Source organism: Schistocerca piceifrons, chromosome X (assembly GCF_021461385.2).
Source record: "Schistocerca piceifrons isolate TAMUIC-IGC-003096 chromosome X, iqSchPice1.1, whole genome shotgun sequence".
Classification (NCBI taxonomy): Eukaryota; Metazoa; Arthropoda; class Insecta; order Orthoptera; family Acrididae; genus Schistocerca; species Schistocerca piceifrons.
The window spans coordinates 223,853,299-223,925,387 of record NC_060149.1 but is presented as its reverse complement, the minus strand read 5'-3'; the positions used below and the strand labels follow the sequence as shown (position 1 = coordinate 223,925,387).

The window sequence follows — 72,089 nt, the reverse complement described above, 5'->3', positions numbered from 1 at the left end:
GCTTACAGAAAAGATGGTATAATTGCAGAACTACTAAAAATAAGCTGGCCCTAACACTATAAAATAGATCACTCAACTAATAGGACATATCTGGCAATCTGAGGAAATACCTGAGGACTGGAAAATTGCCCTGATTCATCAATTGCATAAAAAAGGGGATAGAGCCAATGTTAATAATTACTGAGGAATCTCTCCGCTTCTGGTCACATACAAAATTCTCTCGCAATGTTTACTTGATTGAGCCCAAGGATAGTTAGAACCTAAAACTGGTGAATACCAAGAGACTATAGACCAAACAGATCCTGTCCAGAACAAATTCCTAATTTAAAACTAATCCTTAGGCACCAAAGAATTTCTGGTAACAATATTGTAAGTACATTTGTGGATTTTAAAAAGACCTACAACTCAGTTGATCGTGAATCTCTTTTTCCACATTTTGTAGGAAGAAGGGCTAGATAATAAAACTCTCACACTTAATGAGGAAACATTAACTGACACTAGCTCTAAAGTTAAATTCATGTGAGAAATTTCTGAAACATTTGATATAACAACTGGTGTTAGACAGGGAGCTGGACTCTCCCAATTACTGTTTAACTGGTAATTACAGAATGGCGATAGCAAACATCAAGTCAAAATATAGATCAATCAATCAAGTTAGGTAGAAGTAATATTAGAGTAGATTTCCTCGCTTTTGCAGATGATCTGGCAATTTTAACTAGTGATATTACCACAGGTCAAAAACAAATTTAAATTCTTAACGAAGTTGTAGAAAAAAGTAAGACTACAAAAATCATTTGAAGAAACAGAATATATGACATGCAAGAAACTAGCACCAAAATTTGTGACCACAAAAGATGGAAAATTAAAAAGGATTTCTCAGTTCAAATACTTGGGGGGAAACCATAGAAGAAATCAATCTGAAAAAAGCGGCAAATGAAAATCGCTGTCAAAAAATGGCAACTGCATTCAGATTAACAAAAAATATTTATAACAAAAAAATCACTTTCTAAACTCAGTAAACTTAGGCATTACAGCACTGTGTCAAACCTGAATGTTTTTATGGGGCAGAAATGTTAATTTTAAATAGAAAGAGGGACATTGAAGAAATTCAAAAGAAAGAAAGATTATTAAAAAAATATTAGGGCCCAAAATTACTGCTGGAGATATTTATAGGCTGAGAAGTAATAAGGCAATAGAAAAATACACAGACATACATGGTGACATGAGAAAACAAAGACTTAAATTTTATGGACACATTTAAAGAATGGCACCCACTAGGTTGACAAAACAAATAGTAGAACTCTACAAAAACAGAAATAAGGCCATAACTGACCAAATTAAATGGATTTCTGCAATGAAGGAGGATCTTAAAGTAGCTGGTATAACTCAGGCAGACATTACATGTAGAGAAACATTCAGGCATAAGATATTTGATTGGAAAGTTGGTCAGAGGGAAATTAGAAAATGGACTGCAACATCGTGATCTGCTGAAAGAAAGAGACGTCATTCTGAAAGGATGAAACAAATTTACACACAAAAGGGGAGGCCAACCATCAAAAGTGACATTGATGGATTGTACCTTGCGTAGTCCTATTGGGCCCATACATGAATAATAATAGTAATAATAATAATAATAATAATAATAAAACCCGTGGAGGCCCGGGGAAAGAATAGGCCTCTGGTATGTTCTGGCAGTCGTAAAAGGCGACAAAAAGAACAAACCACTAATCGGGCTAACCCCCCTTTTAGTGTGATTAGTTGGTTCAGGACAGAACTAATGAAGCCTCAAACAAGCGCTGTCATGGTCGGGGACGATGCTTGAACCCTATGCCCGTCCACAATGGTAACGACACTGCTAGCCACACGGAAAATGATTTAAATCCAAATAGAGGTGTTTTGCAGGATATGCTTCCTCCAACCAGTCTAGAAGGAAAACAAAGACAGAGGATGAGATGGTCAGTTAAAGTTAACCGACACCTCATGTTCTGTTATTACCAAGCAACAAACTTAGGAACCAACACAACTGGATACAGATCACAAGTATATGCAACATTTATTACCAGATACCCAGAATTAAAATTTTTAACAGAACAGTGACTAGCTGATCAGATTCATGTAATAATGAAAAATAACAGGATACCGCAGTCAGAATTAGAAAACATCAAACAACAAGTACAACAAATACTAGAACAAAATAATGTGGAATCAGAAGAAGAAGAAAATACAGTAATGGACTCAAACATCCCAGAGCAAATAAACAAAGAACAACATGCATCAATTAAACAATCAGAGGAAAACGAAATCTTAAGACAACCACCAGAACAAGCAAAAATAGAACACGAAGTGACACACATGTTACATATAGAAGAAAAATTTCAGCTTAATGAAATTTTGTCATATGATGACATGTTGGAGACCGTGGCTGTTGTTTGAAGACAAATGTTGATGGTGTTAGGACAGCAACCAGCCACAAATTTACTTTGAGTTCCTTTATTCAAAGGAAACCGTTACCGGTTTCGAATCGTTGTGACTCATCATCAGACGGTTTACACGATTTTATTTCTGACATTTGGTGTGTTTTTATAGATGAATTGTCCTAAAATATAAATAAAACGTAATTATAAACACGCCACACACAGATGGTTGCGTTACAGATTTTTCGTTGTATGTGACTTACGTGAAACGTCGGTTTCGAGTGTTTGTTTTCATAATGTTCGTCCAATCGATGTAAATGCATTCCCACTTATACAGCCTTTTTGTTCTTCATTTATAATTTTGTTCTGTGTTGTATGTGCTATTAATTTCTGTGTAATGACTGAAGTTAATTATAAATGAAGAACAAAAAGGCTGTTGCAAAGGAGCACGAGGATGTAAAGAGCAACTGATAATAGATGCAGAGGTGACATATCAAGCTAAAACTAAACAAAGGTCACTACACTATGCATACATTGATTACCAAAAGCTTTTGATAGTGTACCCCACTCATGGTTACTACAAATATTGGAAATATACAAAGTAGATCCTAAATTGATACAGTTCCTAAACATAGTAATGAAAAATTGGAAAACCACACTTAATATCCAAACAAATTCAAATAATATCACATCACAGCCAATACAGATTAAGCGTGGAATATACCAAGGAGACTCATTAAGTCCTTTCTGGTTCTGCCTTGCTCTGAACCCACTATCCAACATGCTAAATAATACAAATTATAGATACAATATTACTGGAACATACCAACACAAAATCACACATTTGCTATACATGGATGATCTAAACCTACTGGCAGCAACAAATCAACAACTCAACCAATTACTAAAGATAACAGAAGTATTCAGCAATGATATAAATATGGCTTTTGGAACAGACAAATGTAAGAAAAATAGCATAGTCAAGGGAAAACACGCTAAACAAGAAGATTACATATTGGATGACCATAGCGACTGTATAGAAGCGATGGATAAAACAGATGCCTATAAATATCTAGGAATAGATAATACAAATATTAAAGAAGAACTAAAAGAAAAATATAGACAAAGGCTAACAAAAACACTGAAAACAGAACTGACAGCAAGAAACAAGATAAAAGCTATAAATACGTATGCTATACCAATATTGACCTACTCATATGGAGTATTGAAATGGAGTAACACAGACATAGAAGCACTCAATACACTTACATGATCACAATGCCACAAATATAGAATACATCACATACATTCAACTACAGAAAGATTCACATTAAGCAGAAAGGAAGGAGGAAGGGGATTTATCGACATAAAAAACCTACATTATGGACAGGTAGACAATTTAAGAAAATACTTTCCAGAACGAGCTGAAACTAGCAAAATACACAAAGCAATCACTCATATAAATACATCGGCTACACCACTGCAATTTCATAACCACTTCTACAACCCTTTAGATCACATAACATCAACAGATATGAAGAAAGTAGATTGGAAAAAGAAAACACTACATGGCAAGCACCCGTATCATCTAACACAGCCACACATCGGTCAAGACGCATCCAACACATGGCTAAGAAAAGGCAATATATACAGTGAGATGGAAGGATTCATGATTGCAATTCAGGATCAAACAATAAACACCAGATATTACAACAAGCATATTATTAAAGATCCCAATACCACAACAGATAAATGCAGACTTTGCAAACAACAAATAGAAACAGTAGATCACATCACAAGTGGATGTACAATACTAGCAAATACAGAATACCCCAGAAGAAATGACAATGTAGCAAAAATAATACATCAACAACTTGCCATACAACATAAACTAATAAAACAACACGTTCCCACATAAAAGTATGCACCACAAAATGTACTGGAGAATGATGAATGCAAATTATACTGGAACAGGACCATTATAACAGATAAAACAACACCACATAACAAACCTGACATCATAATCACCAATAAAAAGAAGAAATTAACACAACTGATCGAAATATCCATACCCAATACAACAAATATACAGAAGAAAAAAAAGGAGAAAAAATTGAAAAATACATCCAACTGGCTGAGGAAGTCAAGGACATGTGGCATCAGGATAAAGTTGACATTATACCAATTATACTATCAACTACAGGAGTCATACCACACAATATCCACCAGTACATCGATGCAATACTGCTACATCCAAATGTATATATACAACTACAGAAATCTGTAATTATTGATACATGTTCAATTACCCAAAAGTTCCTAAATGCAATGTAACATATACCGTACAGTTAAAAGGAAGTCACACTTGATCAAGGTCCACGTCACTTTCCATTTTTAACCATACATAATGTCTGAGAAAGGAAAGAAATAATAATAATAATAATAATCTGATAGTTCAGTAATATTCACACCTGCCAGCACCTGCCTTTTTTGGAATTGGAATTATTACATTTTTCTTGAAATAAGTTTATATTTCTTACAAATCTTGCACTCAAGGTGGACTAGTTTTTTTCATATCTGGCTCTCCCAAGGCTCTTTGTAATTCTGAGGGATTGTCATCCACCCTACGTGCCTTGTTTTGTCTTAGCTCTTTCAGCTGTCTACCAAATTCTTATTGCAGAATCAAATGTGTTATCTCATATTCATCTACTTCCTGTTCCCTTTCTATAATATAGTCTTCAACTTTATTTCCCTTCCACATATTCCTTCCAACTTCCAGCCTTCCTTTCTTAACTTGGTAGTAGCTTGCCAACTGGGCTCTTGACATCCATACAGCTGCTTCTGTTTTCTGCAAAGGTCTCTATGATTTTTCTTTAGGCAGCATATGTCTTTCCTGTAGTCATGCATGCTTTTACAGCTTCATATTCCTCCCCTAGTCATTCCTGCTTTACCATGTTGCAATTCTGTCAGTCAGATGTTTTACACATCTGCATTCCCTTTTGACACCATCATTTACTGCATTTTTGTATTTTCTCTTTTCGGTCAGTTACATTCCATATCTCATGTGTTATCCAAGGATTTCTACTGGGCCTTTCTTCTTGCCTTTATAATTCTATGCTGCTTTCATTATGCTACCCTTTCATTTTTTACTGTATTCCTTCTGCCTGTTTCAGTTAATTCGTAATGCTCCAAGTGCAATTCTCAACCACCTCTGGTTCCTTTAACTTAGGCAGCCCCATCTCCTTAATTTCCTGCTTTTCTGCAATTTCTTTAGTTTTAATCTGCAGTCTGTAACCACTATAATATGGTCTGAGTCCACATCTGTCCCTTGAAATATTTTTCACTTTGAAACCGTCTTGTGTCTTAAGGTCTTTTCTTTGCATACAAATTTCTTTTCATGATTCTTAAATCAAGTGTGGAAATGATGAAACTATACTCTGTGCAAAATTCTGTCAGGCTGCTTCCCCTTCCATTCCTTTCCTCTAGTCCATATTTTCCCACTATTTTTCCCATTTCCCATTTATTGCTATCAAATTACTGGCCCTCTAAACAAGGGGATACCAGCACCGTTAAACCATGCAATAGAACTGTGTGTCCTCAGCAAATCTAATAGCTGTAGTTTCCTCTTGATTTCAGCCAGTGGAGTACCAACATAGAAAGGCCATATTGGTTAATATTACAATACCAGATCAATCAATCATCCCAACAACTACTGAACAACCTGCTATCTCTCTTCAGGAGGCCTATGTTAATCTGAGTCAGACACCCCTCACATGTGGTTACACCTATCGTGCAGGTAACTGTATCTTGGAGGCACACAAGCCATCCCACTGGACCAAGGTCCATGGTTGGCTTCATAACTTGTAGCACACCCTGATCCAGGTGAGAAAATCATAGCAAATTAATGGCAGAGGTTTCTGAATACTTAGTAGGGAATTGCATTGGACACTGACTTAACAGCATCCCTAATTATGGGGTCAAATGAAATGAAGTTTCCAAATGGAACATAGTTTTGTGTTTGCAATAATCATTAAAGCTGACTAAGTGACTGCGTTATGTCCACACTGGCTGAGATCACAAATAGCTGAGGATTTTTAAATTTATGTGGCCTACAGATGTCTTCAAGTTAGATTGTCACATCCTATGTACATAAGTGACAAACCAGTTTTGCTGTGTTGTCACTCTGTTGCTTTCTTTGGGAGTAGCCTCTTTTGCTATGAATGATCAACCCACATGGCTTGCCAATGGGGTGTGTACTGTTATAGGCTGTTGATGGTATTGAACGTGAGGGAAGTGATGCAGTTTGAGCTGTACGGCACTTCTACTTTCAAATCTCCTGGCATTGCAACTTCCAAATCTGTATGATAGTCTTCTACTGTGTGATCATCTAGTTTTAATTACTCACAACAGAGTTCCTAAAATGGACAGTACCACTGTGCATTAGGAAGTTTGTATACGACTGTTCAAATTCAGAATTTAAACATATAGAATCTGGTGTTTTTAGTCTTTTTGCTGCTTGAAATTATAGTAAAACATTTAGGTTTTAATGATTACATCCATCAGGTGGTTGCTGTTAGGTACTGTTGATTAAGTCGATTGATATAATCATCAAAATTTTTAGATTTTACTCTGATTTCACATGGCAAGAAAACTGAAAACATTTTATACAAAGATCTTCATTTGTTTCATGGAAATGGCATTTACAGGTCAAACCACAAATATAGTACCTCATAAAGTTGCCCCTGATGCTTCTGGCACTGATATACAACAAAGTGGCTTTCCTTGTTGACATATGACTGGAATGGGCCATAGGCAACGAGACTGGGTTCATTAATGGCGTATATTTTCTCAGTACCTTAAATATTTGTGTCTCTATCCATGACAAGAAATTGTAACGGTTCTGTTATATTTTGACCTAATTTTTGTCTCAAAAGTTATCAAATGTGGCAAAATATTGATGAAGAGTATGAAGATGGAAGGGTTTGTGTTATAACCTTTAATCACCAATAATTGCGTGGATATTCAAACACACTCACTTAGAAGCAATAGCTGGTTACATGATAACAACTCAGTATCTCTTATTCGACTGCCGTGCCGTGACATGCGGCTGGCGCCGTTCGTAGCTAGGTGGCGCTCCTGCGCTCAGCCGAGTTGCGGAGCGCCTCTATCGCTGTTTGCGCGTACTGTCGTGGCGGCACTGTTAAATGTCATGGCACTGTCACAACACTTTTCCCCTCTTGAAGAAAAAAAAAACACTCACTTCCTTGCAGACATGGACAGTACGGAGACATCCATGGCCTCTTGTGAGGCCCCGAGAAGATCCTGCGGAGAGACACGAGAGTATGGTCGAAAATGTCCAGGACAGAAGCTCGTGCGTGGAATGTGCCTCATGGATGAGATGGGTGAAAACTCCGGAGCAGAATCCATAGGTGTCGTGGACCTGGGGCTGTGCTCCAGCGAGATGGGTCCTGGAGAAGGCGGCGTCGCAACTGGGGCCGGTTCCGGTGTACTCGGCAATGGTAGCGACGGCGGCTCCATCAACACGTACGGTAGATCAGCAGCAGTGACAGGACTGGCTTCTCGGGCTGGTGGAGGAGAAGGAAGGGGTGGTGGCACCGGCGTGGCCACCACTTGTGGGCGCATCTAGTCGTAATCACGAACAACCATGCCGTCGTCCGTATGTATTTCACAAAGCCGGCGGCCGCGAAGAGCCTTGACCACCCCTGGAATCCATTTAGGGTGAGATCCATACTCTCATGCCCACATGTCGGCACCCACCAAGTATTTTCCCGCACTAGGGGACACAGCACAAGGCCTGACAGGGTGAAGCAAGTGCAGTAGAGTGCGCGGTTTGCGGCCATGCAAGAGTTCAGCAGGGCTGCGATCACCCAGAGGCGTGAAGCGATAAGAACTCAGAAATTGCAGCAGAGCGTCATCTGTGGATAAATCACTACGGAAGTTTTTCATCGGGCTTTTGAAACTGCAGACAAGGCACTCGACCTCCCCATTCGATTGCGGATGGAAGGGCAGTGCTGTAACATGATGAATCCCTTGTCCAGTACAAAAATCACAGAAGGACTGCGAAGAGAACTGAGGGCCATTGTCTGTGATGATCGTGGATGGAAGACCTTCTAGCACAAAGATTTTGGACAAAGCCAGCGTCGTCGCCGCAGTGGTGGCCGACGAACATCGAACAACAAACGGAAACTTCGAGAAGGCGTCAATCAACAGTAGCCAATAAATACCGAGGAAGGGGCCGAGAAAGTCAGCGTGCACCCGTTCCCATGGCTGCGCTGGATCAGGCCACGGAGAGGGCATTGTACGAGGTGCAGCCAGTTGTTGAGCACACTGACCACACGCAGCAACCATGTGGGCGATGTCCGAATCAATACCGGGCCAATAAATGTGCCTGCGGGCCAGGGACTTAGTCCAAGAAATACCCCAATGGCCTTCATGCAACAGTTTGAGAACACCTTTGAGAAGAGAAGCTGGCACCACGACCCATGGAGATGCACCATCCGTGGCCAGAAGAACAACACCATCACGAACAGACAGACGAAGGCGCAAGGCATGGTAGTTGCAAAGGGGATCCGATGCCCGGCCCTGGGTCCTGTCCGGCCAACCCCATTGAACAAAACCGATCACCTGACGCAGGACCATGTCCTGCGCAGTAGCTGACGCGACCTGCGAACCTGTGAGTGGAAAACCCTCGACTGCACGACGTTCTTCCTCATCAATGTGGAAACAGAGTAGTTCATCACGATCGAAAACTGGGTCGGGGCCCATCGGCAATCGCGACAATGCGTCAGCATTGGCGTGCTGGGCCGTGGGGCGATAGTGAATCTCATAGTGAAAACGAGACAAGTATAAGGCCCAACGTTGCAGGCGGTGAGCTACCTTATCCGGAAGCGACGCCGATGGGCTGAACAGAGAGACCAGCGGCTTGTGGTCAGTGATGAGGTGAAATTTAGAACCATACAAAAAAATGCTGAACTTTTTTAGAGCATAAATGATAGCGAGCACCTCCTTTTCGATTTGACAGTAATGCCGTTGCGCATCATTGAGGGTCTTGGAAGCATAGGCAATGGGTCGTTCCGACCCATCCTCATACCGATGGGCGAGAACAGCCCCTAGGCCATACTGTGACGCATCAGTCGCCAGAACCAAGTGCTGATCCGGACGGAATGTGGCAAGACAAGGCGCTGACTGCAAATGAGCCTTCAGGCGGACAAAAGCCTGCTCACACTCGTCGGACCAGCAGAAAGGGACGTTTTTTCATAACAACTGATGCAGAGGATGAGCGACTGCCGCCACGGATGGAATGAATTTGTGATAACAAGCAATCTTGCCTAGAAACGCCTGAAGTTCTTTGACCGTAGACGGCCGGGGTAGAGCGTTAATGGCCGCAACATGCTGACGTAGAGGACGTATACCCTCACGGGACAAGTGGAAACCAAGATACACAATGGAGGGTTGGAAGAACTGTGACTTGTCCAGATTGCACCTCCACCCAGCCGAATGCAAAACCCGAAACAGTGAACGCAAATTGCGAAGGTGCTCCTCAGTGGAGGCCCCCGTGACAAGAATGTCATCCAGATAGTTTATGCAGCCAGGAACGGAAGCCGTGAGCTGTTCCAAAAACCGCTGAAAAGTGGCCGGCGCGCGAACGACGCCAAATGGTACCCGCTGGTACTGATACAACCCACAAGGAGTGTTGATGACGAGAAATTCCTTAGAAGAAGCATCCAATGGCAACTGATGGTACGCCTCCGATAAGTCAAGTTTGGAAAAGAACTGGCCCCCAGTGAGCTTGGTAAATAACTCCTCATGACGGGGAAGGGGATAAGTGTCAATGAGGCTCTGAGCGTTGACAGTGGCTTTAAAATCACCACACAATCGCAGACTCCCGTTTGGTTTAGAAACCACCACGATTGGTGATGCCCATTCGCTGGAGGTAACAGGAAGGAGAATCTCCGAAGCTGTTAACCTGTCTATCTCAGCCTTGACAGGTGCACGCAACGCTAGCGGAATAGGGCGTGCCAGGAAAAACTTAGGGCAAGCTGTAGGTTTAAGAGTAATGTGGGCTTCAAAATCCTTGGCACGACCCAGGCCAGCAGAGAACACGAACAAAAATTCAGAACCCAATCCATCCAGCTGTTGATACGGAATATCCTCAGATATGAGGTGCACATCATCATCAACGGAGAACCCGAACAACTGGAAAGCATCATAACCGAACAGGTTTTCAGTGCCCTGTCACGAACCGGCTCTACTGTGCAGGAAAAGTTAACTCCATAAGGACACCGTTACGGTGTAGCTAATGGCTGTAAAGTAATTTAGTAGAGCTGGCCATGATGTCTCCTTTGTTGATGCTGCTGTGTCTGCGTTGTCCTTGTGGCTTCTTGTTGTCTAGGCGATGATTCCTTGGCTGCTTTGGGTCCAAGAAAAAGGTGCGGGTTTTTTAATTATTACTGGACTATCGAAAAACGACGCAGTATTCCACGGTTTCTTTGTATCAAACACATTTATTGCAAGAACTATATGCACAACTACACTCAACCGCGGCCAACACACAAGTGGCTGAAAGCCCGTAGTAGACCAAAGAACACGGTCATAAGCTACAAAGAACATACAATTCCAATATCGATTATTGATCGCAACACCTAAGTTAGTATTATCTTAAGCAAAAACTTTTATAACACGACTTTAGTGAATAATAAAATAAAGTGACGTCTAATAGTGTATCATAACATAAAATGACGTCTATTCGTCAGTTCCATTACAGCCCGCATGATCCACTACATAAAATGTGAGGGGCCGAACAACAGACTTGTAGGCAGTGGAAGCATCAAACTGGCCAATGATGGGAATTTTCTGTTTATTATAAGTTCTCAGATTTCGCGTAACTGGAGACAAGAGAGGGGAGCCCAACTCCAAATACGTGCGAGAATTAATGAGAGTTACTGCAGAGCCAGTGCCCACTTGCATGCGAATGTCTTTATCCAGAACACGAACAGTAACAAACAACTTATTTGTTTGAGAAAGCACACAGTTAACATCCATGTCCGATGCCTTGTCCTCGTTGACAGGAACTTTAAGGGACTGACACACAGAAGCAATGTGGCCTTTTTTCCTACATGAATTACACGTGGCCCAACATTTTGGACACACGGCCCTGTCATGCTGTACGAAACAATGTGGACAAGAAGGAAGTGCGCAACGAACCTGCTTCCGTGGTTGCTGTTGTCGCTGCGAGCGTTGCGGCCCAACGCGACGTTGCTTACGCGAGTGAACCGCCGCCACATCTTCGTTCTCCTGTGAAACAGGCAAATTGTCCGGGTCGAAAGTTGACTGTACAGCGCCTACATCACACCACACATCTATTTGCGCGCCAGCAGTGTGAGACACTTCAAAGGATTGAGCGATGCTTAGAACTTCCGACAACGACGGGTTTGGCAGTTGTAGGGCATGTTGCCGAACTTCTTTATCAGGAGCAAGCCGTAGAATAACATCCCTAACCATTGAATCAGCATAAGACTCATGATGAGTGTCCGTGACAAACTGACATTTCCTACTCAGACCGTGTACTTCCACCGCCCAAGCCCGGTATGATTGATGGGGCTGTTTACGACACTGGTAGAACGCCACACGGGTGGCAACGACGTGGGTGTTTTTTCGGTAATAGTTAGACAATAAGTCACACATTTCCTGGAAGGACAGAGAGGCAGGTTCCCGCAGAGGGGCTAACTGAGATAGCAGCTGATAGATCCGTGGGGAAATCCAAGATAGAAATAACGACTTACACATAGGAGCGTCGACAACGCCGAAAGCCAAGAAGTGTTGCCGCAAACGCTTCGCATAATCATCCCAGTCTTCAGCAGCCTCATCGTATGGAGAGAATGGAGGCGGAGAAGAGGAAGCCAGACGATGAGTAAGCGATGTCAACAATGCCTGAATAGCAGCCGTCAACTGTGTTTGTTGTTCAATGAGCGCTTGCATAAGCTGTTCCATGTCTGCCCCGTCACGAACACACAAATCCACAACGCAGTGAAAATATCCGACCTCGTTGCCAAAAAGTGTTATAACCTTTAATCCCCAATAATTGCGTGGATATTCAAACACACTCACTTAGAAGCAATAGCTGGTTACATGATAACAACTCAGTATCTCTTATTCGACTGCCGTGCCGTGACATGCGGCCGCCGCCATTCGTAGCTAGGTGGCACTCCCGCGCTCAGCCGAGTTGCGGAGTGCCTCTATCGCCATTTGCGCGTACTGTCGTGGCGGCACTGTTAAATGTCATGGCACTGTCACAACAGTTTGAGTCTTTTACACAGCAGACAAAGAGATAATTAAGATAACATTTACTACAAAATAAGATTGTATGTTTTATTTTAGACAGAAAATTAGTAGTTATTTTTTTATTATCCTGAGCTGTATGAGAAAAGTTATTAACAATAGAAATGCTAGTTCTACATAGATATGTGCTATACTGTGTTCCCACTACACTGGGTTCATAAATGCCCATACAAAAACCTCTCTGCCCCTGGCAACAGGCTGGCCTCAACCTCCATCACTTTCACTCTCTACAACCTCCCTTGCTCTTCTCACATTTGGTCATAGTAGTTATGAAATTGTTTTCCTGCAAAGGAAAACTTGATACATTCATATCTCTGCTCCACAGTAACCTGAGTTCTGTGGCCAACAGTGCTGACAGGTGACACTCAACTTCATGGAAAAAGTGAGTCCAAACATATACATGAATAAGATGAAAAATACAAGTTTCTTACCAGTTTTGCTTCTGAGATAGTATTGAGAAAAAATAAGAGTTCAGTATACAGTCCAGTAAAAAGTTAATAGTGACAGAGTTAATCAAGTGAAAGGTAAATGAAACAGTAAACTCTATTTTTTTAAATTATTGTGGTTACAGTTCTATGTAGTTGGAAAGTTCAGTTAGTTGTGATGTCTTCATAGCACTTTTGGCAAGATGATGCCACTAAACTCCATAGCTGCTGTGATATCTTTCCGTACTATATTTTTTAGAAGAAATTTTGCAAAAGGGGTTGAGTCACTAATTTACGGTGACTTGGGAGATGATAACTCACAGGTTCAAATATCTTGTGACTTACGTATTCTCAGCAAACATGGTAGCTTACATAAATGAATTTCTGAACCACTGCTACAGCATTAAGTTCAGTTAATAAAATGTCCTTACAGCAAGTCTCTGAAGCAACAGGGATCATTTTACAAAATGGTAGTTGATGCTTCCTTTGTGTAGCATAGCAAATGACAGCCATTTTGGCCTTTTGAGACTATTACCCCTGTAATCTTGGAGACTAGGACTTAACAATTGAATGAGCTCCTAATTCTGGATGGAGTGTCCATAATGGCAGTGGCTGCATCACCTACAATGGCAGCGTTATGTGGGATCAGGTGCCATGTCCTTCTTCACCAGTCCATGCTGAAGACCCCCTGCTGGCTGCTACTGCTGTCCTGTATCTTGACCATAAACAGTGGAAAGCTCCCACCTCTGACAGCCTTCTGTTTGTTTCTGTCACAGAGGACACACTCCCATGTCTTTTCTCCCTTTCTGTTGCCCCCAACATATTCTCATTGGTCCCCATTCTTGCTGCTTTGTTATGACAGTAATTTTATCATTGTGTGGTTCAGAATAGTACAAAAATTTAGTGGTTATTTTCGCTGTCTAAAATAAAATGTTAAAATATTATTTAGCAATTAACATAATAATATAAGAGTTTACCTGGTATAAGAAATGATAGCCTCTCAAGTTTTCTGCCAGTGACAGATGTGTGGCAGAACCATTACAAAAGTGAATTACATACATTCACACAATGCACCTGGAACACCTCAAAATGTTGCTTTTGGTATTGCCTGTAAGAGTCTCAAGCCCCTGTGTTTCTTGGAATGGCACAAATGACGCTGGACATGGTAGTAGGGACACTAAAGCGTGTATCTCCTAAGACTGTTGGTGACTGCATTATTCCAAACTTTTTTATTGGCTCTCCTGTTTGTTTAGTAGTTACTGAAGTAGTTGATGGTGTTGCTGAAGTTATTGCTGGTCTATTTCAGTTCTTATTGCTTGCTCTTCTCTGTGGAAGGGAATACATTGTACTTTATGAAAGAATTACGACTTATTAACAGGAACCATGGACCTTGCCGTTGGTGGGGAGGCTCGCGTGCCTCAGCGATACAGATGGTCGTACCATAGGTTCAACCACAACGGAGGGGTATCTGTTGAGAGGCCAGACAAATGTGTGGTTCCTGAAGAGGGGCAGCAGCCTTTTCAGTAGTTGCAGGGGCAACAGTCTGGATGATTGACTGATCTGGCCTTGCACCACTAACCAAAACGGCCTTGCTGTGCTGGTACTGCGAACGGCTGAAAGCAAGGGGAAACTACAGCCATAATTTTTCCCGAGGGCATGCAGCTTTACTGTATGGTTAAATGATGATGGCGTCCTCTTGTGTAACATATTCCGGAGGTAAAACAGTCCCCCATTCGGATCTCTGGGCGGGGACTACTCAAGAGGATGTCGTTATCAGGAGAAAGAAAACTGGCGTTCTACGGATCGGAGCATGGAATGTCAGATCCCTTAATCGGGCAGGTAGGTTAGAAAATTTAAAAAGGGAAATGGATAGGTTGAAGTTAGATATAGTGGGAATTAGTCAAGTTCGGTGGCAGGAGGAACAAGACTTTTGGTCAGGTGAATACAGGGTTATAAATACTAAATCAAATAGGGGTAATGCAGGAGTAGGTTTAATAATGAATAAAAAAATAGGAGTTCAGGTAAGCTACTACAAACAACATAGTGAACGCATTATTGTGGCCAAGATAGACACGAAGCCCACGCCTACAACAATTGTACAAGTTTATATGCCAACTAGCTCTGCAGATGATGAAGAAATTGATGAAACGTATGATGAGATAAAAGAAATTATTCAGGTAATGAAGCGAGACGAAAATTTAATACTCATGGGTGACTGGAATTCGAGAGTAGGAAAAGGGAGAGAAGGAAACATAGTGGGTGAATACGGATTGGGGGAGAGAAATGAAAGAGGAAGCCATCTGGTAGAATTTTGCACAGAGCATAACTTAATCATAGCTAACACTTGGTTCAAGAATCATAAAAGAAGGCTGTATACATGGAAGAATCCTGGAGATACTAGAAGGTATCAGATAGATTATATAATGGTAAGACAGAGATTTAGGAACCAGGTTTTAAATTGTAAGACATTTCCAGGGGCAGATGTCGACTGTGACCACAATCTACTGGTTATGAATTGTAGATTAAAACTGATGAAACTGCAAAAAGGTGGGAATTTAAGGAGATGGGACCTGGATAAACTGACTAAACGAGAGGTTGTACAGAGTTTCAGGGAGAGCATAATGGAACAATTGACAGGAATGGGGGAAAGAAATACAGTAGAAGAAGGAATGAAGTAGTGAAGGCAGCAGAGGATCAAGTAGGTAAAAAGACGAGTGCTAGTAGAAATCCTTAGGTAACAGAAGAAATATTGAATTTAATTGATGAAAGGAGAAAATATAAAAATGCAGTAAGTGAAACAGGCAAAAAGGAATACAAACGTCTCAAAAATGAGATCAACAGGAAGTGCAAAATGGCTAAGCAGGGATGGCTAGAGGACAAATGTAAGGATGTAGAGGCTTATCTCACTAGGGGTAAGATAGATACTGTCTACAGGAAAATTAAAGAGACCTTTGGAGAAAAGAGAGCCACTTGTATGAATATCAAGAGCTCAGATGGAAACCCAGTTCTAAGCAAAGAAGGGAAAGCAGAAAGGTGGAAGGAGAATATGGAGGGTCTATACAAGGGCGATGTACTTGAGGACAATATTATGGAAATGGAAGAGGATGTAGATGAAGATGAAATGGGAGATACGATACTGTGTGAAGAGTTTGACAGAACACTGAAAGACCTGAGTCGAAACAAGGCCTCGGGAGTAGACAACATTCCATTGGAACTACTGACGGCCTTGGGAGAGCCAGTCCTGACAAAACTCTACCATCTGGTGAGCAAGATGTATGAGACAGGCGAAATACCCTCAGACTTAAAGAAGAATATAATAATTCCAATCCCAAAGAAAGCAGGTGTTGACAGATGTGAATATTACCGAACTATCAGTTTAATAAGTCACAACTGCAAAATACTAACGCGAATTCTTTACAGACGAATGGAAAAACTGGTAGAAGCCAACCTCGGCGAAGATCAGTTTGGATTCCGCAGAAATGTTGGAACACATGAGGCAATACTGACCCTACTACTTATCTTAGAAAATAGATTAAGAAAAGGCAAACCTACATTTCTAGCATTTGTAGACTTAGAGAAAGCTTTTGACAATGTTGACTGGAATACTCTCTTTCAAATTCTAAAGGTGGCAGGGGTAAAATACAGGGAGCGAAAGGCTATTTACAATTTGTACAGAAAGTAGATGGCAGTTATAAGAGTCGAGGGGCATGAAAGGGAAGCAGTGGTTGGGAAGGGAGTGAGACGGGGTTGTAGCCCACGTTGAGGTTCGCCGATGACATTGTAATTCTGTCAGAGACAGCAAAGGGCTTGGAAGAGTAGTTGAACGGAATGGACAGTGTCTTGAAAGGAGGATATAAGATGAACATCAACAAAAGCTAAATGAGGATAATGGAATGTAGTCGAATTAAGTCGGGTGATGCTGAGGGAATTAGATTAGAAAATGAGACACTTAAAGTAGTAAAGGAGTTTTGCTATTTGGGGAGCAAAACAACTGATGATGGTCGAAGTAGAGAGGATATAAAATGTAGAATGGCAATGGCAAGGAAAGCGTTTCTGAAGAAGAGAAATTTGTTAACATCGATTATAGATTTAAGTGTCAGGAAGTCGTTTATGAAAGTATTTGTATGGAGTGTAGCCATGTATGGAAGTGAAACATGGACGGTAAATAGGTTGGACAAGAGTAGTATAGAAGCTTTCGAAATGTGGTGATACAGAAGAATGCTGAAGATTAGATGGGTAGATCACATAACTAATGAGGAGGTATTGAACAGAATTGGGGAGAAGAGGAGTTTGTGTCACAACTTGACTAGAAGAAGGGATCGGTTGGTAGGACATGTTCTGAGGCATCAAGGGATCACAAATTTAGCATTTGAGGGCAGCGTGGCGTGTAAAAGTTGTAGAGGGAGACCAAGAGATGAATACACTAAGCAAATTCAGAAGGATGTAGGTTGCAGTAAGTACTGGGAGATGAAGAAGCTTGCACAGGATAGAGTAGCATGGAGAGCTGCATCAAACCAGTCTCAGGACTGAAGACAACAACAACAGCAACAACAACAACAACAGGAAACTTGAAACATATACCAGAATAATTGTCAGTTTGTCAGGACATTACATGAATAATGTAGACCTGAGTTCAAAATTTTTTGAACCTCAATTATTTGCATAGAACAGATGATAGAAATGTACTGAACTTCACTTCAGGCAAGGGAACCTTTAATGGACCACCAATCGTTGAAATACCTGTATCAATGTGCATGTAGAAGAACATTGCATTGGCATAAATAAAGATATTATGTTTTGTGGCTTGGGTACCAAGGAGAACTTTCAGGGCTGTAGAACTAGCCAATAATGTGTTGCTCAATTGAAATTTTGGTATCCCCACCAGCAGACAAATGTATGGACACAGATGAACTGCAGTGGGTTCTGTGGTAGAGTAGTGCAGAAGCTATCATGGACGTCATGTGTGGAGTGTCATATGGGCAGAACTGCTGACTCAGGTGTTTACTTGCCAGGGACGATAGGTTGGGCCAGTGAGTTCCTATGGAGTGATTGATTAACACTGACCTGACTTCCACATTGCAGCATGCTCTTGTTTCCACATGTTATTTGTTTGGTAATTCATGCTGGTTGCATTTTGTGCTTTTCTCCTTGTGTCTCTACATGGTGTTTGGACTCCCTGTTCCCCCATAGATCAACTTGCACATTGAGTTTATCCTCTTCTGCGGTCCAGCTTCCAGGCTCCTGGGTTGAGTGCCCACAGTTGGCTAGATTAGTGACATTTGTGCTGATGGCTATGTTTTGCAACGTTGTTGTGCCTGTGCAGATACAAAAGAAACAATTATGTTGAAGTATGGTTTTTCACTGTATTAAGTGTTGCAAGTATTAATTCTAGATTTGCATAAGGCATTTGGTTCTATAAATCATACAGTACTTTTATCCAAATTAGCGGTATAATAGCAGTATCACTAAAATTCATAAGTTATCTCTGAGATGGGAGACAGTATGCTAAACTATCTTATAAGAATGGAAGTAAGAATGCCCCACAGTAAAATCAGTATACAAGACTCTCAACTTTGGAGTTCCCAGGGAAGTATTCTTAGATCATAAAACTTAAAGCTAGTGAACTATGCTGCTGATACAGCATTTATTATCCTCAGCCGCAATGAGCAGATAGCATTCCAAAACAATAAAGACAACTTTGAACTAATCATGGAACATCTGATCATGAATAAACTTATGCCGAATAAGGCCAAGACTGTTGTGATAAAGTTGGTGCTCAATTGCAACCAGTCTCAAGTGTATATAAATATTGAATCACTGTCTACAGTTGAAACATCCAATAAACATAAATTTTTAGACATTGTTATTGATGAGTGTCTTACATGAAAAGAGTCTGTCAGCTACATCTGTAAAGAGACTAGCTGAAATATTTGGTTGCTAAAACACCTGAAAAATATATAACTCCTCCTATTATTAAACAAATGCTCTATGGATTAATCCCTTCTCATTTACAACACGAGACTGAAATTTGGGGTGGAGCACCCACAGTCTACATGGATAAAATATTCAGGCTTCAGAAGATACTAGTTATGGTTATTACTACTGTAAGCAAACACTAGTCGTGTTGGGACTATATTAAGTATAATTTATTGACTATACAATAAAGGTATATGCTTATGACAATTATATTTGTAAAAGAGAATGATGCAATAAGCATAATGAATAGAGATTTTATTAATGCAATACATGAACAAGGTGTATTCAAATAACTTAGGGGAATGCAGCTGGGTGACGACATTCTATACACTGGGAGAAACTAAGGTCTCATAAGGTGTTGTTATTATGATACTGAGTAACAAAAGTGCTACAAATGAAAGTCCACTTGCATTTTATAATAGGTTGCCAAATAATGTGAAGCAGCTCTGTGGAAATTTCTTTAAGAGCAAGTTGAAACAGCTGTTAATTAAAAGACTTTTATATCCACTCAGACATTTCTGAACTCCATTATCAGTAGTATTACTTTTGAATGTTGCAGTGTATTAGTGGCGTTGAATGTTTATATAATGGCATCTAATGTGCTTCTATTTTAGCTTATGTATTCCTTATATGTACGACATGATATCATCATTGTAAGTGTGCAGCAATTACAATGTTCAAGGCTGTAAAGGTATCATAGACAAATAAAGGTTAATAATAATAATAATAATAATAATAATATCATTTCTTATGTTATAAAAATCCTACACTGGTGCTTTTCTATGTTAATAATCATGCATAATAATATTGTATTGTATGGAACTGAGGACCTAGAAATGATGGAGAGGCTTCGTCCCTGCCATAGCCCACAGTGGTACACAATCCCACAACAGGTTACAGCAGTCCACTCACCCCACCGCCGCCCCACACCGAACCAAGGGTTATTGCGCGGTTCAGCCCCCAGTGGACACCTCCCCTCCCCCAGGAACATATCACACCAGACGAGAGTAACCCCAATGTTTGCATGGTAGAATAATGATGGTGTATGCGTACATGGAGAAAGTGTTTGTGAAGCAATCGCTGACATAGTGTAACTGAGGCAGAATAAGTGGAACCAGCCCACATTTGCCAAGGCAGATGGAAAACCGCCTTAAAAACCATCCACATACTTGCTGGCACACCGGACCTCAACACTAATCCATTGCATGGATTTGTGCCGGGGACCGGCATGCCTCCTACCTGGAAAGCAGTGCGTTAGACTGCACAGCTAACCGAGTGGGCATGCATAATAGTACATACCTGTAGCTATATTTGGGTATTTCAGACACATCATATTGTCATATGCTTGTTCCTTAATACTATCTATGATGAGTTTCCATTGTGTTGATTTCTTTTGATTTGAAAAGTGTACTTGTAATACTGCATCTATGTTTATGTAACTTATTGTCTGTTCAGGATAAGCAATGCCCCAGTTGCAGATATTTTAATTATTTGGGCAAAATGTGAAGACGGCAGGTTACGAGGATTCATTGTGGAATGGAATGGAGCTAAAGGATTGGCAACACCCAAAATAGAAGGCAAATTCTCACTTCGGGCATCTGCTACAGGAATGATTTTCTTAGATGAAGTTGAAGTTCCAGAGGAAAACGTTCTTCCTGGTGTGACCAGTTTCAAAGTAAGCTTGAATTTTGTTTTTGTCATGTGTCACCATAACTCACTACCATGATCCCTAATCTTATACCAGAACATACTGAATATGGGCAGAGTAATTCAGTCAAGAATTGCAATGTGTGAGACTGACAACTACATTGCGACACCAACCAAGAGCAGTATTTAATTCTTTGTTAAATGAGAATTGTGTGTTGGTAGGAACAAGTGAGGGCAAAGTGTCATGTTTTGTGTATGCATTAACTCAGAACAGCAAGAAAAATTTCTTTATTCTAGTAGAAGCATCTTTAGGCAACAGATGCAAAAGTTACTTTATTTTCTACAATTTTCTTCTTTATTATGCCTGTAATGTCTAGAACTTCCTTTAGATTCCATAGATGAGTGTATTTTAATTCCCTTAGCTGAAGTTTTACCCAGCAAAGCAATCCAATTATCTGGCCAGGGTGCCGGTGCCCCTGTGTTCATGCCCTATAAGCAAGGAGGGGAGGTAGTAATTGTGTACCTTCCAGTACTGTTACAAGAGGAGTGCTGTCGCACGCTAAATGTCTATACTCACATCTAAATGAAGTACCCATTTAGAATAAGACTGGAATTGGGACACATAGTATATCTCACCTTGGCTGCTCACAGTGGGCAGCAGTAAGAAGGGCAATATCTGGAAAACTATCTTCCCCAGTGACATCGCTATTTTCTACGTGTGTATCTGTTGATTCTTTGCTGCTGTTTCATTGGAGGATGACAATGCTGACTTTTTGTTTGAATCTGTGCTGAGTGATTTTATTTATATTTTCAGTTCCTTGGCCATCAAAGTGTGTCTCCTCCACTCATCATCACACACTTTTTTGGCATGATACGTATACTTTCAAGTCTTCTAAGGACACAGCAGTAAAAGATAATGTCACAGCCACATAAGCAAAGTGACATTGTGGTCTAGTGGTTAGCATTTGTGCCTAGTAATGCCAAGGTCCTGTGTTTGATTCCCAGTGACCATCTCAAATTTTTCGTAGGTGGAAAGGTTTGGAAGGAAACCCACTTAGCCTTGTAATGCCAACTATAACCAGAAAAATTGATGCATAAATCACCAAAGTAGTGTTACATCAAAAGGTATGCACCAAGCTAGATGACAAACAACATTTATTTATTAGCAGCAGAGGCATGAGCTGTTAAGTTTTTCAGGTTAGAGAGTAAGATGTGTGATGTATCACGATTATCTTTGCAAGATTTCATAATAGTTCTGTAGGATTTAGGTCTAGATGGCATGACAGCAGTAAGAAGGGACATTTTTTGCAAGAGTTTACCAATTGAATAAAGAGAAAGTGTTTGTTGCTCCATAATTAATGTGAAAGTTTGGTTTTCTTTGTCTCTACAGATTTGTATTTTTTTTGCCATTTCTACATGATAGTCTGAAGTTTTCCTGTTGTCACAGAGAATATGTGAACAAAAAATGAAACTCTGCAGTCACAACAATGAAACGCTCTCTGGCACTGTTGTCTGATGACACTGTTCACACATTGCCACTTTGCAATATTTTTCACAGTGTAGTGTGTCTCGATCCATGGCTCATCTAAGTAAACCATTGGTCACTTTATGCTAATGCTTCATTTTATAAATTTTTTTTAAAAGTCTGATATCATGGGCTTTTTTGCTAGTATGTTCATGACTCATTCATTCTAGCAACTTCTAAAATCAAATCCCATAGATGGAACAGTTTTTCTTAGAGTTTCTTTTCTAGTAGGGAAGGCTAATTCAGTGAAACAACAGCTGTGAAATTTCTGCAAAGATTGTATTTCCTTCCATGGCCATAATATTGCAGCAATTTATTTAGATCACCAATGAAATATTTATTGTATGCATTTCTCTAATTCTGTTTTGGAGCACATACTTGATGTCCTACTCCACTTGGCATCATATCCCTCCTTCTGTAATTTGCACACCATTCCCTAACTGAATGCATCTTTTATCACCTTCTGTGTCAGCACTATCACACTTTTCTTGTTTTCATTGCCTGTAATATTAACGATATTAATAGCAAGTAGTCATGGCTTTCCACAAAGGTATTTTCTGCAGTCCCTTTTTGTGCTCACACTCTGAGATGGACTGGAACATTACTGTAACAAGTCACATCGCCAAGTAGTTCCCATTACAGCCAGGCAACTGATTCACCTTGCCGAGTAATACAGAGTGCTTATTGTAATTGTTGAATTCATCAGTCTGAAGACTGACTTGTTTTCCTGTATAAACTTTTTACTACCTGCATAACTACTGCACCCTACATCAATTTAAACCTGCCTACTGTATTTAACATTGATTTCCCCCTGCAATTTTTACCCCTGACACGTTCCTCTAGGCCAAATTAAACTATTCTTTGATGCCTCAGGATGTGTCTAATCAATCTCTTTCTTCTGTTAGGCACACTCCAAATGAATACATTCATAAAAGGCTCCCTAACACTTAAATTTGTATTTGTTGTTAACATCATCTTGCTTTTCAGGAAAGTTTTTCTTGCTATTGCCAGTCTCTGTGTGTGTTCGATATTCACTCTGTATGTTCTAAATATTCTTGTCAGTTTTATATTTTCTTTTGAAATATGATGTAACAACTGAACTCTAAAACATACACTATAATCTAATCATCAGATGAACATGTTAACTGTTGCAGAGGATTGGTTTTCATGATCTCGCTAATATCCAAAAGCCACTCATTGTGAGAATGCAATTGCAGCAGTGCTAGACAGGGAGCAGTGCTGTAGGTTTTGTGCCATTTTATTTTGAGACTACAGCTTGCTGTAGTTTGACAGAAAGCATGGCAAATAGATGGATCAGGCTGAATGCCTTCTGTTTTCGTCCAAAGTTTTTTGTACATTTGGGTACAAAAATCTTCAGTAATTATCAAATTTATGTGTGCTTCAGAAGAATTAGAAATTCAGAGAAGAAGAAAGTTGCTTAAAATCTACTGCTGTCTTTTGAATGCATGGAAATAAAATATTCAAATTCATAATAGTGATTATGTATAAAACTATTTTTGTGTTTAGCAGAATATAAGCAGAGTTTAGTTTCTGAGAGGATGAAACGTACAAGGGTATACTCTGCAATGGTTTTAAGATAACGACTGAATTTGATGTACCATAAACTGGGTTAAATTATGCAACCTGGGTTACTTTACACACTTTCCATTAAGTTCTGTGGGGTGCCGCCCATGGCCTGTTTTGGAAATTCTGAGTAAAATGGCTGCTTAGATAAGACATAGTGAACTTTACTGGATTGAAAAATCATGACAGTGTTGTTCATACATCATGATGCAGGATGATAAATGCAGTTAATTGGATGTGAGCATCTTTACGTATTTTTACATTGCTTAGAAACTGTCATTGCCAGGTCATAGTTATGTGGAACAGTAGGTGAAACACTTTTTTAGTGGAGACATTTTACTAGCAAGCTGAAAACAAGCAAAGGTGTGTGACTTTTGCTTGGGTGGGGGTAACTTTACGACGACTGCAAACAAAAGCAGAAAATAAGGTTACTGAGGAAATTATTGGACAAGTGCTATCTTATGATGAGATTCAAGTTAAGTTCGTGAAGATGACAGGTGACTCAACATAGACATTTGTATGGCCTGATGTTGGAGATATCTCCAAAATCAATAACTAGGGGCTACTTGATGAACCTGTGGTATTACAAAGATGATCTTTGTAGTTCAAAGAACACCTGCAATCTTTTATGTATGTATCCAGTCTTTATTGAAGTGAAATCAAGGTTAGTAGTGCCTCATCCTGCTATAGAAATACTATAAAAGTGAAGGTGAGAAACTCGTGCTCCAGACACAGCAGAAGCATTATTTTCAATTTACATAATAAAAACTTAAAATTTAAATGACTTGCCATATTGCATTTATCCTTGTAATAGGTTCCAACAAGTCAATAAAGCTATGAAAAGTGTCATGCCACTTCAGATTTCTGTTTTCTTTCCATTTAAAATTTCCAGACGTGTGTAAAGTTATCCATTATAAGGCAATACTGCCAAATATCTTGCAAAGTACACTGAAGAGCCAAAAAACTGGTACACCTGCCTAATATTGTGTAGGGCCCCCGCAAGCATGCAGAAGTGCCACAATATGATGTGGCATGAACTCGACTAACGTCAGAAGTAGTGCTGGAGGGAACTGACACCATGAATGCTTCAGGGCTGTCCATAAATCCATAAGAGTATGAGAGGGTGGAATCTCTTCTGCACAGCACGTTGCAAGGCATCCCAGATATGCTGAATAATGTTCATGTCTGGGGAGTTTGATGGCCAGTGGAAGTGTTTAAAGTCAAAAGAATGTTCCTGGAGCCACTCTATAGCAATTCTGGATGTATGGGGTGTCGAGTTGTCCTGCTGGAATTGCCCAAATCTGTTGGAATGCACAGTGGACATGAATAATGGATGCAGGTGATCAGACAGGATGCTTACGCATGTGTCACCTATCACAGTCATCTCTAGACATATCAAGGGCCCCATAGCACTCCCAACTGCACACGCGCCACACTATTACAGAGCCTCCACCAGCTTGAACAGTCCTCAGCTGACATGAAGGGTCCATGAATTAATGAGGTTGTCTCCATACCCTTACACATCCATCCGCTTGTTTCCAGTCATCAACAGTCCAATGTCGGTGTTGATGATCACAGGTGAGGTGTAAAGCTTCATGTCGTGCAGTCATTAAGGGTACACGAGTGGGCCTTTGGCTCCAAAAGACTATGTTGATGATGTTTCATTGAATGGTTCACACACTGACACTTATTGATGGCCCAGCATTGAAATCTGCAGCAATTTGTGGAAGGGTTGCACTTCTGTCACGCTGCACTATTCTCTTCAGTTGTCGTTGGTCCCGTTCTTGCAGGTCTTTTTCCAGCTGCTGCGATGTCAGAGATTTGAAGTTTTACTGGATTCATGATATTCACCGTACACTCGTGAAATGGTCACATGGGAAAATCCCCACTTCACCGCTGCCTCGGAGATGCTATGTCCCATCCCTTGTGCACCGACTATAACACCACGTGCAAACTCACTTAAATATTGATAACCTGCCATTGTAGCAGCAGTAACCAATCTAACAACTGCACCAGACACTTGTTGTCTTATATAGGCATTGCCGACTGCAGTGCCATATTCTGCCTGTTTACATATCTCTGCATTTGAATATGCATGTACTCTTTGAATGGAGTAACTTTACACACAATGTTGTTAAAACATGTCATAAACACGATTTCCATTCATTTTGAGGCTACAATTGCCCTTAAGAACCTGAATGATATACAGAAACCCATTGATATCAATTATATAACCAACCACCTCCCCCTTTGAACCATAGTCCTTGCCGTTGGTGGGGAGGCTCGCGTGCCTCAGCGATACAGATAGCCGTACCGTAGGTGCAACCACAACGGAGGGGTATCTGTTGAGAGGCCAAACAAATGAATGGTTCCTGAAGAAAGGCAGCAGCCTTTTCAGTAGTTGCAGGGGCAACAGTCTGGATGATTGACTGATCTGGCCTTGTAACACTAACCAAAACAGCCTCGCTGTGCTGGTACTGCGAACGGTTGAAAGCAAGAGGAAACTACAGCCACAATTTTTACTGAGGGCATGCAGCTTTACTGTATGGTTAATGATGATGGCATCCTCTTGGGTAAAATATTCCGGAGGTAAAATAGTCCCCCATTCGGATCTCCGGGCGGGGACTAATCAGGAGGACATTGTTATGAGGAGAAACAAAGCTGGCGTTGTACGGATCGGAGTGTGGAATGTCAGATCCCTTAATCAGGCTGGTAGATTAGAAAATTTAAAAAGGGAAATGGATAGGTTAAAGTTAGATATAGTGGGAATTAGTGAAGTTCGGTGGCAGGAGGAACAAGACTTTTGGTGAGGTGAGCAAGCAGTAAAGGAAACAAAAGAAAAATTTGGAATAGGTATTAAAATCCATGGAGAAGAAATAAAAACTTTAAGGTTCGCAGATGACATTGTAATTCTGTCAGAGACAGCAAAGGACTTGGAAGAGCAGTGGAACGGAATGGACAGTGTCTTGAAGGGAGGATATAAGATGAACATCAACAAAAGAAAAACGAGGATAATGGAATGTCGTCGAATTAAGTCGGGTGATGCTGAGGGTATTAGATTAGGAAATGAGACACTTAAAGTAGTGAAGGAGTTTTGCTACTTGGGGAGCAAAATAACTAATGATGCTCGAAGGAGAGAGGATATAAAATGTACACCGTCAATTGCAAGGAAAGCGTTTCTGAAGAAGAGAAATTTGGTAACATCGAGTATAGATTTAAGTGTCAGGAAGTCGTTTCTAAAAGTATTTGTATGGAGTGTAGCCATGTATGGAAGTGAAACACGGACGATAAATAGTTTAGACAAGAAGAGAATAGAAGCTTTCAAAATGTGGTGCTGCAGAAGAATGCTGAAGATTAGATGGTTAGATCACACAACTAATGAGGAGGTATTGAATATGATTGGGGAGAAGAGGAGTTTGTGTCACAACTTGACTAGAAGAAGGGATCGGTTGGTAGGACATGTTCTGAGGCATCGGGGGATAACCAATTTAGTATTGGAGGGCAGCGTGGAGGGTAAAAATCGTAGAGGGAGGCCAAGAGATGAATACACTAATCGGATTCAGAAGGACGTAGCCTCCTGTAGGTACTGGGAGATGGAGAAGCTTGCACAGGATAGAGTAGCATGGAGAGCTGAATCAAAGCAGTCTCAGGACTGAAGACCACAACAACAACAACATAACTGACCACACTTTATAAAATCAAGAAAACACAAAAAATGTGTTTGTAGTATCTCCAGTTGACAGTAACAGGAATATTCTTAGTTTTGATGTGAAAAGGAGAAAAATAGATGGAGGAGAATGAAATACTTTTTTTGTGCAATAAGAAAAACTATTGGCTCTGGCCAGTTGTATTAAGACAATACATGTTACTGATATTAAGCTTGCAGTGACTCATAAATGATCATCATTGTGTTGTTTTGTATTGTATTGTATTGTATTGTATGTTAACCGGGGGCCTAGAAACGACGGAGAGGCCCCATCCATGCCGCAGCCAGAGTGGTCCACAACCCTACGATGGCCACCGCGGTCCTCGTCACCCCTCTACCGCCCCACACCAAACCACTCTTTCAGGGTTATTGTGTGTTTTGACCACAGCTCTGTGGTCTAATGATTTTATCAACCAGACTGACCATCTTCATCTTAATAAGGGTGACAGTATGGTCTTCAGGAACTACGGTTACAACATTCATCAAATAAATGGAGTGCTTTCAAGTGAGAATCACAATAAGACCACCGACAAAAAGTGGGAAAAGAAACATGTCTTCTTGCCATTCTGTGGGTCCATGTTGAGCAAGACAAGCCACCTACTGAAAAGACACAAAATCAAATTGATCTTCAGGTCTCTGATAAATATTCGGAAGTCCTGAGACCAGTTAGAGATGGAGTAGGTCGCAGAATACCTCGGGTCTACAAGATGGTTTGTGAGTGCGGCCAGTCATATGTTGGAAATCGGTATGAATGGTAGAACAATGCAGACAGAAGAACAAGAGGCTTTATCGCATACACTACCTTGAGAAATCGACTTTAGCTGAACATGCTTTAGAAAACGGTCGCTTGATCAAATTCGATGAAACCACTGTTGTGGCTCACACTAATGGCTTTTGGGACTGTGTAATTAAATAAGCCACTGAAATAAAAATCATCAATAACGCCCTTAATGGAGATGGCCTCCTGCAGCTCAGAATGATGTGGAATCCAGGGATCACATGGTTGAAGTGGGCATATTGAATGCCAAGTCAAATTATGCCCATATATGGCAAGGCTGTGAGCACCAGTGATATCAGCTGGCAGCTAGCATATATAAGGGTGTACCAGCAGCCCACTGGCAGTCATACCTCTTGGAAAAGGCCAATGAGCACTTGGCTGAAAGCTTGTGACATTCACCTGCTTTGTTTCTTCATTTGTCCTTGGTGTCGACGTACTGCATTGTTATACTGGCTAAAAAATAGGGGGTGGGGGGGGGGGGGGGGTTGGAGGGTGGAAGTTCAACACTGACTACTGTAATTAATGTAGCTAACAGTTGCACAGTTGTGTTTCACAGTTCTTTACTGTCACTGTCCACAACCCCCAACAGTACATAGCTCACTATTGGTAAATTTTGATAAGCCTCATTAATAGGTTGCAGGCAAACATCAGCATACTGCTATGATAGTTTGCTGTTGAACATCTATGAGCAGTATAAACCTAACCACACAGTTCGCAGTTCTTGCAGAAGAATAAGGTATGTGTGACACTATTTCTCAAATAACTTGAACAGACATTGTCATTGCCTTAACACATGGCCTATTTGTGTCACACTAATTCCACTGTTAAATTTGATGCATTGTTGTTACTTGAAGCAGTACATAATTTCCCTCTGAAAATTGGCCGTGGACGGACTGTCTCAGGACCAAACATAGGGCCTTTATAAATCCTCACAGTAAATAGGCACTGAGACTATACTTTTTTGATGTTTTAAGTTACAGAAATTACAATTAAAACATAACTCATTCAATTATATGAATAGATCGAAAAATTCCTCCTTTTTAACAGTTCTCTCTACCACAAAGATTAGGCCAAATTATTTGTTTAAATAATGAAATTAGCAGATCTAGTTATGCAAACAATGCTTTTGACCAATCTGGTAATTATTTTGGAATTAAATAAGGGCTGACTTTGCTAACATGTTTTCGAATAGAGCCAAGTAAATACTTAAAGGATTCTAGTAGTTCTTCTTCCAAATGTTTATAATTATTACAGATTTTATTTTTGTTTATAAGTAAACAATAGAATTTAAGTCCTGAAAAAATTACTGATTTCACTCCATAACAAAAGATATTAACTAGGAATGGTCAAAATAAATTAGGAAATTAATTACATACACAAAGCTACGCACCAAATTAGACCTGGTGCAGGGAATAGCCTTGATAGGGACAGGGAATGTGATGTAGGTGGTGACCTGATAAAGATAGCTACTCAAACTGATGGCATCAATCTGCATTTCATGCAACTGTTTCCGCATCATGATCAGCCTCATCTTAATGCAGCTGTTAAGCACGTTAACATTGGGCTGGAGAGGGCACTGATGGCAGAGGGCATGGGTCACATTGCATTGGTGCCAGTTGAGTTTATCAGTAGATCAGGTTTCACTAGGCATGGCCTGCACTTCAACAGGTTTGGGAAGGGGATACTGGCAAAGCTTATAGGTGCAAGTGTAGTGGGTGGTGGTAGGACACTCTTGGAAAAATTCCTGTAGTAGTTGGTGTTAGAGCTGCACCGTTTTTGAATGAAGTCAGCTGATGGATATACCTGCTTAAAGGAAGTCCCTCTAAGGGCTCACCTTCAGAGGATGTCATGTTTCCAAGTAGAGAAGGAGTTAGCATATTTCATCAGAATATTAAAGCTATTAGAGATAAAGTTAGTGAACTGCTTATAGATGTTGACTATGAAATTATTCGTATATCGAAGCACCACTTAAATAATTTGACGATTCAGAGGCTTCCTTTACCAGGATACAGGTTAGCTGGCTGTTTTTCAAGGATTTCATTGTGGAGTGGGAGAATGGCCATGTATGTAAAAAACAGTATTCCTTTTGCGTCCATAGAGGTATGTATCGTGGCACTGCACTGAACAGATATTTGAATGTTGTGCAGTTGCAGTTGAATTTAGTGAAACTAAACTTTTAATTGTTTTTGTTTATAGGTCCCCTAATTTTGACTTCAGAGCATTTCTGCCCAAGCTAGAGGGGGTTCTTGTTCACTTTATAGGAAGTACGAGAAATTAGTTGTGTGTGGTGACTTCAGTATAAATTTTGTACATGATAGTGCAAGAAAAATGATGTTGGTAGATCTCCTAAATTCATATGATCTGATGCAGAATGTGTTTTTCCAACTACAGTGCAGGGGAACAGTAGCACAGCCATAAACAACATTTTTATTCATTCTTCATTACCAGATGGGCATTCTGTTAGTAAAAGGGTCAATGCCCTTTCAGACCATGATGCACCAATTTTAACACTAAAAGGATTTTGTACTCAAACAAATGTCACATATAATTACAAACTATGCAGGAAAGTTAATCCAAAAGCCAGCCGGAGTGGCCGAGTGGTTCTAGGCACTACAGTCTGGAACCGTGCGACCGCTACGGCCACAGGTTCGAATCCTGCCTCGGGGATGGATGTGTGTGTTGTCCTTAGGTTAGTTAGGATTAAGTAGTTCTACGTTCTAGGGGACTGATGACCTCTGAAGTTAAGTCCCATAGTGCTCAGAGCCATTTGAACCATTTAATCCAAAAGCAATTGAGAATTTTTTAAACCTTGTCGAGGAACAAGAGTGGCAGGATGTTTATAGTGCTGGTAACATAGATGACAAATATAATGCTTTCCTTAACACATTTCTGATGCTCTTTGAGAGCTGCTTTCCATTAGAATGTCCTAAATAGGGTTGTTGTGGTCTTCAGTCCTGAGTTTGATGCAGCTCTCCATGCTACTCTATCCTGTGCAAGCTTCTTCACCTTCCAGTACCTACTGCAGCCTACATCCTTCTGAATCTGCTTAGTGTATTCATCTCTTGGTCTCCCTGTACGATTTTTACCCTCCACGCTGCCCTCCAATACTAAATTGGTTATCCCTCGATGTCTCAGAACATGTCCTACCAACCGATCCCTTCTTCTAGTCAAGTTGTGACACAAGTACCTCTTCTCCCCAATTCTATTCAATACCTCCTCATTAGTTATGTGATCTACCCATCTAATCTTCAGCATTCTTCTGTAGCACCACATTTCGAAAGCTTCTATTCTCTTCTTGTCTAAACTATTTATCGTCCACGTTTCACTTCCATACATGGCTACACTCCCTACAAATGCTTTCAGAAATGACATCCTGCCATTTAAATCTATACTCGATGTTAACAAATCTTTCTTCTTCAGAAACGATTTCCTTGCCATTGCCATTCTACATTTTATATCCTCTCTACTTCGACCATCATCAGTTATTTTGCTCCCCAAATAGCAAAACTCCTTTACTACTTTAGGTGTCTCATTTCCTAATCTAATTCCCTCAACATCACCCAACTTAATTCGATGACATTCCATTATCCTCGTTTTGCTTTTGTTGATCTTCATCTTATACCCTCCCTTCAAGACACTGTCCATTCCGTTCAACTGCTCTTCCAAGTCCTTTGCTGTCTCTGACAGAATTACAATGTCATCGGCAAACCTCAAAGTTTTTATTTCTTCTCCATGGATTTTAATACCTACTCCAAACTTTTCTTTTGTTTCCTTTATTGCTTGCTCAATATACAGATTGAATGACATCGGGGATAAGCTACAACCCTGTCTCACTCCCTTCCCAACCACTGCTTCCCTTTCATACCCCTCGACTCTTATAACTGCCATCTGCTTTCCGTACAAATTGTAAATAGCCTTTCGCTCCCTGTATTTTACCCCTGACACCTTCAGAATTTGAAAGAGAGTATTCCAATCAACATTGTCAAAAGCTTTCTCTAAGTCTACAAATGCTAGAAACATAGGTTTGCCTTTCCTTCATCTTTCTTCTAAGATAAGTCGTAGGGCCAGTATATCCTCACGTGTTCCAATATTTCTACGGAATCCAAACTTATCTTCACCGAGGTCGGCTTCTATCAGTTTTTCCATTCATTTGTAGAGAATTCGCATTACTATTTTGCAGCTGTGACTTATTAAACTGATAGTTCGGTAATTTTCACATCTGTCAACACCTGCTTTCTTTGGGATTGGAATTATTATATTCTTCTTTAAGTCTGAGGGTATTTCGCCTGTCTCATACAACTTGCTCACCAGATGGTAGAATTTTGTCAGGGCTGGTTCTCCCAAGGCTGTCAGTAGTTCCAATGGAATGTTGTCGACTCCCGGGGCCTTGTTTCGACTTACGTCTTTCAGTGCTCTGTCAAACACTTCACGCAGTATCATATCTCCCATTTCATCTTCATCTACCTCCTCTTCCACTTCCATAAAACTGTCCTCAAGAACATCGCCCCTGTATAGACCCTCTAAATATTCCTTCCACCTTTCTGCTTTCCCTTCTTTGCTTAGAACTGGGTTTCCATCTGAGCTCTTGATATTCATGCAAGTGGTTCTCTTTTCTCCAAAGGTCTCTTTAATTTTCTTGTAGGCAGTATCTATCTTATCTCTCATGAGATAAGCCTCTACATCCTTACATTTGTCCTCTAGCCATCCGTGCTTAGCCATTTTGCATTTCCTGTCGATCTCATTTTTGAGACGTTTGTATTCCTTTTTGCCTGCTTCACTTACTGCATTTTTGTATTTTCTGCTTTCATCAATTAAATTCAGTGTCTCCTCTGTTACCCAAGGATTTCTGCTAGCCCTCATCTTTTTACCTACTTGATCCTCTGCTACCTTCACTATTTCATTCCTCAAAGCCACCCATTCTTCTTCTACTGTATTTCTTTCCCCCATTCCTGTCAGTTGTTCCCTTATGCTCTCCCTGAAACTCTGTACAACCTCTGGTTCTTTCAGTTTTAATCTACAGTTCATAACCAATAGATTGTGGTCAGAGTCCACATCTGCCCCTGGAAATGTCTTAATATTTAAAACCTGGTTCCTAAATCTCTGTCTTACCATTATATAATCTATCTGAAACCTATCAGTATCTCCAGGCTGCTTACATGTATACAACCTTCTTTTATGGATCTTGAACCAAGTGTTAGCTATGGTTAAGTTGTGCTCTGTGCAAAATTCTACCAGGCGGCTTCCACGTTCATTTCTTACCCCCAATCTGTATTCACCTACTACGTTTCCGTCTCTTCCTTTTCCTACTATCGAATTCGTCACCCATGACTATTAAATTTTCATCTCCCTTCACTATCTGAATAATTTCTTTTATCTCATCATACAGTTCTTCAATTTCTTTGTCATCTGCAGAGCTAGTTGGCATATAGACTTGTAGTACTGTCGTAGGCACGGGCTTCGTGTCTATCTTGGCCACAATAATGCGTTCACTATGTTGTCTGTAGCAGCTTACCCGAACTCCTATTTTTTTATTCACTATTAAACCTACTCCTGCAGTTCCCCTATTTGATTTTGTATTTATAACCCTGTATTCACCTGACAGAAAGTCTTGTTCCTCCTGCCACCGAACTTCACTAATTGCCACTATATCTAACTTTAACCTATCAATTTCCCTTTTTAAATTTTCTAACCTACCTGCCCGATTAAGGGATCTGTCATTCCACACTCCGATCCATAGAATGCCAGTATTCTTTCTCCTGATAATGACGTCCTCTTCAGTAGTCCCCGCCTGGAGATCCGAATGGGGGACTATTTTACCTTCGGAATATTTTACCCAAGAGGACACCTTCATCATTTAATCATACGGTAAAGCTGTATACCCTTGAGAAAAATTACGGCTGTAGTTTCTCCTTGCTTTCAGCCGTTCACAGTACCAGAACAGCAAGGCCATTTTGGTTAGTGTTACAAGGCCAGATCAGTCAATCATCCAGACTGTTGCGCCTGCAACTACTGACAAGGCTGCTGCCCCTCTTCAGGAACCACAGATATGTCTGGCCTCTCGACAGATACCCCTCTGTTGTCTGTATCGCTGAGGCACGCAAGCCTCCCCACTTGGGAGGTCCATGGTTCATGGGGAGGGGGGGCTAAATAGGGTACTAGCAGTAAAAGGCAGCCTCGGTGGCTAACTAGTGGGGTAAGGATATTATGTAGAACAAAGCGGGAATTATATCAAAACGTTAGAAGTGGTCACAATCAAGCTACAGTAGTGCATTGCAAACAGTACTTCAAGGTGCTTAAAAATGTTATTAGGAAGACAAAGAGTACATGGCATGCAAATACAATAGCTCATTCACAGGATAAAATTAAAACCATATGGTCAGTTGTGAAGTAAGTGTCCGGTCAGCAGCACAAGGTTGGCAATATAAAGTCAGTTTCTGTTACTTGTATATCAGATATATGTACAGTATTTAACAATCATTTTCTGAGCATTGCTGGTGAATTAAATAAAAATTTAGTTTCTACAGGAAATCATATAACAATCTTAGCAAATGCCTTTCCGAGATTGATGTCTGAAATATTTCTCAGTGATACAGACAAGGGGGAGATTGAGTGAATAATTAAATCACTGAAGACTACGGACTCTCATGGATATGATGGAGTGCCTAGCAGAATATTAAAGTACTTTGCTGCACATGTTAGCCCTGTATTTAGCCATATTTCTAATTTTTTGTTTAGGAATGGTCAGTTTCCTGAATGATTAAAGTACTCAGTAGGAAAGTCGCTTTATAAAAAGGAAGAAAGGAATAATGTAGACAATTTTCGACCTATTTCTATGCCATAAATGTTTGCTAAAGTCATTGAAAATGCTCTGTATGTAAGGATAATTGATAATTTTATATCACACATTTTGATATCAAATGTACAGTTCGGCTTTAGAAGTCATTTAACAACTCAAAATGCTATATTCTCTTTTCTCTGTGAGGTACTTGATGTGTTAAACAAAAGGTTTCAAGTACTAGGCATATTTTTGATTTAACCAAGGTGTTTGACTGTGTTGGTCACAGAATGTTGCTGCAGAAATTGGACCATTATGGAATGTGGGTAATAGCTCACAATTGGTTCACTTCTTACTTTAGCAACAGAAAGCAGAAGGTCATTATTCACAGTGTTGAGAATAGTGGTGATGTGGAGTCTGAGTGGGGTACGGTCAAATGGGAGGTGCCACAGGGATCAGTGTTGGGGCCACTCCTATTCCTTATTTATATAAATGCAATGCCCTCTAGTATTTCAGGTAACTCTAAAATATTTCTGTTTGCTGATGACACTAGCTTGGTAGTAAAGGATGTTATGTACAACATTGGCTCAGTTTCAAATAGTGCAGTTCATGACATAAGTTCATGGCTTGTAGAAAATAAACTAATTCTAAATCACAGTAAGACACAGCTTTTTTAGTTTCTAACACACAATTCAAAAAAACCTGACGTTTTAATTTCACAGAATGGGCGTATGATTAATGAAACTGAACAGTTCAAATTTCTAGGTGTTCAGATAGATAGTAAACTGTCATGGAAAGCCCACATTCAGGATTTTGTCCAAAGACTTAATGACGCCATTTTTACTGTTCGAATGGTATCTGAAGTAAGTGATCGTTCAACATGAAAGTTAGTCTACTTTGCTTATTTTCATTCACTTATGACATAAGTCTTATGTCATATGGTATTATATTTTGGGGTAACTCTTATCATTCTCAAAAGATATCTGTGCTTCAGAAATGCACAGTTTGGGCAATAAGTTCGCAAACCTCTTGTTGACCCCTGTTCACTAGTCTGGGTATTGACATTGGCCACTCAGTATATTTATTTTTTACTGTCATTTCTTATTAACAATATCAGCTTATCCCCAAGAGTTAGCAGCTTTCACTCAGTTAATACTAGACAGAAATCCAATCTGCATTTGGATTGCACTTCCTTAACCCTTGTGCAGAAAGGTGTGCAGTATACTGCTGCAACCATTTTCAATGAGCTACCACAGGAGTTCAAAAATCTTAGCAGTCATCTATGCACTTTGAAATTGAAACTGCAGAGTGTCCTCATGTGTTACTCCTTCTATTCTGTCGAGGAGTTCCTTGAAAAATTAAGCTCATTCCTATGTTATATTGTTGATTGTGCTTACTCAAACTTATGGCTTGTCTTTTTTTGAGTTCATATACATTTTATTTTATCTGTTATTACTTGTATGTTGTAATTTCATGTTCTGACATGTTGCATGACCTTGGAGATTTGGTACTCAATTTGGTCCTACGGAACTTGATGTGTAAATAAAAAGAAAACAAGAGCTGTGTATTTCATAGTCTTGTCATGCAAAGATAGTACATTGTGACTGTAAATTTTTGAAATGGATTCATTTGTGGGTTTGTAGCTATTTATTGTATTTACAGCATCTTTACTTCAAAGTCAGCCAATCAGGCGTATTTCTTTTCCTTTCTTATGTCTTCTCAGAAACTGGTACATAATTGTATATTTAGCATCATTTAATTCTGGTACATCCACCTTTGGCGAGTCCTTTTCTACCAATCTTTTTGTAATGTGTGTTGGCTTTTTCATGTTTGCCATGTGTGTGAGAGAGACAAGCCTATTACAATCGTGGAACTTCCCTCTTCTGTTTAACTATAGCCTATGAAATGTAAATTCTTTTCATTAGTGCAGATGATAGAAATACACAAAGAATATAACAGAATCACTTGTCTGTCATACTGTCAGAAAATAAGTTTTGGAGCAAACTTTGTTGCTTCAGTTAGTTATCAATAAGCTGCCAATTTAATTGTCTGTTTGGCTACATAGGAACCTTACATGTTGGATGTTCTGAATTTCCAGCACATTTATCTCATTTCAATGACTTGCAGTGTCATTCACTATTATAAAATAGTATTAACAAATTTGACATTTTTGTGGCTTGTGTTGTGTAGTAGTAATACTTGATCTGTACAGCTATTTTATTGGCAACCATTGCTGCCTGATTATTTACCATCATTGGAAAGCCATTAATGAAAAATCAAGATAAGAATAGGTTGAGGGTAAAACACTGAAAGAGTCTATACTATCTGATTTCCCATGCTGTATTAATTTTGTAAGTCTAACCTGGAAGAGGTCCAAAAATTCAAAAAGATTCTCAGAGGATACTGTTAACAAAGTATTTTATTCCTGTAAATGATTATAGCATCCTCTGTGAAGTATCTTATATGGAAACCAAATTGGGAAGGAATCAGAAAGGAATTGCAACATGTCAATAAATATGATCATAAATAGTCTTCCAAAATATTTTGAAAAGTAAGTGGTAGGAGATAGGCAGGTTTAAAGTTGAAAGATACAAACTTATGTCTGCTTTTACAGGCTGATATCAAAACAGCATAATTTCATCTGTAGGAAATAAAACTAATTATTTTCTATAATTGTATTGCCAGTTAAAGATTTGCAATATGTATGACCATTTCTACTAATTTTAAGAAAATACAAGTAGTTTGAGACACTACTCTTTCATCTAAAGTGAGAAAATTTGTACAATTATGTTGCTACTCTTTTTCAAATTATCTTCTTCTTCCCCATTATGAGGCAAATCATCCTGCAGCTGAGCACCGATTTCATGAAGTACTGTAAGCAAATTGTTGACACAATCACTTTGGATGTTCTAAGTTCAATCATGGAATAATCTAGATTCTCATCTCCAGATATGTACATAATTCCCAAATCAACAATCAGATTGTCGCACAGATTAAAGTTGTATCCATTACACTCATGTCTGATGGCTGATCCGATTTATTCTTCAATGCCTAGAAGAAAAAAGTAACTCTCATCCCTAGGTTCTCACTGACCTTAATACACATCTCCAGATATTTACATAATTTCCAAATCAACAATCAGATTGTCACGTAGATTAAAGTTGTATTCATTACACTCATTTATGATGGCTGATCCAATTTATTCTTCAAAGCCTAAAAGAAAAAAAAAAAAAAAAACCTCTCATCCCTACGATCTGTTATCTTGTGGATGAATCTTGGTAAACATGGCAAATGTATTCTTAGTTGAGGCACATTGGATTATATAATCAATACTCATTTGGTTCATACAGTTTACACAATGTGGATATAATGAACTCGAAGAATACTGAGGAATTGATGCATACTGTAACAGGCAAAACTAAAAAAGGCCTGATGTTTGAAGTGAAGATGATAAAGTTTTTCTGTGTGTTCTATTTATATTCAAAATAAACTCTTCCATATTTCACATTTTTATTGTAAGTGTTGGATCTGTTGTAACTTAAGGTTCTTTTTTTGTGCCCTTTTTCCCCAGGGACCTTTTACCTGTCTTAGTAATGCTCGTTATGGTATTGGTTGGGGAGCCCTGGGTGCAGCAGAGTTTTGCTTAGCAGAAGCACGTCGATATACACTAGAGCGTCACCAGTTTGGACGGCCTTTAGCAGCCACCCAGCTCATTCAGAAGAAATTAGCAGATATGCTTACAGAAATATCAATAGGTCTTCAAGCATGTCTTCATGTGGGTCGCCTGAAGGATAAGAATTTGTAAGTGTACTAATTTTTGAGGAATAAGAATTTGTAATATTGCTGATTTTAATCACAAAGAGAAAACAACATATTCAATCAAATCAAAACTTAATTTGAAATATGTTGAAAAAAACTTAGATAATCCAAACTTGTTCATTACTGAAAATAATTTTTTTAAATAAGGATAAAATATAAGGTATATTAAAGAAAAATAACATTTTTCATCCTAGAATTCTGTCCTGTGGTATTAACTGCCTCTATAAAGACACATTGACTTGTAACTACTTTTATGTCATAATTTTCAAAGTTACACAAGAAATGCTATGTAATTCATTTGGGAATGAAGATGTTCACTTTCAACTCAGAAATTCCTGGTAACAAAACTCACTCAGGCTTAGTGTGATGCAGAAAGCAGTGGGTTATGCAGTCCCAAAATTAATTCACCCCTTATCCAAGTATGTGAAAAATCTAATATACAATATAATTAACTTCAAACGCAAACTGAAATCATGTCTGCTTGACATCTCCATCTCCATAGGAAAAGGATGGAATATTAGAGCTTAACATTGTCAATGATGAGGTCATTAGAAATAGGTTGGAGAGGAAATCAGCTGTGCCCTTTTAAAAGTACCTTTACAAGGTACTTTCCCAGCATTTGCCTTAAACTGTTTAAACAAATCAAGGAAAACCTAAATCAGGATGTCCAGGTGGGGATTTGAACCGAATGAGTTGAGTGTCTTACACTGTGCCATTTTGCTTGTATACAATTGAAAAATTTGTGAATGTACAAGACTGTAAAGTGTATGTGACATTGCACATATAGTGAAGTATAAATCAATGTATGTTGAAAAATAGAGATTAAAGATAGCTTAATATTAATTAAAGGACGATCATATAAATGGCTAGCATGTTACTATATTTTTCACTGAGTAAGTCCTTTGTAAACTAAATGACTCATTTGATTAGAGTACTGTGAAATCATGTACTTAGTTACAGTATATTCTGAGGTTCATTATTACACTGCAAAGTTCCCAAGGAAGAGTACTAATTACAGGAACTGGACACAAATTTGATGGAGGAGAGTTCAGATCCTCTCAAAGTTATTTATGTTTTCCTTTACTTCCATAAATTGATGTAGACATCTACATCTACATACATGCTCCACAAGCCACTTTATGGTGCTTGGCAGAGGTTACCTTGCACAGCAGCGAGTCATTCTCTTCCTTGTTCCACTCGCAAATGGAGTGAGGGGGAAAAGACTGTCTAATTGCTTGTGTATGAACCCAAATTTACCTTATGATTACTTCATATTCCTTACACAAGATGTACATTGGGTGCTGTAAAATTCTTCAGCAGACAATTGCAAATGCTGGTTTTCTAAACTTTCTCAATAGTGTTTCACTAAAAATATGTCGTCTTTCCTCCAGGGACTCCTATTCAAGTTCTCAGAGGATTTCCATAATACTCCTATAATGATTGAACCTATCAATAACAAATCTAACAACGTGCCTCTGAATTGCTTCGATGTACTCTAATCCTACCTGGTAGAGTCTCAAAGACTCTAGTGGTATTCAAGAAGTATTCTGTATGTGGCCTCCTTTAGAGATGAGCCATACTAAAAAGACTTCTTGCAATAAAACAAATTTGACCACTTGCCTTCCCTGCAACTGATGTCATGTGCTTGTTACATTTGATATTGCTTTGCAACTTTACACCTAGATATTTAATTGATGTAACTGCGTATTTGGTTCACATGGGGTACCACAGCCATACTTGCACGTCATGTGCTGGCTTTCAGATCGGCTGTATGCACTGTTTAATAACAGGGTAACTGCACAACACATTAACACCTACAATGCTTGAAAATGGCCTGCAAGGCCAAAATTGGGCAATAATGCAAGATATAATATAGGATGATTATAATTAAAATTAAACTTTCAAACCACTGTAGAAGTAACACCACTAGTCAGAATGACGTCAAATTGTAACGGAATGTTATTAGAGAAGGGGGAAAACATATGGCAGACGGAAAATAAATAGTTACAATATGTAGCAATATATGGCACTGTAAGCATTATAATTTAATAGTGGTCGACTACAAATGACAAATGAATCATACAACAATGCCTAAGGTGTACGTTTGACGTTAAACAAACTTAACTACTCAGTTTGCATGCGTGTACAGGTGTGATACTGTTAGTTACGTAAGCCCATCCACCACGGCAAGTTCATATCACATTGGATGGGAAAAATTGGTTTTTAATTGTCTTGAGGCCAAAAATCACATAAAAAGCATCACTTACATCAGTTTTTAATTGTCCTGAGACCAAAAACCGTACAAAAAGCATCAATCAAAATCAGATCACATTATTAATTTCTGTGTGACTGGTCCAAAAAATGTTCAGTATGCTGTCCACCATTTTCTGCAACAAGTTGAAATTGAGGAACAGAATGTTACACAACTGATGGAAGTGTTTCCGGAATCACATTCAGAATGTGTTGCGCAGTGCGTGCCTTCAATGCAGCGAAGTTTGCAGTCGGAACACTGAACACATCATCTTTCAGGCTGCCGGACAGCCAGAAGTCATACGGTTATGATCAGGTGATCAGGATGGCCAGGCTGTAAGAAAATGGCGGCTGATAATTCTAGCAATTCTGAAATGGCATTTCAGCAGCTGCTTAACTGGATTTGCAAAGTTCAGAGGTGTGCCATCTTGCATAAAAATGATCCCATCCACACATCCAGGCTTTTGGAGAGCTAGAATAACTAGATTGCGCAAGAGACACTCATAGCACTTAGCAGAAGCACCTGTCTCTTCTAAAAAATATGGCCCTATGATAAATGATGCCGTAAACCCACACCACTCAGTGACCTTTTCAGGATGAAATGGAATCGGTTGATTTGCGTGTGGATTTTCTCTTGCCCACATTCGAAAACTCTGTGTATTGACATACCCTGTCAGATGGAAGTGGGCTTCATCTTTCCACAAAATCTTCCCTGGCCAATCATTGTCCACTTCCATGCAAGCAAAGGTCTCTCTTGCTGGCAGGTCAACAGGAAGCAACTCGTGCACATGGGTAATTTTGAATGTGTCGCAAAGAAGAGTGTTTTGTAGGATTTTACGCACAATGCTCATGGGTATGTCCAATGTTCAGGCAATTCTCCATGCACTACACGTTTGCACACCACTACTTGTCTCCTCCTGCACTGCTGTGGCCACTGCTTCCACTGACGTCGAATCAATTTGTTTCCTCTGTCTATCAGGTTGCTCACCAAAAGAACACGTCTTTTCGAATTTATGAATAATTTTCTCCAGACCCACGGCAGTCATTGGACCAACACCTTTTTTAAAACCCTACAGTGTCCAGTACTTCCACAGAATGATGTGTGCACAGTCATCGTTCTTGTAATACAGCTTCACAAGCAGAGCGTGATTCTGCATTGAGACAGTCATTGCGAACATCGCAGATGCGAAAGGAGGAAAAGCCGTGTACCTGGAGTGTTTATACCAACTTCAATGTGTCGTGCGCATGACAGGTGTTTTCATTTACCTATTCTGTCACATGAAGCACCATCTGTTGATCAATTTTCATACTATATTTTTCATCTGCCATAGGTTTTTCCCCTTCTCCAATAATTTTCCATTGCAATTTGACATCATTCTGACTAGTGGTGTTATTTCTACAGTATTTTGAAAGTTTAACTGTAATTATAATCACCCTGTATAATACTCGTGAAAATCATCTGAGGTTGAAAACTTCAAGAAGTCCTTTAATGTGATTGCTGATAAAAAAACATGACTTTCGTGTGTCATGTGACACATTTGCAGATGAATAACATGCCCAGAACTTCTAAAATGGATCCTAAAAGTGTGCTTGTCATACTTACTGATGAGAGTAAGAATTTTCCAGTGTTGTATCATGAAACACTTAAAGTTTAATTATTTATCAACAAGAATAATGTGTGGTAGCTTACCCATGATCACCTTGTAGACATTTGTTTAAGGAGTTGGGCATCCTCACTTCTGCTTCACAGTATATTTATTACCTCATGAAGTTTGTTGTAAATAATCCATTGCAGTTCATTACAGTACATTATGATGTACATAATTACAATACCACAAAGAAAAATGACATCCAATACTCCCCATAAAGGTTGTCTTTAGCAAAAGAAAGGGTGGTGTAATGCTGCAACAAAAATTGTTGATCACTTAATGAGGCATATAAAATGTCTGGCAGCCAGCAAAGCAGAATTTGAGGACAAACTGAGAAAGTTTCTCCTTGACACGTCCTTCTATTCTATAGAAGAATTTATGTAATTCTAATGTGTTAAAGGTGATGGGTAAGAATTACCAAATCAGATCCGCATATTTTTAAAAAAAAAAAAAAAAAAAAAAAAAAAAAAAAAAAAAAAAAAAAAAAAAAAAAAAAACTTATAAATTTTGATGCCATAACAATATTCACAAAATAATTTGTGATGGGATGTAAAATGACTCATTCCTACAAGACATTGATTTATATACAACAAACTCATTTAAATTGTGCAATTTTTACTATTAAAATAAAATTGTTTTAAACATGAGATAAGTTAGTACATTTCACACAGTGACTGTCTCGGAGTATTTCAACAAATTTAAACGGATGACGGGTGGGTATTGGGAAAAACTGAAGACCAAGCTTAAGAAAATTCCTCACACACCGATTGCCTATAATATTAATATTATGAACATCCTTCTGTCAAGATTGAGCTCACCTAATAACCCAGGGGGGATGTCATAATACCAGAGGTATTATGGAGTAATGAGGAATATAACCTAATAGCATCTAGCAAAACGTTTTGGCCTTATGACAGCAGTGACATGTCATTGCTCGGGCTGTGTGAAACAGTGTGTGTAGATAGCCACCCTGATCCGTAACTACTCAACTGTTGACCACAACACACAGAAATTGGCCAGAAATGGATCCAAGAAACATACATATGGTGTCCTATATGTGCTCAATATGATTAAGGTCAGGTGACCTGGAGGACCAGAAAACTTTCTCATTTCATGCAGTGTTCCAATTTGGGAGCAACTAGATAAGGGAATGTCTTTCTAAAGGTACAAGTCACCTGGAGAGGGAGGTGAGAGATTTAGTGTGCACCTGATTGGGCTGAAGGTGGTTGTATCATTCACCAGTGAGGAACAATGTTAGTCATACCAGGAACCACATTTCATTCCACGTACATGTCCACCATATGGTTATACCACTGCTACTGGCCTGAATGGTGTTCTTTTGGAAAAACAGCTCACCTGGTTTTTGGTGTAATTGTACCCCGCCATAAGAGTGTACCAGTGTGTTCTGCAGCTCGTCAGTTCAGGTAACTTTCTTTACTGTCAGTGTCCAGTGATGATATGAATAGCCATGCTCTTTGATGTTCAATAAGCATGTGAGAGTGGTGACTTCTACACATTATAGTGAGAGGATGATTGTGGGTGCTGACCAATCATCATTGTTGTTCATGGAGGTATGTTCCATCTATGCAACTAAATGAAAGGCAGTGTGTTTATCTCCATATGCCTTTTGCTTCTTTTGTCTGTGAAGCATCTTCAGTGGCATGTTATACATATTTCTTTTTTTTACATATAATAAATGTGTGTTCGCCCTGATGGCTGAGAAGTCGGCATGGCGGTCTGTCATGTCATGGGGCCCGGTTTCAATTCCTGGCTGGGTTGGAGATTTTCTCCGCCCAGGGACTGGGTGTTTTGTTGTCCTCATTATCATTTCATCATCATCTGTGGAAGGCAAAAGGAAACCACCACTGGAATCACTTCCCTAGACGCTCGTGGGGTGGACCTCTCTGATGAGGCTTCCTCCATGACAAGACCTGCCATAAGGCAGAACACAAAGTTTTAGTTTTTATAAATGTGTTATGTAGTAGTTGCAGAATGTAAGTATGTAACATTTTGTCATGTTTTTCTCTTGTTTTATAGATTAGAAGCAACGTTTGTATCACAAATTTTGTGATGTTAAATTATCATTTGGTGTTATGATTTCCAGTGTTGTTAGTCCATATGTGGTTCTGGAGATGTATTCATTCAGTCCCCATACTCCAGATGGCCGATTTCTGGTGTTTGTTCACTCACATTTATCATTTTTCATTTATTGTGTGTGTGTGTGTGTGTGTGTGTGTGTGTGTGTGTGTGTGTGTGTGTGTGTGTGTGTGTGTGTGTGTGTTGTGTTATATGTAAATTTGTTGTTCATTGTGAGAGTGTGTGTTTTGTGAATATTGTGTGTGTGTGTGTGTGTGTGTGTAGAGAGAGAGAGAGAGAGAGAGAGAGAGAGAGAGAGAGAGAGATCCATCAATTATTTACTCTTGTCATGTTTCAGATTTCTGTTTGTTATTGTTTTAGTGGCTAACATGATCAGAGAGTTATTGCTTGTGTTGATTTGGTCATTAATTACTTTCCTTTTCATTGCAAGGGCTCTTTGCATGTGGAAGTTTTCTTCTAATATGAGGAGTTTTGTTGTGATCGTTCACTCTAATAATTTTATGTGAGAAGAGTGAACAGTCACAACAAAAAACTCCTGACATTATGAGAAAACTTTCACATACAAAGAGCCCATGCAATGAAAAAGAAAGTAATTAATGACCTAATTAATGTAATCAATAACTCTCTGATCAAGTTAGCCACTAAAACAATAATAAACATAAATCGGAAACATTAACCAGAGTAAATAATTGATGACTCTTTCTCCCCCCCCCTCCCCATCTCTCTCTCTCTCTCTCTCTCTCTCTCTCTCTCTCTCTCTCTCTCTCTCTCTCTCTCTCTCTCTCACTCACACACACACACACACACACACACACACACACACACTTATTCACTTAAGGGAAAAGAAGACTGCTCCCACAAATAATGTAACATTTACACATAACAAAATACACACACACAAAACAGATGAAAAATATGAAACCACACATAAAAGACAAAAGATAAACCACATGGTGATAGTTGGCAATACCACATACTGTAAACAAGCACATATTGATCACAAAATGAAAAGTGCAAGTAATGTGTTGTAATAAATGTGGGTGAAAAAACTGCCAGAAATCGGCGAGCTGGAGCATGGGGACCAAACGAACACAGCTACAGGACCACACATATGGACTAACAATACTGAAAATCGGAAGTAACATCAAATGATAATTGAACCTCACAAGATCTGTGTAATAAAAGTTGTTTGTAATCTAAAAAACAAGAGAAAGACATGGCGAAATGTAACATAGTAACGTATTGTAACTATTACATAATACATTTATTTTATGTATAAAAAGAAAAATGTATTACAGGCCACTGAAGATGCTTCATGAATAAAAGAAGTGAAACGTATATGGCATAAACAATCTAACTTTCATTGACTTACAGTTTTGAAACGTACCTCCATGAAATTTGAAGCAACTAAGGAATGACAGAGGAAAAAATGACATTGTTGTTGTTCTGCATTGAACTGGCTGTGGCCCACCACTTAAATCTTACAACCTGCACTAACTAAAGGAGCTAGTGGCAATCTCTTTCATCACTGTGTTATTTCTCATGACTTATGACATTGGTGGTAGTTATTTTCCCTATAAGCAAGTCCTCAGGAACACCCTTGAAAGAGTGGCATATGAAAAGCCCATCAATTGCATAGCCTCAAATGGAGTGTCTCACGTGCCATATACACATGATCTGATCTTGATAAAATATGCTAATATTGCATATCTTTAACATCCTGCTCTCAACTGTTATGCCAATGACCAGTACAAAATTTGATGACTGCCAGTCATGTGGCATGCCGAAGTGTTCACTTTGAAAACAGGACCACTCTCTTTCCTACACAGCAACTATCTCAAATTAATGTACTCATGGCATGACAGGTGCCAAGAGTGCAACTAAGTCATTCAGTGTACTCCGTATTCTGAGATTACAGAAAACTGCTGATCAACTTCAACAGAGGTCACATTTTGATAATTTAGAAGCTAGAAATGATTACTGCAAAAGCAGCATAGGTTATTGGATGTTCATATTCTGATATCACTAATATTTATCAAAAGCAAACTAATTATATTGTAACCTATTAGATATTAGAGTTTGAAATATGAATTTCCTAGTAGCAGAGTGGCAACTCAGATGAAGGTTCGGAAAAGGTGACATGGACCTTGTTGGGACCTGCGGTTGTTATAGAAGGCGTTATGAAAGCTGTGGAATATGCCAGTATTTTTATTAGTCACATATGCTCCTTCATAGTTTATGGTCTCCCTACCAGATGTGGCGTTCCCAGGAAAACACAATCCATACCAACAGGTCAAAATCACGCTACAGTGGTTTGAGGGATATTTGATGTCCTGATTGCACATAATCCCAGTTGAATTGGTCTGGGGTGTCATTAACCATGCATTGGGGACATGGAGACTCCATGTTCTGATAATGTGCAGCTGTCTTGTATGTCAAGATGAGGCAGCTATCTATTAGGTGACTAGGTGTAGTATGAAACTGGATGTTGTGATGCAAGAGTGGTCTCCTAATTATATGCTTCAGTTTCACCAACAAAAGTTGTCTTACATGAAAAGCCATTTGTTATTGCGTGTTTCATAATAATATAATAAAAATAGCTGTTCTCAAGATTTTACACAAATTCCTCACTTTCTCACTTACATATTAAACCATCTTCATTTTCTCCATATAAGTAAAGTTTCATTTTGTACATATTATTTTAAGGTGTACTCCAGAAATGATATCAATACTGAAATGTAATTCCTGTGGAAAAGCTTTGGACATTGCACGCACTGCCCATGACATGTTGGGTGGGAATGGCATTTCTGATGAATATCATATTATTAGACATGTTCTGAATCTGGAATCAGTCAATACATATGAAGGTAAGGTCATATACTTTTCTGTCTTTTTCCTCTTTGTTTCCTGAATGCAAATAATGGACAACTGCACTTGATCAATCTGTTATAGGTACTCACGATATCCATGCTCTCATTCTTGGGAGAGCTATAACTGGAATACAAGCATTTAGCTAAAAACTGGACTAAATATTGTGTTGCTACTGAATATTTATGCATTGCTGTATTTTCTGAGGTATGTGTGACAATACTTATTCACTGTGATTCTAAAATATGTAAATAATACTGTACATATTTATTTATTTATTGCTGTATTCTGAATGAGAATATCCAGTGTGTTTTACTCAAAGTTTACCTGGAATAGAAAAAGTAAATCAGTCACCAATCCAAAGATTGCACTTTACCACCAAGCCACACTTACCTGCAATATGAAGTGTAAATTTTATGTCAACACTGTAAGTTCTAGTTTTCTGTCCATAAAATTTATTAATAATAACTGACACTGAACTGATGTTTGACTGTGTGTGGAAAATACACTCCTGGAAATGGAAAAAAGAACACATGGACACCGGTGTGTCAGACCCACCATACTTGTTCCGGACACTGCGAGAGGGCTGTACAAGCAATGATCACACGCACGGCACAGCGGACACACCAGGAACCGCGGTGTTGGCCGTCGAATGGCGCTAGCTGCGCAGCATTTGTGCACCGCCGCCGTCAGTGTCAGCCAGTTTGCCGTGGCATACGGAGCTCCATCGCAGTCTTTAACACTGGTAGCATGCCGCGACAGCGTGGACGTGAACCGTATGTGCAGTTGACGGACTTTGAGTGAGGGTGTATAGTGGGCATGCGGGAGGCCGGGTGGACGTACCGCCGAATTGCTCAACACGTGGGGCGTGAGGTCTCCACAGTACATCGATGTTGTCGCCAGTGGTCGGCGGAAGGTGCACGTGCCCGTCGACCTGGGACCGGACCGCAGCGACGCATGGATGCACGCCAAGACTGTAGGAACCTACGCAGTGCCGTAGGGGACCGCACCGCCACTTCCCAGGAAATTAGGGACACTGTTGCTCCTGGGGTATCGCCGAGGACCATTCGGAACCGTCTCCATGAAGCTGGGCTACGGTCCCGCACACCGTTAGGCCGTCTTCCGCTCATGCCCCAACATCGTGCAGCCCGCCTCCAGTGGTGTCGTGACAGGCGTGAATGGAGGGACGAATGGAGACGTGTCGTCTTCAGCGATGAGAGTCGCTTCTGCCTTGGTGCCAATGATGGTCGTATGCGTGTCTGGCGCCGTGCAGGTGAGCGCCACAATCAGGACTGCATACGACCGAGGCACACAGGGCCAACACCCGGCATCATGGTGTGGGGAGCGATCTCCTACACTGGCCGTACACCACTGGTGATCGTCGAGGGGACACTGAATAGTGCACGGTACACCCAAACCATCAACGAACCCATCGTTCTACCATCCCTAGACCGGCAAGGGAACTTGCTGTTCCAACAGGACAATGCACGTCCGCATATATCCTGTGCCACCCAACGTGCTCTAGAAGGTGTAAGTCAACTACCCTGGCCAGCAAGATCTCCGGATCTGTCCCCCATTGAGCATGTTTGGGACTGGATGAAGCGTCGTCTCACGCGGTCTGCACGTCCAGCACGAACGCTGGTCCAACTGAGGCGCCAGGTGGAAATGGCATGGCAAGCCGTTCCACAGGACTACATCCAGCATCTCTATGATCGTCTCCATGGGAGAATAGCAGCCTGCATTGCTGCGAAAGGTGGATATACACTGTACTAGTGCCGACATTGTGCATGCTCTGTTGCCTGTGTCTATGTGCCTGTGGTTCTGTCAGTGTGATCATGTGATGTATCTGACCCCAGGAATGTGTCAATAAAGTTTCCCCTTCCTGGGACAATGAATTCACGGTGTTCTTATTTCAATTTCCAGGAGTGTATAATGAGGAAAACAGGACATACAATTTCCTAACTCTGGCTATGATTCCTATACAATGAATAATGTTTGTAGAAGTATGAAGCCACAATTATTTAGTTTATTGTTTATCCATAGATAAATCATATGTCTAACATCAGTTTGATACAAAGAGAAAACACAAGTAAAAGTTTACTGACAAGAATTAGGAAATAGATCTGCTGTTCACTTGCCCCATGGGTGATGCATCTGTTCATTTAAAAGATTATAAGATCACACTAACTTTTATTACTGACTTTCAAGTACTACGTAAGAACATGTTATTTCTCATAAATACTGAACATTTACTGGAAACACTGACTTCTCTTTCTGAAATGTTCAATATACTGTCTTCTTTCATAAACAGCACTGCACCCTGCTGCTGATTTTTATAGACTTACTAGCTGACAAACCCAGCATTGCGTGGATATTAATTTTGCCAATTTTCTATTAGAAATGAAACCTTGTATGTATTTGAGCAGTATACTTGGTGTGAGATGTGCAGTTTTGTGAACATCACTATGGCAATGCCTCTCCATATCTCTGTAGGCAGCTATAGTTTTCGTCTAATGCCGTTTGTGCTTCACAGTTCAAACATGCCAAAAGCACAAGCAGGTGTAAGGGATTACCTTAAGTTGACTTGACTAGGAGTGTTTTAGTACTTAAGAACAAGTTTATTTAAATGTCATGCATGATGCAAAAGTTTCTCCTGATCTGTACATCATACAATGATATAATTTTATAGTTACATTCAGCAGCTTTTGTGGATAGTGTCTGCAAAATGTGTTGTGAATAGAGTTAGTAGCAAAGGAGTAAAAAATGTAAATGTCATGCACAATGTAGCAGTTTTTCATGCATCTCAGTGTTAATGAAGTCATATGTCCTGAACTGTGGTGGGTAGGTGGTTCTTACCCCTCAGCAATTGTTGCTTGACAGTAATGGATATGTATATCATGTTTGGTTGAAATTGGTCCACTGGTTTAGGAGAAGATGTGGAACATACAAAACACACACACACACCAGCAGCAGTAGCAGCAGATAGTTTTGAAAGCTAGAGTATTTTTGTATAATTTTATATGTTTTGGCCGTACTAACAGTTTTGCCCCCAGAAAATAGGCACTGGGAAGAAATTCTGTCTCATAATTTATTGTTTTATCAGGTGAAGTTTTCTTTTGATGCAACAACAACTTTCTCTGACAAAACTACTGCTAGATGCATGTAAACTAACCTGCTTGTAAAGGTGTGTTTACATCTGTGTAACTTTATGTGTGCACGATAGTTCAATTCTTTTATCTTGGCGGCTCGCGCATGCCCGCCCAGATGCGGGAGATTGCTGCATTGCCAGTTGCACACGATGCACGCACCAAGAGAAGCAGTGCCATAGGATAGAATAGTTCCTAAGCTTACATTTAGGGGCGAGCGCGCAGTTCATGAAGTAAAGCTACCACGGCCGCATTAACCCTTTCGCTGATACAAAGACGTGCTCCCTGCATTCTGTGCTGTGCGCGTTTGTCACTGCACTGCTCGCCTGTGCAGACACATGGTGTTCTGACTGCTTTGACACACTTATCATTCGATTTCACAAAAACTATTTGGCCCAAAAATTAGATTTTTACACATCTTCTTGACTGATACCTTCCCCCCATAAATGAATTAATTTTGTTTTGATGTTCAACGCAGTTATTATGCAGCATTAAATATAGTAAACCATTGCACGAAATTTTTGAAGAGTTTGCAGAGGTAAAAGTCCATAGAGTATACTTTCCGTATGGTTGATTTTAGTTGCCACAACGTTGAGAATGAAATGTGGACAAGATACCTAAATTTCATGTAAAATTTACTGTATAACAATATCTCATTTAATTTAAGTACCACATAGGTGTCGTATGTAATAATGAGAAATATTCCATCTTTCGTGACTAACAAAAGTTTTATTTACACTGGGCATGTTTGGCTTTATTTAAAAGTACTTCAAGCGATCAAAAGGAAGTAGACAAAATACATTATACAAAACTGTGGACTTACAAAAACATTAGGACTCCATCTATCAGTGAAGTGTTCTGAGCTATGTCAAATATAATTTTTGTGTGTGGCACACACAAACAGCATTTATTTGCTAAAACACTGATCAGCCGACACAAACATTGAATATTGTGTTACCGCAGCACAAAACTATGAAAGGTGACTTGGCAATGGAGGAGAAAAAATACTGTCCTCTGAAGATGCTTCAAAAGAGAGAAATGCGTCTGGTCTAAATAAGTCGCTTATTACAGTTGCAGAAGAGGAATATATTTCAGTACCATTGGTAAAACTGCAACTGTGGAACAAAAACAAGAAAGAGAACATGAGTACCATTGTGTATGTGTCATACCTTTTGTTGATTGAAGTGCTTTAAAATAAAGCCAAACTTGCCCAGTGTAAATAAAACTTTTGTTACAGTCGCGAAAGATCGAATATTTCTCAATATTACATATGACACCTATGTGGTACTTAAATTAAATGAGATATTGTTATACAGTAAATTTTATATGAAATTTAGGTATCTTGTCCACATTTCAATCTCAACATTGTGGCAACTAAAATCGACCATACAGAAAGTATACTCTATGGACTTTTACCTCTGCAAACTCTTCAAAATTTCGTGCAATGGTTTACTACATTTTGCTGCACAATAACTGTGTTGAACATCGAAACAAAATTAAGTCATTTATGAGGGGAAGATATCAGTCAAGAAGATGTGTAAAAATCTAATTTTTGGGCCAAATAGTTTTTGTGAAATCGAATGATAAGTGTGTCAAAGCAGTGGGAACACCATGTGTCTACACAGGCTAGCAGTCCAGTGATGACAAAATCATGCACAGCATGGAATTCGAGGAGCACATGTCTGCAGCAGCGAAAGGGTTAATGAAGAGACAAAGCACTAGAAATTTCAAAAAATTGCATTCAAACGAATAAAATTCGTGAAGTAAGACACTGCGATATTGTTTTTAAATAAAGAAAATATTAAGCACCGCACAAGGTTTGAACTCATAACCTTTTGCTTAGTAGCCCAACACCTTAACCGTTACAACCTTTTGCTTAGTAGCCCAACACCTTAACCGTTACAACCTTCTGCTTAGTAGCCCAACACCTTAACCATTACGCTAACGCAGCTCATCTTACAATGTAACTACATGAGGAGTCTAACACGTCATGCAAAATACTGACAAACACTGTTGGTATGACTATGAATTACTGACGCTTCGTCGAAGTAAAATAGGAAATAAACACTTACCGCCGTTCTTTATTGCGAAAAAGCGGTTAGTGAGATTGATACAAACACCTTTCCTTGCTATCGCCTGAATTAGGAGTCTTATTACTTGTTAGGTTTAATTAATTAATAGAATATGAAGCAATTGGTATAAAGAATGTTTTTCCCAAACTTTCTATAAATGAAAGTCTGCTATCAAGACATTGATTTTGTTCTTTTACTTTATTTATGACTGAACGTTTCTAAAACTGAAACCACTCATCCATGCTCTGCACTGCAGTCAAGATCTGGCAACGTCGTTCTCTGTTCATTGGCTGATTGTGTTTTGTGATGTCAGATGCGCAGAACGAACCTAAACATGGCCGCCAACATAAATGACGCGCACTATAGGTGCATGTAGCCATTGAACGGAGAGGTGAGGGGGTGAATGCAACTTCGCAGAGTCACACGGGCTTCTGATTTGTGCACACAGGCTGCCCCATGTAGGCACAGGAATCTCCGCACTCCAGACAGGGAGACAAATGCAGCAGTCGTGTACGTCTATGTAATTTGAAGAATATTATCATGCATTTCTTGTTTGTGGCTGGTATATTCTGCAGATTATAAAGTCAGTGTGAAATGAAATGATTGTCTACAGTTTTTCACAACAAAAACAATCTAGAAACAATAAAGACACACCTGAACACAATAAAGCCATTGTTTGTACTTCTGACAAGTACGTATTGATGAGGAGTGATTCTGGGACTCTTGATGTGTCAGCATTGACCCGTTTCCTTTACATGTCACTTCAGTTCATTGATAGTTTGCGTATAAAAATAGTAGTAGTAGTAGTAGTAGTAGTAGTAATAGTAATAATAATAATAATAATAATAATAATAATAATAATAATAAAGTCCACCTTACTAAGGTACCAATCTGGCAGTGTCGCTGCAAGTCCTCAGTGGTGCATGAATAATTTAGTCTCAGATCCTGAAATTGTATTAGTTGGTGTTCTCACAGTTCAGGGACGAATGTAACACCATTGATTTAATTTTGATACTCTTCCTTATTTATTCAGATTAAGTTGCACGCAACTGATGACCAGTTCTCACACTTTTTCGTAGTATCAGCAGTTTATAAAAATAATTTCATTAGTAATACTCATCTAATCAGTCCACTTTCTCTCCAGATAATAACACTAGTTGGCCAAGTTAGTTAGCGAATATAATGGACTTTTAACAGTGGCAGGATAACTCATCGATAGCGCTCTAACAGGTTCAACAATCATGTCTCACTTATCGATATTTACACCTATCACTGACTGACTACACAAGGAAGTTCATACACGTTTATTTTCACAGCTGAGCACAGATCTTTTCACTGATGTGTTGACAAAATAATTGCTGATTGTGGGACTGATTAAGGTACAGTGCTCGTGGTGCAGGGTGCGGTGACTAGAAGCCAGGATGCTGCAAATGGGTGGTGGAGCTGAGGTCGAGCCCAGATGGCAGAGGACGGCAGCTGCAAATGTAACAAGTTCTTTTATTGACACATCTGAACTGCTTGATGCATAGGGTCAGTGTCCAGCTGGCTGCCGAATTCTGCTTGGCTGTCTGCCCGCACAACCCTTGTTGCCGGTGCGGCACTACATCGTGCCAGTGACCTTGTTACATAAGCTGGTTGCATGGACCCTGCACCATCATTGTGCAAATTTTATGCTGCTATGGCTTCTGTGGCCCCAAGTACCATCTGCTGACATCACAGCAGGGGTGCCCACCACACTAGACCCCCCGTCTGGCAGTGGCTGGTGTGCATGGGAAGAAACCTCCTGCCCCCTGGGCAGGAGTTGGCTGTGCTGCCGGGGATGTACATGAGTGGCCAGTGGTGTCATGCCTCCATAAGTCTGTGGAGAGATGTAGTGTGCAAAACTGCTGTCCTGCAGTGGCCTCGACTAATAACCTCTGTTGACAAGGCCATGTGGTGTCCTCATTTGGCACAGCTGCATCATCTCGGTTGGGCTGCGAGACTAAGAATTATTCTATTAAAAAAATGACTAGTGCTTGTGGCTGGCAGCAAGATGTGTATGCACCACTACCAGTAACAGATGGCATCTATATTCAAGTGTGTGCCAGTTTAAGGTTTTCAGCATTCCTGTGAGTCAAACAAACCTGTGACCATTCATACTACTTTTACTTGTTTACATTCAATATACATGTCAGTACTAATTCTTATGGGCCCCATACACTTGAAATGGAATGTGGAAGTGTTTTTAAGCAGTTTCCTGTGTAGATTGACTGCATTATCCTACTATGCTACCAATGAACAATGAACAATGTTTTTTTTTTAGTCCTACTGCCCCAACAGTTATCATTCCAGTGGGAGACAGCACCTTAAACCTGTTGGTAAAAGTGATAAGTGTAGAACTTTGAAGTTCTTCCCAGTCCTAGCCTTCCTCTGGACCAACCATTGACTCACCACTCAAAGTCTAGTTGTCGACATCTTGTATTTCCTGGAGAAGGAACAGTACCCGTGGGAGAGGATAGTAGTTCACGCTCCTTTGACAGAAGTCTACCCAACCATCCATTCACACCGGCTTTCAAATGCTTGATAGCAGTCTGGACAATTTCCAATTACTTGCAAACACCAAGTAGTCCACCCAGTGCCTGAGAGCAGCATTCACAGTGGGGCTGCATGTGGGTGGTGCGATGTTTATCTGAACAACAAACAGTAATTTAATTGGCTAGATAAAACATCTACTCACCAAGCAGTGGCAGAACACACACATAAAAGAATGTTGTAATTAGGCAAGCTTTCAGAGTCAGTGGCTCCTTCTTCAGGCAGAAGGGTTGAAGGGGAAGGAAGAGGGGTGAGTGAAAAGGACTGGAGAGGTCTAGGAAAAGGGGTAGACTTTGGGAAAGTCACCCAGAACCGCAGGTTGGGGGAGACTCACCACACGGGACGAGAAGGATAGACTGATTATTGAGGACTGCATTGGATGAGATTTGAAAACCAGAGAGCACACAGAGCGTAGTTACTGTGAAGAGATGCTGAGGTGGAAGAAGTTAACATAAATTAAGGCCAGGTGGGTGGTGAGAACCAAGGACATGTTGTAGTGCTAGTTCCCACCTGCGGAGTTCTGAGAAATTAGTGTCTGAGGAAGAATCCAGATGGCATGTTTGGTGAAACAGACACCGAGATCGCGATAGTCACGTTGTAGAGCCTGCATGTTTCATGTATACACCCTCTGCCTTTGTCCATTCATCCTAATTGATAATTTGGTGGTCGTCAAGCTGATGTAAAAGGTCGAACAGTGTTTACATGACAGCTGGTACATGACGTGTTGTTTCACAGGTGGCTCTCCCTTTGATAGTATATGTTTGCCAGTTACAAGGCTGCTATAGTTGGTGGTAGGAGGGTGCATAGGGCAAGTCTTGCAGCAGGGATGGTCACAGGGGTAAGAGCCATTGGGTAGGGAGATGGGTGCAGAAGGAGCATAGTGTCTGACAAGAATATTGTGGAGATTGGGGGGGGGGGGGAGGGAGGGTAGGGGAGGGGAGGGGAGGGGAGGGGAGGGGGGGAGGGGAGGGGGGGTGACGAAAAGCTGTTCTAGATGTGGTGGGAAAAATTTCAGACAGAATGCATCTCATTTCAGGGCATGATTTTAGGAAGTCATTGACCTGTCGAAGTAACTGATTTATGCATTCCAGTCCAGGACAAAACTGAGTCACCAGTGTTGTGTTCTGAAGCTGTTTTTTTGGAGGGATCAGCAGTACCAGGATTGGATTTGATGGCCCGGGAAATCTGCTTTTGAACTAGGCTGGTGAAGTAATTACGTGCAGTGAAGGCTGAGGTGAGACTGGTGGTGTATTGCTGTAAAGAGTCTACATCTGAACAAATACGTTTGCCTTGACATGTCAAATGTTCCCTCCCATACAGCTTTGACATTTGAGACAAATGTATTTGTTCAGATGCAAACTCTTTAGAGCAATACACCAAGAATTTCACCTCAGCCTTCACTGCACTTAATTACCCCACCAGCCAAGTTCAAAAGCATATTTCCTGGGCCATCCCATCCAATCCTGGTATTGCTGATCACTGTAAAAACAGCTTTGAAGCACACCACTGGTGACTCAGTATTATCCTGGTCTTTAATGTGTAATCAGCTACTTCAACAGGGCCATGACTTCCTAAAAACATACCATGAAATTAGATTCATTCTGTCTGAAATTGTACCCATCACATCTAGAACAGCTTTTTGTTGCCCTCCCAATCTCTGCAATATTCTTGTCGGGTCCTGTGCTCCGTCTGCACCCATCTCCCTACCCTATGGCTCCTAGCCCAGTGACCGTCCTCACTGCAAGACTTGCCATATGCACCCTCCTACCACCACCTATAGCAGCCCTGTAACTGGCAAAAGATATACTATCAAAGGGAGAGCCACCTGTGAAATGACATGTCTTGTACCAGCTGGTATGTAAACACCGTTTGGCCTTTTATATCTGCATGACAACCACCAGATTATCAATTAGGATGAATGGGCATAGGCAGAGGGTGTATATTGGGAGCATGCAATATCCTGTTGCAGAGCATGCTCTACAACATGATAACCATGACCTCGGAGTCTGTTTCACCACACATGCCATCTGTACTCTTTCCCCAGACACCAGTTTCTCAGAACTCTGCAAGTGGGAACTAGCACTACAACATGTCCTTGGTTCTCGCGAACCATCTGGCCTTAATATATGTTAACTTCTTCCATCCCAGCATTTCTTCACAGTAACTACTCTTCTCTTCACTCCACTTTAGTTTTCTACATCTTTCATTGTCTTACCTATCTATTTTTCACCACCCCCTCCCACATCTGTTACATACAATGTACTTATCTTTTTGCTCTTATTAACTCATGCATGATGTGTAAGCAGTAATCTCTGTCTTGCATATTACCCTGTGTTCCACCTTTAAGGTCTCAGGTTTTCAAATATCATCTGATGCAGTCCCCAACAATCAGTCTTTCCTTCTCATCTTGTGCGGTAAGTCTCCCCTGATCTGCGGTTCTGGGTGACTTTCCCAAAATCTACCCCTTTTCCTAGACCTCTCCAGTCCTTTTCCTTCACCCCTCTTTCTTCCCCTTCAATCCTTCTGCTCGAAGAAGGAGCCACTGGTTCTAAAAGCTTGCTTAATTACAATTTTCTTTTATGTGTGTGTTCTGCCACCTCTTGGTGAGTAGATTTTTTTTATTTATCCAATTAAATTTAAATTATTTTTTCAAAAACTGATTGTTTTTGTTGAACAATAAACAAGTAACTTTAAACTAATCTTGGATTTTTTAGTTTCGTGATTTATTACCCTACAAGGCCTCCAAGTTCCTTTTTAAGATATGAAGTTTCAACACCCAAGAAAGTGGCTTTTGTTAAATATCAGTGAATTGTTGAAGATTACTTTGTCTCAAACTTCTGTTGAAATCATCTTCATTAACAGATTCATGTGGGGAAATGATTTTCCAAAAATATATTGCTGCTAAAGTTTGCAGAGTACACAACTATAGCTCAAAACCATTGATTTATTGTCAAATATGTTACACACAGTACTCAGAGCTTCCAAAAATTCTGAAAAATGTATCATTTATCACACGTGTACCAACTGAAATCAGGAGGCAGTGGTTGTCTAAATGATGGGTTCTGCTGCCAGAATGTAGTTTGCAATTGACATTGTAGTACAGATCTTTTGCAGCACTCACAGATGTTTGAAGATACACAATATATTATGATACACACAAGCCTTAATACAAACAATAAAATATTTCTAGAATTCTGCATCAGTTTTACCTGACACATGACGTGGTCTCACACCATGGAAAAACTGAAAGTTAGTTTACATATTTAAATTAACATGTGCAATGTTTGGGTCTTTTTACTTAGCTGAATTTGTCACATATTCTACACTAGCATGCCACAGATGAATACTGTAACATCAATTTATGTCGTTTATAAGAGTGAAAATTGTGGAATACCAACCATTTAGGGCAGCTAACAGCAGAATGATTAATGTTTCATGTTGTCTGCTCAGATAATCTGAAATCTGTTTCTTGTCACATTTATTAATGAGAAATATCTATCTGCCTTTCTTAACCTATCTAATAACACTCATGGTGGTGATGCTATAACTGCTATATCAGCTTTGATTCTCTGCTTTATGTTAACTAAATTAAAATGTTATGACCAATTTGTAACTAGATTTAAGACATTTCCCCTTATAAGTCACTTCCCTTACTAATTGTTCAAGGTAAATTTTCGATAAGGATTCATAACAATATCACACAAATCCCTGTTGTTATTGCTTGCCATAATCATTATAGAGTTTTCCAGCCTATAGTTAGTAAGTTGAAATCTTCCCATACCATAACGTAATAAGGTAACTCACAGTTTATGAATTTCCATTATTGTTCATACTGTTTTTGAACAGTAGCTGAGAGGGTGTGGTGCCATGTTTCTCAGTGATAACGATGATGAAAAACTTTGACAATACATACTGTTTAGAGTGACCTGCAATAAACTTAGCTGCATCAGGCCAACACACAACAAATGGAAAATAATATGGATGGACATAAATGTCATGCATGGGACTGATGACGTCGCTGTTTGTTCCCTCCCCCAAATCAATCAACCAATCAAACAAATGTCATGCAGGCAGATGAGATACACTTTTCAAGTAATTGAAATGTGTATACATATAGCTTGATTAATTGTGGAAATACCTTTGTATTAGCAGTGAAAAGGTGTGGTGCACATTCAGAGAACGTTTCATTATTGGTTCCTTTTCCTTTGAAGATATATGCAGTGGTAAATTTTAAACAGTTGTTTTTTCTGCAAGTGAGTATTTACTGTGGTTTGAAGAAACACCATTATTTTCTGTGCACAAGAGAGGTAAGTATTCATAGAATAACAGTCACCTAGAGTGCAGCACATTCAGTGACTGCAGCTCCCGCCCCAGCAATTGCTAAAATAAAAGTTTCATTGAGTAACATTGTGGATATGCTACAACCCCGTCTCACTCCTTTCTCAATATCTCACTCCTTTCTCAACCACTGCTTCCCTTTCATGCCCTTGGTCTATTATAACTGAGATATCTGTATAAGTTCCATATAATCCTTCACTCCCTTTAGTTTACTCCTGTCACCTTCAGAATGTCAAAGAGTGTGTTCCAGTCAACATTGTCAAAAGCCTTCTCTGAATTTACACAAGCTGTAAACATGGGTTTCCGTTTCCTCAACCTATTTACAAGACCTAAGATAGGTTGTTGGGTCAATATTGCCTCACATGTTCCAATGTTTTCCAAAACCCAAACCTATCTTCTCCGAGGTCAGCTTCTACCAGTTTTTTTTCATTCTTATGTAAATAATTCATGTTAGTATTTTGCAACCATGACTTATTAAACTGATTGTTCAGTAATATTCACACCTGTCTGCACCTGCTTTCTGTGGAATTAGATTTATTATTTGAAGTCTGAGGGTATTTTGCCTGTCTCGTACATCTTGCAAACCAGATGGAAGGGCTTTGTAATGGCTGGTTCTCCCAATGCTATTAGTAGTTATGACAGAACGTTGTCAACTCCTTAGGTCTTTTGGTGCTCTGTCAAATTCTTCTGACAGTGTCATATCTTCCATCTCATCTTCGTCCACGTCTTCTTTGATATCTATAACATTGCCCTCAAGTACATCTCTCATGGACAGACCCTCTATATACTCCTTCTACCTTTCTGTTCTTTGCTTGGTACTGGATTGCTATCTGATCTCTTGATAGCCATACAGCTAGTTTTCTTTTCTTCAAAGGCCTCTTTAATTTTTCTGTGGGTGGTACCTATCTTCCCCCTAGTTATACATGCTTCTATAGACTTACGTTTTTCCTCTATCATTCTGCTTAGCCATTTTGTACTTTTGTGAATTGCATGTTTTAGACATTTGTATTCTCTTTTGGCACTTCATTTGTTGAATTTTTATATTTTCTTCTTTCATGAGTTAAATTTAGTATCTCCTGTGATGTCCAAGGATTTCTGCAGGCCTGGTCTTTTTACCTATTAGATCCTCTGCTGCCTTCACTATTTCATCTCTCAAGCTATCAATTTGTCTTCTACCGTGTTCATTTCCATTGTTCTTGCAATCTATTCTTCTGTTTTATCCACAGTTCATGACCGATAAGTTATGGTCAGAGTCCACAGCTGCTCTGCAAATGTCTTACAGTTTAAAATCTGGTTCCAAAAATCTCTGTCTTGCTGTTATGTAATCATCTGAAACTTCCCATTATCTCAGGTGTCTTCCATGATTGTTGATTCTTGAGCCAAGTATTGATGATGATTAAAATATGCTCTGAGCAAAATTTTACCACGCAGATTACTTTTTTGTTCCTTTCCCCCAGTCCATATTTTCCTACTATTTTCCCTTCTCTTCCTCTACCTACTGCTGAATTCCAGTCACCCATCACAATTAAATTTTTCTCTCCCATAAGTGTCTGAATAATTTATTCTGTCTGATCATACATTGTTTCACCCTCCTCATTATCGGCAGAGCCAGTTCGCATATGAACTTGTACTATTGTTGTGGGTGTTGGCTTTATGCCTATCCTGTGTATAATAATGTGTTCACTGTGCTGCGCATAGTAGCTTACCCACATTGCTATGAGGGTCGCCCAGAAAATAAAGCACCAATTTTTTTTTCTCAGCCAAAAACAATGCTACAAATGCAGAATATTCCATATGTATTATTTGAAGTCTCCTGAGAGAGAGAGCGCGTCAAGATTCTGTCACTTCTGACAGATAGTGTAGCCGCAGGACAGTTTCAAAATGGCATCTGTAGGAGATGCATGTTACAGCAACATGCCATCATTGAATTTCTCACTGCAGAGAAAGAAACTGTGGTGAATATTCACAAATGCTTGTGCACAGTCTATGGAGCATATGCTGTCAACAGAAGTACAGTTAGTTGCTGGGCATGGAGGGTGAGGTCGTCAGAAGGTGATTTGGTGGAGCTCCATTATTTGCAGCAGTGTCTGTCACACCTGACACATTCGTGAAGACATTTTGCTGATGAGGAGGTGATTCACACAGTGAAGCATTGGCTCCACCACCAGGACCCGGATTGGTACTGACAGGGCATACACGCCCTTGTTTCGCGCTTGAGGAAGGCCATAGGATGGGATGGAGATTACGTGGAAAAATAGGGTATGTAGATGAAACACCATTCTTTCATGTGTGTAATTCTTGTTATCTTCAATAAAGGATTGTTGAAGAAAAAAATGTGGTGCACTACTTTCTGGGCAACCCTCATATTTTCTTATTCATTATTAGACCTACACCTGCATTATCCCTATTTGATTTTTTATTGATGACAGTGTACTCACCTGACCAGAAGTTCTCTTTATCCTGCTACCAAACTTCACTAATCCCCATCCCATCTAACTTCAACCTAAGCATTTCCTTTTTTTAAAATTTTATAATCTACCTACCCAGTTGAGGGATCTAACACTGCATGCTCCAATCCGTAGAATGCCAGTTTTGTTTTTCCTAATGATGACATTCTCCTGAGTAGTCCCCACCTAGAGATCCAAATGGGAAATTGTTTTGCCTCCGGAATATTTTACCCAAGAGGATCCCATCATCATTTAACTATATGGTAGAGTTGCATGTCCTTGGGAGAAGTAATGGCTATAGTTTCCCCCTTGCTTTCAGCTATTCACAGTACCAGCACAGCAAGGCCATATTGTCTGACATTATTGTAACAGATCAGTCTATCATGCAGACTGTTTCCCTGCAACTACTAAAGAGGCTGCTGCCCCTCTTCTGGAACCACATTTTTCTGGCCTCTCCACAGTATTAATAATATAATATTGTTTCTTATATGGCAGTTACATTGTCTGGAAGAAAGTTTATTATTTGAAAGTCATATTTCTGTTAGAGACACAACTAGGAGGATCAAACTCAATGAAATATCTAATATTTTGAACAAAATTTATTAGTGTCAGTGTACTGCATATAAATGTAAGCAGTTTGGAAACACTCTTGATAAATACTCTTTTATTTTAGGTTGTACCAAAAGTGCCAATTTGTGTCATGAATGGTGAAAGTTTGTGATCGTCCTCCAACATGGAAAAAACTACAGTGAGAATCCATACTGTCTAAAAATCAGTGTACAGGTATGCAATACACATGGAGCATAGTATCAGAAGATGCAACACAGACATTTGTGCACAAGTTTTGGAATAATGAGTGTCCTGTAGCTTTAAGTAATTAACATCTAGTCTGTAACTATGAATCTAATACTGAAGACTGCAGATTATGATATTTTCTGTACACCAAAGTTGCTGTGGTATTGTATGAACTAAAAATGCTTTCATGATGCATTTGTTAATAAATAATTTTTATTTTTACTCAATAAAGTGCAATACCAAAAACATCATATTAAAAATTTTATTCTATATTATTATATGACTCTGTTGAAATGAAAGTCTGAATATTGTCAAAAAGATGCCACGTTTCTGCCAGAGAGCTGGGACCTAGTTTTGTTTTATATTTATCAACATGACACACACAGTTAATTACATCATTAAGAAATGAAAGGTAACACCAGTAGTTACTTTGTGATTGGTGTAAGAGGTAACAGTCAAAATGCCCACACATGCATGTTGACAATATGGTAATATTGCAATAGTTGCCTGAAAGATATGAAGAAGAGAAAAGGAGTGATTTCTAAACATTTACCTCAGTATTATATGCAATAATAGTGTACGCCTGTTTTGCTTTCTAGAGAAACAGTCACAGAGAAAAACTGTTCTGGTAAAATGACTATGATACTAAGAGACTTATATTAACATTGAAAGATCACAGGTTCACGTAAGTGTGAGATAAGCCATTGCAAATGTGAAGTGCTGGTAACCACTATAACAGCCAGAATGTTGCATACAAACATGCATGCATTGTGTTGTACAGGTACCGGATGTCAGTTTGTGGGGTGGAGTTACACGCCTGTTGCACTTGTTTGGTCAATGCAGGGATGGTTAATGCTGTTTGTGGATGATGCTGTAAATGATGGTTAATCCTGTTTGTGGATGCTGCTGGAGTTCTCATCCGATCATGTCCTATGTGTGCTCAATTGGAGACAGACCTGGTCATTAAGCAGCCCAAGGCAACATTTTGACACTCTGTAGAACATGTTGTGCAATGACAAGGTATGTAGTTGAGTGTTATCCTTTCAGGAAACACCCCCTGCAATGCTGTTCATGAATGGCAGCACAACAGGTCAAATCACCAGACTGATAAACAAATTTGCAGTCAGGATGCATAATGTAACAATGAGAGTGCTCCTGCTGTCATACAAAATTGCACCCCAGATCCTAACTTCAGGTGTAGGTCCAGTATGTCTAGCACGCAGGCAGGTTGGCTGCAGATCCTCAACTGACCTCCTCCTAACCAACACATGGCCATCACTGGCACCAAGGCAGAACCAGACCTCCACCATGTCCTCCAATGACCTCTTGCTTAATGGAACTGAAGTCAAAAATGACAGTGATTGGGGTCAGTGGAATGCATGCTACAGGGCATCTCGTGTGAAGCTGTCCTTGAAGTAAACGATACGTAACAGTTCATTGTGTCACTGTGGTGCCAACTGCTGCTCAAATTGTAGCTGCAGATGCAGTATGATGTGCGAAACATGTTCCCTCTTGGAGGGTGACGTGACCGTCTAGAACCCGGTCTTCATGCGACCTTACATTCTTGTGAGCACCACTACCAACAGTCATGCAAAGTGGCTACATTCCTGCCAAGTCTTTCTGCAATATTGCAGAAAGAACATCCAGCTTCTCCTAGCTGTATTACAACTCATGGAGTCTCTGTCACCTTCTACATCTACATCTTTCATCCATACTCCGCAAGCCACCTGACGGTGTGTGGCGGAGGGTACCTTGAGTACTTCTATCGGTTCTTCCTTCTATTCCAGTCTCATATTGTTCGTGGAAAGAAGGATTGTCAGTATGCTTCTGTGTTGGCTCTAATCTCTCTGATTTTATCCTCATGGTCTCTTCGCGAGATATACGTAGGAGGGAGAAATATACTGCTTGACTCTTTGCTGAAGGTATGTTCTTGAAACTTCAACAAAAGCCCGTACCGAGCTACTGAGCGTCTCTCCTGCAGCGTCTTCCACTGGAGTTTATCTATCATCTCCATAACGCTTTCGCGATTACTAAATGATCCTGTAACGAAGTGCGCTGCTCTCCGTTGGATCTTCTCTATCTCTTCTATCAACCCTATCTGGTATGGATCCCACACTGCTGAGCAGTATTCAAGCAGTGGGCAAACAAGCGTACTGTAACCTACTTCCTTTGTACACTCCTGGAAATGGAAAAAAGAACACATTGACACCGGTGTGTCAGACCCACCATACTTGCTCCGGACACTGCGAGAGGACTGTACAAGCAATGATCACACGCACGGCACAGCGGACACACCAGGAACCGCGGTGTTGGCCGTCGACTGGTGCTAGCTGCGCAGCATTTGTGCACCACCGCCGTCAGTGTCAGCCAGTTTGCCGTGGCATACGGAGCTCCATCGCAGTCTTTAACACTGGTAGCATGCCGCGACAGCGTGGACGTGAACCGTATGTGCAGTTGACGGACTTTGAGTGAGGGCATATAGTGGGCATGCGGGAGGCCGGGTGGACATACCGCCGAATTGCTCAACATGTGGGGCGTGAGGTCTCCACAGTACATCGATGTTGTCACCAGTGGGCGGCGGAAGGTGCACGTGCCCGTCGACCTGGGACCGGACCGCAACGACGCACGGATGCACGCCAAGACCGTAGGATCCTACGCAGTGCCGTAGGGGACCACACCACCACTTCCCAGCAAATTAGGGACACTGTTGCTCCTGGGGTATCGGCGAGAACCATTCGCAACCGTCTCCATGAAGCTGGGCTACGGTCCCGCACACCGTTAGGCCGTCTTCCGCTCACGCCCCAACATCGTGCAGCCCGCCTCCAGTGGTGTCGCGACAGGTGTGAATGGAGGGACGAATGGAGACGTGTCGTCTTCAGCGATGAGAGTCGCTTCTGCCTTGGTGCCAATGATGGTCGTATGCGTGTTTGGCACCGTGCAGGTGAGCGCCACAATCAGGACTGCATACGACCGAGGCACACAGGGCCAACACCCGGCATCATGGTGTGGGGAGCGATCTCCTACACTGGCCGTACACCACTGGTGATCGTCGAGGGGACACTGAATAGTGCATGGTACATCTAAACCGTCATCGAACCCATCGTTCTACCATTCCTAGACCGGCAAGGGAACTTCCTGTTCCAACAGGACAATGCACGTCCGCATGTATCCCGTGCCACCCAACGTGCTCTAGAAGGTGGAAGTCAACTACCCTGGCCAGCAAGATCTCCGGATCTGTCCCCCATTGAGCATGTTTGGGACTGGATGAAGCGTCGTCTCATGCGGTCTGCACGTCCAGCACGAACGCTGGTCCGACTGAGGCGCCAGGTGGAAATGGCATGGCAAGCCGTTCCACAGGACTACATCCAGCATCTCTACGATCGTCTCCATGGGAGAATAGCAGCCTGCAATGCTGCGAAAGGTGGATATACATAGTACTAGTGCCGACATTGTGCATGCTCTGTTGCCTGTGTCTATGTGCCTGTGGTTCTGTCAGTGTGATCATGTGATGTATCTGACCCCAGGAATGTGTCAATAAAGTTTCCCCTTCCTGGGACAATGAATTCACGGTGTTCTTATTTCAATTTCCAGGAGTGTATTTTCGGATTGCATTTCCTTAGGATTCTTCCAATGAATCTCAGTCTGGCATTTGCTTTACCAACGATCAACTTTATATGATCATTCCATTTTAAATCATTCCTAATGCGTACTCCCAGATAATTTATGGAATTAACTGCTTCCAGTTGCTGACCTGCTATTTTGTAGTTAAATGATAAGGGATCTATCTTTCTATGTATTCACAGCACATTACACTTGTCTACATTGATATTCAATTGCCATTCCCTGCACCATGCGTCAATTCACTGCAGATCCTCCTGCATTTCAGTACAATTTTCCATGAAAATGGAAATCAATAATCGATAACTAAAACTTGAAATGTTGTTCTTCTTACTGGCCGATTGCATCAACTTAGATGCGTCTTCAGTGTTCTACTGTGCTGCTTGTAGTGTCTCCGCATACCGCAGCATGCAACAAGGGCTTGCAGACGATAAATGTAACCATTTCAGAGAGAAAAGCGACCAATAAGACGATCTGGTGTTAGGTCGATTCGATAGTAAATGACGGAAACGGGACATTTTCTTAGGTTTTTACTACATATTAACACTTTTCACATTTTCTCGTGTTACGTGGCTGCCAGTCCTCGGTTCATGCAAAATCTTAAGGTGCTCGGTCATGTCCTCATAGTGGCACTCCACACATTATATCTAACGTAAACAAACTTGGGTGTTGCAACAAACAGACTCAGTATTTGAGTGAACTGATCACAATTGTTCCAGTTCAGCAGTGGTGCAACAGAAAGTATGATGCAGTGGCAAGTGATTGTGTGTCTTATTGTTATCAGGCACGTGCACATGTTTATGGTAGTGATTTATTGCCAGATGTAACCATTTGCCACAAAGCCTTCTTAGCCTTACACGGTATTATAAATTGCCATGTAGAGACTTTAAAGAAACACTTCTCTGAAATCTGTGACTCTCAGATAGATGGTTGAAGTAAATATAAAACCAACTAAAATCAACTGTGTGAGTAAACTAAATCCATTTTTTTTCCTTCATGAAATCTATGAGAGGAAGGAAATATCACTATTCTTTAAAGGATACATCAAGAGTGTGCTTACCTGAAGGGCTAGATGAAGCCAAACTATATGTAATATATACTGAGTCTAACAAAGAACATACTGGTGGTTCAACAACTTTCCAAGAAATTTTTGATGGAAACTTCAATATTTATTTTTGGATACCCTGAAAAAGACACATACAGTTGTAATTGATTGAAATCATAGGTATCAGTGTCATTACTGATACTACTGTAGAACATGCCTCATTAGCCCAGGACCTACCTTACTTACAAAGATGACTTCCTCTCGTAGATTTCATGAAGGAAAAAAAATGGATTTAGTTTATTCACACAGTTGATTTTATTTGGTTTTATATTTACTTCAACCATCTATCTGAGAGCCACAGATTTCAGAGTGTTTCTTTAAAGTCTCTACATGGCAATTTATAATACCGTTTAAGGCTAAGAAGGCTTTGTGGCAAAGAAAAGACAGGATCATATGGTGAGAAGTGTGAAGTTTTATTCAGTCAAAAGAAACTGCTATAAGAATCCGGAAAACATGAAGAAATTGAGGCAATTATTGTTGATTAAAAAAAGAATCTGCCTACTCTTAATGTAACCACACCTGATGTATACAGTCATCGTCAACTGAATTTCATAACTTTTAATATACACGTATCATCAGACTAAACTTCAGTATTTTACATGTATGATGAAAGTGCCACCTGGAAGAGGACATATGATGAGAACAATCTCAGCCCAATAGTAAAACACATCATTCTTTTTTCCCAACTCAAATGCAAGTCAGAACAAGAATTTCATGGTTATGCATTTTCTGCACTACACAGCTCATGCACAGAAACAACGTACATCTGTAAAAGTAGTTTTCGCTATAAGAGGCCACTGTTATATGAAAGGTCTTGTCAATGCGAAATCTTACACTGAGACATCCGATGACTGGAGGGATGTCATCAGAAATACCAGAATCAAACCATGACCTTTCACTAACATCATTTGTGCCATAGACATCAAATTTGAAACTTAGACAGACTTTTTATGTGTGTTTTATGTTAAAAAGTGCCTTGTGGCAACACCACCAATTAGAAATTTAAAGTTGACCAAAAGGAGGCAAGATTGGTGCTTCACAAGACAAACTACTTTTAAAACTATTTGAAAGCTGTTTTTGCTGAGAATCAAGGCACAGAAAACAAGAAAGTGTAACAATCAAAGTGATCTAAACATACTGAGAGAACTTTACAATGGCAAACTGCCCCTTAAACCTGCAAAATTCAAGAATCTACTACATTTAAAACCAATCTTGACCAATCCCAATCCTCAAGAATTCTGTGATTCACTGGTTCCTGCCCTAGGTTTGGACGAGGAGATGAAGATGACATTAAGAATGTTGATGACCTGTCAATTAATTATGCTCCATAACTGGCAGAAACAGTCAAAGTCCTGATGTCTTTTTGTTTTGAAATTAACTGTTCATGTTCCATGTGTTAAATGCAATTTTTTATTTCTGAATATGTAATAAATAATGTATTACAATGCACAATGCTTAAGAAGTTTATTTTTATACCTATTTTTAAGTTACTTATTTGACTTGAAACTTAAGGAACATTATTGTTGTGTGCAGGACTATGAACATTCTTACCTTTACCTCTTCAACAGCTTATCACATTTGAGTACTGCTTCTGACATACAAAAATTTACCAAAACTAGAGGTAAATTGGTAAAATTCCTTCCATAAACAAAGGCTTGTCTTATGAAAAATACCAAAGAAACAGAACAGGATACTTGAAGATTTCTGCTTTTTTTTTATAGACAATTTTTAATGTTGCCAAAGGTATGATCGCAAACAAAATGTTCTGGCTTCCTGCAAAGCCAATTATATGAGCATGATTAGCCATGATTTTACCACTGAGATGGAATGCAGCTGTGACTTCTGTATACTGCAACAAATGACACAATGTTTTTGAATCTGTGTAACACTGGCTGTATGTTCAGTATTGCAGAACAGTACTGTTTGTTCTCGCCAAATTATGTTAACAGAGGTCTTATAAAATAAGAATAAACCTGAAAGTGCTGCAGCGGCCTCCAAATGGTCTGTTCATCAGGGCACCTGATACTAACTTGACTGTCACTTTAAGCCATGTTGGGCTTACATTTCAGCAAGATAATACCTGCCCGCACATGACAAGAGTTTCTACTGCTCATCTTCATGCTTGGCAAAGGCTACCTTGGCCGACAAGGTGGTCAAATCTCTCCCCAGTTGAGAACATTTGGAGCATTACGGGCAGGGCCCTCTAACCATTTTGGATTGTGACATTCTAATGCACCAATCGGACACAATTTGACATGATATTCTTCAGGAGGACATCCTTCAGCCCTGTCAATCAATCCCAAGCTGAATAACTGCTTGCATAAGTTCCAGAGGTAGACCAATGCATTATTGACTTGCTCAATTTGTGAAGTTCTTGCCGTTGAATAAATCATCCAGTTTATCTAAAATTGCAATAATTTATTTGTCTGTACGTTATATCATGTCTACAAATTTCTGTCCCATTCAGATAATTCTTCAGGGTGGGTCTTTTTTTGTTTTATTGTAGAGTGTATTATTATTATTATTATTACTTTAAAGACATTACTATATTTTATTGTTATTAAAATCACAGACATATGTGGCACATTAAAAGTGGCTTATGCAAGATGAGTTTCGGAAGGGAATTGGGGGGGGGGGGAGTGTCTGCAGAGACAGCAAGCCACGCACTTTGCACTTTTTACCCCCCCTCCAAGATCAAACCTCAATCTGTGCTTGTGCAGAATTGGCAATTGTAAGAGCAGCAGACTGTATTTCTCTGGGAGTATCAGTGATTGCACAGTACAGCTTGAAGATATTACCAAAGAACTTTCTTACCATAAAAACCTCTTCGTGGAAACAGCTCTGACTAAAAGCAAGACCAGCCGCCACGATGGCCGCATGAGTCAATTGGTAACTGTGTGAAGCGATAAGGCCGGTAGACCACTTTGTGCTGCCCATGCGTGGTTGTGCACCATGTACCTCAAGGTGACCCCTGGTTCTTTTGTCAGTAGGAGGAAAATATTTTCCACATAAACATGATTTTTGACATTTTGAGTACATTGTTATCTGCTCGGGTCGTCACAACGCCGTTTTAGTACCTCGTCAATGCTATAAACACATATAAACTAACAATATAATTACTTCACAGTAAAACCAGTTTTTACATTTCCAGATTTTGCATTTTCCCGTTATGTTCAGTTGGTCCTATCATAGGCCCTATTCTCTCAATTAATAATTTTTTCCTGCAATTAAGAATTTCATATGGATAAATTTCCCTCACTTTACAATTCTGAATCACTACCCCAAACTTCAACATCAGTTTTCAAATTGATTTATGGCGAAACTAAATCGTGTTTGCTCTGACCCACAACATACGATACTATACGGGGCGAAATACCTAAAACTTGCACCACAAATATTGTTGAAATGGAAAGTGCTATTGACGTGCAGTTTTCACAGAATAGGTTGGTAATCAGGGGCTCGTATTGTTAGCCAATGAACAGATTGTAATAATTCTTAGAGATTGTATTTTTTGTGCAAACATACACTTTTTAAATGGAACAGTGCCTATTGAGATTAAGGATCTAAAAGAAGGGTAAATTAGAATGTCAGTGGTGTTTCTTTTGCAGGATTCTAGTGAGTCGTTTACGAAATATCGTATTTCGAAAAGTTACAATTCTGACTCTTGTACAATGCCAGTGGTAGCACACACTAAAGAACAACACAAGTGCATACACTAGGTATGTGGATTATGACCAGTAATGAGACAACTGGCCATCACAGGCTGTGTTCAAAATGACCACTGGCAGCGGCAATACACACTTCCAGTCTGGTATGTAACTACTTCTGCACACATGCTAGCATTTCAGCGGAGATGTCCAAGCAGGCTGTAGTAATATGTTGTTGCATATCATTGTGTGTAACTGGAATGTCCTTTTAGATAGCGTCTTTCAGCTTTCCCCACAGAAAAAAGTCTACAGGCATCAAATCCGGGGAATGGGCCGGCCGAGGCACAAGTCCTCTACGTCCAACCCAGTGACCTGGAAACAATTTGTGAAGACATGCTGTAGTACTTCGTGCACTATGGGCTGGACCGTCATCACATGGTACCACAGGTTCCTTCTAGTCTGCAGTGGAATATCTTCT

At 40.0% G+C, this 72,089-nt stretch overlaps 1 protein-coding gene across 1 annotated transcript; it reads left to right on the top strand.

Annotated features, from left to right (window-relative positions):
* The first annotated feature begins 19,813 nt into the window (after positions 1–19,813).
* Positions 19,814–63,182, top strand: LOC124722259 (glutaryl-CoA dehydrogenase, mitochondrial-like). The gene is made up of 6 exons (XM_047247447.1): positions 19,814–19,827; positions 20,630–20,849; positions 38,761–38,990; positions 47,711–47,871; positions 47,957–48,079; positions 63,120–63,182. Exons 1-5 carry the CDS (start codon positions 19,814–19,816, stop codon positions 48,019–48,021), a joined length of 690 nt encoding a protein of 229 aa, XP_047103403.1. The 3' UTR covers positions 48,022–48,079; positions 63,120–63,182.
* Positions 63,183–72,089: the final 8,907 nt, after the last annotated feature.

Bases quoted from the DNA above. Each gene is read 5' to 3' on its own strand.
- LOC124722259 (XM_047247447.1), top strand. The intron at 20,850-38,760 runs GTAAGCTTGAAT...CTTTTTCCCCAG, and splicing joins CTGGTGTGACCAGTTTCAAA to GGACCTTTTACCTGTCTTAG. The intron at 47,872-47,956 runs GTAAGGTCATAT...AATCTGTTATAG, and splicing joins ATCAGTCAATACATATGAAG to GTACTCACGATATCCATGCT.